Source organism: Lutjanus erythropterus, chromosome 2 (genome assembly GCF_056507025.1).
Source record: "Lutjanus erythropterus isolate fLutEry1 chromosome 2, fLutEry1.hap2, whole genome shotgun sequence".
In the NCBI taxonomy this organism is placed as follows: domain Eukaryota; kingdom Metazoa; phylum Chordata; class Actinopteri; order Lutjaniformes; family Lutjanidae; genus Lutjanus; species Lutjanus erythropterus.
Window position 1 is genome coordinate 18,519,093 of NC_139318.1, and position 58,167 is coordinate 18,577,259.

General features: G+C 39.4%; 1 protein-coding gene, 1 long non-coding RNA gene and 1 other non-coding gene across 5 annotated transcripts; 1 reads left to right on the forward strand and 2 right to left on the reverse strand.

Moving 5' to 3' along the window:
• Positions 1-2,429: 2,429 nt before the first annotated feature.
• LOC146331399 (tensin-2-like) lies at positions 2,430-44,013 on the forward strand. Of its 3 annotated transcripts, XM_084730543.1 has the most exons (27): positions 2,430-2,859; positions 14,553-14,658; positions 14,838-14,875; positions 28,686-28,718; positions 28,988-29,037; positions 29,216-29,399; positions 30,344-30,394; positions 30,560-30,682; positions 30,782-30,846; positions 31,280-31,363; positions 31,454-31,566; positions 31,665-31,725; positions 32,008-32,083; positions 33,246-33,375; positions 34,666-34,731; positions 34,848-34,964; positions 35,250-36,662; positions 37,051-37,201; positions 38,010-38,863; positions 39,060-39,191; positions 41,086-41,178; positions 41,402-41,479; positions 41,674-41,751; positions 42,312-42,480; positions 42,667-42,735; positions 43,052-43,081; positions 43,269-44,013. In XM_084730543.1, the coding sequence occupies exons 1-27, from the start codon at positions 2,737-2,739 to the stop codon at positions 43,411-43,413; spliced, it is 4,632 nt and encodes a 1,543-aa protein (XP_084586669.1). In that variant the 5' UTR covers positions 2,430-2,736; the 3' UTR covers positions 43,414-44,013. The 3 variants fall into 3 exon arrangements, with proteins under 3 accessions (XP_084586669.1, XP_084586676.1, XP_084586685.1); XM_084730550.1 differs by lacking the exon at positions 43,052-43,081; XM_084730559.1 differs by lacking the exons at positions 2,430-2,859; positions 14,553-14,658; positions 14,838-14,875 and adding an exon at positions 19,290-19,357.
• On the reverse strand, positions 28,046-29,414 carry LOC146331400 (uncharacterized). The gene is made up of 3 exons (XR_014771584.1): positions 29,279-29,414; positions 28,393-28,446; positions 28,046-28,114 (listed from the first exon to the last, which is right to left on the reverse strand). It is a non-coding gene; the product is annotated as an uncharacterized LOC146331400 (long non-coding RNA).
• Positions 44,014-46,334: 2,321 nt separating the features above from the next.
• Positions 46,335-46,406, reverse strand: trnaq-uug (transfer RNA glutamine (anticodon UUG)). Its single transcript has one exon. It is a non-coding gene; the product is annotated as a tRNA-Gln (tRNA).
• Between the last annotated feature and the right edge of the window lie 11,761 nt (positions 46,407-58,167).

The window sequence follows — 58,167 nt, forward strand, 5'->3', positions numbered from 1 at the left end:
TTTTGAATATTTCCTCCACCACTATCAGTGAAAACGAAACCTCCACTGAAAACGTGTCTACAGCCTGCCCACCCACCACCTGCCCCCCCACTCCTGTTGCCATGTGAATCAGCAGCTGGTCCACATGGGGGGGGGGGGGGGTCCTTCCTTCCCCCATTCAAGCCACAACAGGACTGAGGTTTGCGTTGCTCAGGTCCCTGGGTGATGTATCAAGTGAAATTTCTCATTAGCATGTCCTAATTATATACATATATAATCTGTCATGGTCAACTACACGTGTCTGCTGAAGGAACTGTAACACAGAAGCATCTCTGAAATTTTTTTGACTTACGCATGTATTAATGCACAGTGATGGTTTGTCGCCCAATTTAGCCTCGCAGCCACGGATTTGTCTCAGTTTAAACCAAAGACCGCTTTGTATGGTCTAACCAGAGGCCAAAAACATGGTTTTAGAAAGAGCTTATTGTTGGAGATTTTCCCCTCACAACCCTTAAACCTCCAGCTTGAAGCGGTATTTTGTCTGGAGAAGCCAGTTTGGGGAAATGGAGTCTGTGTGTGTGTGTGTGTGTGTGTGTGTGTGTGTGTGTGTGTGTGTGTGTGTGTGTGTGTGTGTGTGTGTTTTACAGGGAGAGAGAGGGCTGTAGTCTGAAGGAATTTAACGAGGGGAGAAGCAGATCTAAGATTTAAACACAGAGCCTATTATTGTTTTCATTTCAGTGGAGGGAGCAACTGAGAGAATCAAGAGGACATTGATGTCTGTGTCATGTGTCGTATCAGACAGGCTCGGTTGCACCAAGAAGGATTAAATTAAATTAAAATATGTTCCATCAAATTTTTAAACTACTTCACAGTTAAGACAGATTGACTTTAAACCTCAGTTTTTAATCTAAACTGAGATGTAGATGTTGCACCAAAACTTTAAACAATTTAAAAATGTGTGTATTACCTTTAAACTTACACTTGAGGAGGTTTAACTTTAATAATAGCTGCCCTTTTGAGATGGATCGAGAAAAATAATTAAGTTCCTCCAAGTAAGTTAAGGGACAAACTCAACCCCAACTGAGTTTTATGTATCTCTTCTTTCTTTCACTCCAGTTGATAAAATTGGGGGAAAGGTTTTTATTCAAGGAGGAATTTCAGCCTCTCTGCAGAGCCATCTTTACTAGGCTAGCAAATGATCTAATATTTGTTATTTGTTATTTATTTAGTAAACAATGAAACATTTTGTTTACCTTATAGCTAGCTAATACAAACAATGAAAGATTTTGTTAAAATTTTAGGTAGCTAGTAAACAACTTTTTTTCAAAGTGTTAGCTAGCTAGCAACTTTTTAGCTAGCTAGTAAACAATATTTTTTTGAACTTATGTAAACAATATAACTTATAGGAATACAGAGCAGCTGAAAGTTAACAATTTCCCTCCTCTTTATACTTATAGTCAGATTTATTACTTATGTATTTATTTTGATTTGGCTAAGCAAGCATCGTCATGTTGAATAATCTCGATTTCATTTTGGTTTAAATAATTGCAACAGAGCTCTTTAGATCTAGATTTACTAGTTTCAAACCTAGTTTTGCTAAACTAATCTTTTATTAAAGGGAAAATTCATTTTTTTTTCGAGTTAAAAAATGGTCACCGTTCACTTAAATTGTTTTAGACATTCTCGCTTTTCATGTGAAACTACAGCAGTGTTTGTGAACTTAAAAACTAAACCTGACCTTCAATTGGCATGAGGGTGAGTAGATAATGACTGAATTCTCATTTGTGGGTGAAATATACCTTTAAATTAATCTTTGTTGGTGCAACCCAGTCAAACAGTATTGTCAAAATGTGAAAGAGAGATCTTGATAGACAAAAGAAAGTAGATTCTCAACACTGGGCCTTTTTGCTCTAGTTGTTGACTAAAACCCAGGCAAGCAGATAGTTAACATAACTTCACAACAGGCTGGGAGGAAGAAGAAGTGGGATCAATCCTACAGTATGTTCTCATGTGCAAAGTTACAGAGTCTGGAGGGATGACGTGTGTGAAAGAAGCTCTATCTAATCACTCCCCCATGAGGAAGAAGAGGAGAGTGAGAAGGGCTGAAGTGAAGCCAAAGGAAAGGGGAAGGGCCTGACATCAACAAGCCAAAACAGCTGCCCCCTTCTCCCCTGTGGAGAGACAGCAAGAGGAGCCTGATGGAGCGAGGGAGAGGGGAAGACTGGAGGGTCTGTGAGTGTGAGAGAGAGTGAGCGGCGTGCAAGACATTTGAGGGTCTGTGGAGGCGAGGAGAAGAGAAGGAGGTATTGGCAAGTGGAAAGGAGGGAAAGGGGGAAGGGAGAAGAGAAAGGTGGTGAGTGTGTGCTTGCATGCTTTCAGGGTGAGGATAGCCAAGGAGCAGGGGACAGGGAAGGAGAGAGGGGGGTGGAGTGGAGGGTCTGTGCTTGGTGACACTTCTTGGAGGGGTTGTAAGAGGAGAGGGGGAAGAAGGAGGAAGAAAAAAAAGTCATCTGGGGTGGATTTCAAGGCAGAACAAGCTGTCAGGGAGAAGGGCAAGAGGTGTGAGGAGTCACCGGGTAAGAAGGAGCATGTTGAAGAGGAAGACATAACCTGCAGCAGAAACACAAGGAGGCCCTTCAAAAAAAAAAATAAAAAATGAAGCACTGAGAGCAGAGAAAACGAGAGGAGTAAAGCACTTGTCTGGATAAGAGTTGAGGATATTAAACGCACAAGGCAAAAGAGGTGTCTGCTGGAAACATGGGGTGCATTCACAGCACGAGCCCCGGCAGGATGAAGAAACATGGACCTCACACTGACCCAGGAGGAATCCCCTTAAAGGCAGACCCTGAGGTACATCCTGAGATCATTCAACTTGCTGAGGTAAGTCAATAACCTCTCCACAGGGAACTGTAAACAATCTGGTTGTACACAGCAGAAATGTCTGACTTATGATCACAGTATGTTTGAGTATAAACAGAGCAAAGGATCAGTTGTTCCAGCCATAGACTGCTCAGTGTTTGTGATTTGACTCAGCAGAAGAAGAAGCTGAACTTTAATTGTTACACACTATATTAATCACATGCTAGTCATGAATATCAACCAAAGGAATCCAAAGAATCGCCACTTCGTTTCCAAATTAGATGAAGCTCTGGACGCCAGAACAGTTCTCACTCCCTCTCTCTTACGAAATATTCCTCCTCTGTATTTTTGCCAGCATTAAAGGGACAGCTCACCTCAGAATCATTGATACATATTTTTCCTCTGGCCAGTAGTGCTATTCAGCTATCTAGATTGTTTTGATGTGAGTTGCCAAGTTTTGGAGATAGTTGTCGTAGAGATGTCTGCCTTCTTTAAAACATGAAACTAGATAGCACTCAGTTTGTGGTGCTCAAAGCACCCCGAAAAACATTTAAAAACTCACCAGCAGTGTTTATTTTCAGAGACCCTGACCTGAAGATAATCCACAGACTGTTGTAACCTGTTTCATGTATGAACTATTTTCTTTCTACTGAATTACACATCCCAACTACATCACCGAATGAAACGAAGCGTGCATCTACTCATGGAAGAGAGACTTGTGCTCGTGACAGTGCAGGATTTAAACATTAATGGCATTCTCCTCAGGTGAGATGTAGCATTAGAACTAGAGCTGCAAGGATTAGTTGAATAATTAATTAGTTGATCAAAAAAATCGATTGCTAACTATTATGATGATCAATTAATTGTGTAATTTAATAAAAGAAAGATGTCAAACGCTGGTTCCATCTTCTTAAATGTAAGGCTTTGCAGCTTTTCTTTGTCATTTATGATAGTAAATGAAGAGTCTGGGATTTGCACTCTTGTTTGGACAAAAGAAACAATCTGAAGACACTTCGGGCTCTGGAAGTGCCATCTAGTTCCATTATATTTGAGAAAGGCAGAAACCGCTATGGTTGACAGCTCCAAAACTCTGCAACTTGCACCAAAACAATCTAGATGGATGAATAACACTACAGGTAAGAGGAAGAACATGTATTTTTGATTTAGGGATTGAACTGTCTCTAAGTAGAACAGAAGCTGCGCATGCTTGCATACCAGAGGATAAATGTTTTGCAGGTCCCATTTAGACCTGCGTCAGAAGCATGAATTGCATGCACCAGTAATGTTTGTAGACTTAGAGCCACTGTCAACTAAGTATTTAATGTTGATGGTCATGTAAAGGAATCAGTGGTAATGAGCGAGGGGGAATAAAAAGACACAGACAGCAGTGGACAATCCGCTTGTTAATCACGTCCCTCGAGAGGTCAGGGTTCAAGAGGAAGTGGTATAAGTTACTGTCCGGTTCTGACCCGCCGTCTGCCTGTCTGCGGGCTCTATTTAAGAACGCGTATGGATTTAAGAGCTACACACCTAAAGCCTCTGGAGGACTTTAATGCAGACCAAAATAAAAAGTGTCTGTTGGTTTAGCACCAAGGCCACACAGCAGGATGTGTGCGTTCTCACATGTCAGAGTAAATCACGCCTCTGGCATTCATGTTGTATGTCACAGGACAAAGAACACTGCATTTCAAGTAAGGTCACTTTATTTAGTCCAGTAGTGCTTTATGTTTTGCACAAAAACATACCTCAAATGTGTGATGTGTGTGTAGTTTAACACAGCGTTAATGTGAGGTGCTGCACAGTGAACTCCTGGAACAAAAACATTACTCAGATCACATGTGGCTTCAAATCCCCTAAAGCCCTGATCGTGTGTGTCTGTCTGAATTTCTTTGCTTGTGTGTGTGTGTGTGTGTGTGTGTGTGTGTGTGTGTGTGTGTGTGTGTGTGTGTGTGTGTGTGTGTGTGAGATCATGCCAAATCATGATAGCATAGTCCCAACTGAATGGGTGGACTCTGTTGCAGTGGAGGGGAATGAAATATGTCATACACACTAACAGTCCAGGAGTTCTTTATATTGTTTGTAGTTCCTCGGTTTCTCTCTCACATACACATGCATATGCACACACTGATTCTCGCACCTATTTTCAGCATTTTCATGACTGTTTGGAGGTGACACCCCCAACTCATGCAGGTTATAAATAACCTGCCAGAACCAGAGCATACCCCTGGCTCACCACCTGCTCCCGTCCCTTCCTGAGTGTGTTGTGTGTGTGTGTGTGTATGTGTGTGTGTGTGTGTGTGTGTGTGTGTGTGTGTGTGTGTGTGTGTGTGTGTGTGTGTGTGTGTGTTAGTTAGAGGTTGTGGCTCCTGCTCTCCAGCATGTCATCACCAGTGAGGTGCCACTGAAAAAAACACACACTCACGCAGACTGAGGTATTTAGTGCCTGAGGGTGTGTGTCACTGTACTCTGTATTCATTTACAGTGTGTGTGTGTGTGTGTGTGTGTGTGTGTGTGAGTGTGTGTGAGTGTGTGTGTTTCTGTGTGTTGCCATTGTATATTTTTACCCTTTGAGTGCATTATCACAGTGTTTATAATTCATATAATGTATTGCAGAAGTACCTTAAATCTGCATTCTTTCTATTCTTCAAAACAGCATGGAGTTCATTTTGTAAAATTATGTCCATCACATTAATCACCAGCTACACACTCTCATTAGTATTGAACATGCGCTGGTTGCAAAAAACCAAGATGGCAACCCCCATCATGCCAAGGGTTTTCAAAATGATTGCCCACAAACTTTTATGGCTGGTTTGCACATAAATTTGATTTTTAATATGGATATTTTATTTAGTGATGCAAAACATAAACTGCCTACTCCAGATTTAACTGTAAAATTTTTCACTCTTCCAAATGTTTGAAACATTGATTTAACAGGACACTCAGCGTTAGATAACCCCCCCTACATTTTCTTTGTCAGTATAGATGAATTGTTTTGGAATAACAACCATAAAATGCTACCACTGCTGCTGCTGTCCTCACACTGTAATAAAAAGCTCATGCAGCCACAGTCATAAAGAAATCCATTATGCTGCTGTTCGGTGCCTGACCCGCTCCTCAACTCCGTGTTAGAAGTGGAAGTGCTTCGGGCTCTCTGCAGTGGTCAGAGATGCTTGCAGAATGACATAGACGCTGGCTGCAAAAATCTAAATGGGGTGGGGTTCTTTAATACTGCAATGCAATACTGCAACCCTGCTGATAGTCATGAGAGTCTCTGGAGACTGAATGTCCAACCAACCAATGTTCCTTTTTTACTGGTATCAAAGTAAAGGGGGTGAACCTGTGCAATGTAGTGCAGATCATATTCAGTCCAAATTCCAAATTCTACCTTTGGAGAGCTGAAAACATTATAGAACATTAAAGAAAACATTATTTTGCAACTGTAGTTTGATAATGATAATATTTGTTTTTAGGTATGTGGCACATGTTCTTAATGTTGTGTCTTCCTTCACTGTTGTTTTCTCCATCTACTCCTGCATGTCCACTCTAACTTACTGTGCTTATAGAGAGAAATGGAGGGAAAAGAACAAGAACTGGGAAAAAAGTGGAAGGGGCAGCAGCATCATGTAGAAAGACACAACCACACAGTGAGAATCATGAGTCATCTCATCTGTGTCAGTTTAAAATTAAATGATATATGGGATCAAAGAATAGTTATTACGACGTTTTTAAATCCCATATGTCATTATTTGACAAATGATTACCACAAAACTTACTTCAGCTTAAGTGGTAACTCAACAACCTACTGCCAACAAACCTGGTAACATGCTCTGGGAAAACTTGGGTTGCTTTTTAAGAATTTTCTTTATTTGGGGAACAGAAAAGATTTCCAACTTTTCATCATGCCTCGTGTTAGCACCAGGAAGCAGAATCCTTTAACTATGCACCTGAAGAACTTTTAGAAATTTAAATATTTAATAACTTGAGGTAAAACTGTGCACAGACTGAGCCTCTTTAACGTGAAATAATTCACTCTGCACACATTACTTAATTTGAGGCAGGCCTATATGATTTAGCAGTCTGTCCCATTAGCTTCCAAAGCAAGGGATATGAAATGAAGGGATTTAAATAAGTGGATGTGTATTTGTAGATTAGGATATGATTCAGTTATTTTTAGAGACATTTGTCTTCTTGTGAACTTGTTACAGTACAGTTTTAGCACGGATAAAACCACCAGGTCTGCATTCATTAGGCCAGTAAAAAAGAAAGTTACTTGAAAACCAACTTCCTCTGCCTGTATTTCCAGATTCCAGTCAAAACTGTTCAACATCTCCAACAGTAAAAATTTCTTTCCTTTTTTTTTTAGCCTTAACTGCATTACTGCTGTTTGTCCATTAGGTGGAGCCCTTTACTTGTCCTGTGTTTTTAGTTTGACTCACTGGCACCAACAGATGAGTAACTGTGGTGAGGTTTGAACATGGAACTGATGAAGTGGTGTTCATGTAAAAATGTAATGTTCAATTTGTTGTCTGAGATATTTGTCTCACAGACCTATAAGAACAAGCGACTAAGTGACCTGGGCAGTTTTAGCTTTAATAGACCCCCTTCTGCAACACACCAATGCACTTATGACAATGCACTGTTATATTTGGGTGACATTTAAATGTTAGACTTGCTTGCATGTCATGTTTCTATGAAAAAACACATTTTTAATTTTGTTATTATTTTGTAGTTTGTAGTTTGCAACTGAATTAGACTCTATCACAACAGTTGTTGTGTATACCTAATCTTGAATGGAAGAAAATAATGAACTCTCTAATTCAGTGTATGAGAAGGTGGTTTTGTAGACTTCCAGCCAATGAGAATCAACTGTTTGGTGATAAGGATTGAGAGGTCCATGACATCTTTATGTGAGTTAGAGAGGGAGGATATTTTTGGGTTACCAACTAAGAAGAGTATTAAATGAGGAAGGGTCAGTTATTTTACTTTGCACATAGAAACAAAATAATTTCACAAAACCCAAAAACTACCAGGGTTAAAATTATTAGGCCCCCTGATGCCAATAGTCAATTGTGTATCCTTTTTGCTGGATAACAACCTGCAGTTGTTTGTTGTAGTTTTCATCAAGTCTCAGACACGTGTCCTGAAGAATCCCAGCCCATCCTTCTTTGGCGAATCTCTCAAGCTCCTCCAGATTTGATGGTCTTCTGACATGGACCTTGGTCTTCAGTTCACCTCACAGATTTTCAACAGGATTCATGTCAGGACTTTGTGCAGGACAGTCAATAATGTTCACTTTGGTCTTCTGAAGGTAGTTCTTCACCAGGAGCGACGTATGTTTTGGGTTGTTGTCATGTTGGAGGACAAAGCAACGAACCAGACCCAGTTTTGCTGCTGACTGCTTGAGTTGTTTTTTTGTTTTTTTTCAAAATCTTCACATATCCTTCTTTCTTCATGATTCCTTCCACCTTGACGAGATTCCCAGTTCCAGACGCACTGAAGCATCCTCACACCATAATACTCCCACCACCATGTTTCACTGTGTGGACGGTGTTCTTTGGGTTATACGCCTCTCCTTTCTTTCTCCAAACATAAGAAACGTCTCTATGGCCAAAGAGCTCTAGTTTCGGACACGCTTCCAGTATGAATAATCTTTCTCCAGATTGTATTTAGCATACTTCAGTCTGGCTTGAAGTGTCTCTTCTGCAGAAGTGGAGCTTTTCTTGTAGTCCATTCCTGTGCAGGGCTCTAGTGATTGTCTTCTTTGAGACTACAATTCCTGACTTGGCCAAGTCATTCTCTAGTGTCTTGGCAGTTGTTCTGGGGTCTTTAGATATGAATCTCACTGGTTTTCTTTCCAGAGTCTTTGAAATCTTTCACTTTCTACCTCTGTCAGGCTTGTTCTGTACTGCGTGGCTCTCTTTGAATTTCTTGATGATACGTCTCACTCCAGTTCTTGACACTTGGAAATGCTGTAATAATTTTGTTTATCCTTCTCCTGCTTTGTGAGCATCAACAATTCTTTTTCTGAAGTCTAAACTGATTTCTTTTGTTTTTGTTTTTTGTAAAAAATTTGTCCTCAACTATATAAAAGGTACATTTTTAGTTATTTGGGTTTGACTGTGCTACAATTTGGCTCAGATGTTAAGCCACAAAACCAAATACATGGCAATTTTGTTTGATATAAATATGTCAAGATAGATTAGAAATATTATATATTCCTTTTGAGAAATATTGAGGCATTATTAAACATTTATCTTTTCTGACTTTTGTGGGACCTAAAAAGAAAAAAAAGTCTTTATGCGTAGTTTTCTTTTGCTATGAGTCTCATTCAGCCAACCTCTCAGAGCCTTTACTGAAAACTTTTGATCCTGCAGGTGATCTCAGGTTGGTTTATGAGAGGACAGGTTTACAGTTCAGTGGGCCATTACATAAGTCCAATCGATGCAAGCTCCAAAATTCCCGAGTTATGTAATAACATTTGAAATGTAAATGGCTGGAGGGTGTGATGATCCTCCTCTCCCATCATATGCCCTCTTTTTGTCAGGTCTCTCTCCCTTAATCCCTCCATACACACACACACACACACACACACACACACACACACATTAGTACACATGCAGAGACCCAGATTCAACACGTTCAGCGGACGCCACAGTTTACAGCAGCCTCCATTCATCATAACAGCAGCGGACATATGTCAATAGTCCAATGTTACACTGCTGCTTTGATTATTAGATCAATACACACATCGTAACAGTAATGTGTCCCATCTGTGCCTATGAGCATCAGATCAATCCGGGTCAGTGACCAAAATAAATACTGTTTTTCCACCTGAGAAAGTTTTTGTTGTCAGCTATGACAATAATACTATGACATAATAATAAATAAATGGAATAGTGAATTTATTATATAACTCATGTCTTTTATTTGGTGGAGCAGACAACAAGTTTAAACACCCCTGGTGACCCCTGGACCCGACTGAGGGACATCAGAACATTATTAAAATGAAAAGACAATGCAGTCTACTGTAGAATCACAGCATACACAAGTTATTATGGTTTATGGGAAAGTGGGAGGTGCACTGACTGGGGTGGTGGGGGGGCGGGGTTGATACCACTCTTGCATGTATATGATAAATATGTCTAAAGATAACATAATTGGTCAATCAGCACCTCACTAATACTTAAAGCGGGTATAATAAATATTATTATTATTATTATCCTACAGAGGTTATATTTATCACCTGAATCTGAAACTACCCTCAGCTTTACAGAGCTTAATAGTGAGTTATAACTCATTGTTTAGCTGTCCACTCTGTAACTTTACTGTTTTGTTTCACTTGCACTTCTCTCACAATGTTGTTTTCAGCTACAGCAGGTAGTAAAAAAACAAAAAAAAAAACAACTAAAAATCCACTTTACACTACCTGTGCAGCACCAGGCAGCAGACACACACAGTTAGCAACTAACTAATTAACATATTAGAGCATTTAGCAGTTTAAGATATTTCCCACGGGAGTTGGTAGAGACTGAAAACAGAGCTAAAACAGAGTGAATATTGGACTTAATTTCACCAGGCTGACAAAAACATGTCTCTAGTTTAATGATAATGTTGCTCCCACTGCATGGTTACATGCAAATTTTTTTTCTAAGTTTGTCATATCAACTTAGGTGATACGATACTGTTGTGTTTACAGTTTGTTTTTGTTATTTGAGGTTTAAGTTGATCAATGAACACACTGAATCTCATTTGTATGCATTCATGTGCATAAGTACTGAAAGAATTACTCTTCTTTTACCTTCAGACACATCCAGGCCAGCTTTTTCCCTCTGTTCCTCGTCTCTATGCTATGCTAGTCTCTATGCTTTGTGGACCATTTCCTGGCTGTAGCTTCATAGTTTACAGCAAAAGAGAAGTTGGCCTATTGATCCACTTGATAAACCTCCCTCTACCAGTGAATTTAGGAGAGACTGAACGTCAAAGGTCCAGTGTGAAAGTTTTACGGGGATCTATGGGCAGAATATGGCAGAACTGGAATATAATATTTAAAAGAAAGAATAATAATCATTTTCATTATCTTAGAATGAGTTGTTTATATCTACAGAGAGCACAGATCACAAACCAAACACTAGCTCTAGATTCAGTCTTTTGTGTTTTGCTCTTCACCATGGTTTCTCCGACAAGCTTGGAAGCGGAAAGCGAAGCGAGGTGTTTGCAATCTGCAAGCTCACCCCTAGATGCCAATAAATCCCACACACTGTTCTCATAATGAAAAACAAAGCAAGGCACAAGTTCAGCGGATTTGTTTTATTGAGGGTCGTATAGTCAGAACGAATCAGCTGCATTTGTGTCCACATTATGTAACCACACAAAGTTCAAGGTAGGGGCTGCATAAAACATTAATTATACATCTCTAGTCATAAAGGATTTAGACCACTTCAGAGACATGGCTCTTTCATAATACATTGCAGTTAATAGAATAAGTTGTCTTCCTCTCCAAATTCAAAATGGCAGGAGAAGTGGGACTCTAAAGTGTTTGTGACAGTGTGAGTTCAAACCAGCTTTCATGCACCTTCACCTTCCACAGTTTAATTCAGTCCCTCCTGTTTGGAAAAACCCAAGCATCGGAAAACGTTAAAAATGCCAGAGTTGAGAAATGTTTTTTCAAGACCAGAGAAATGCATCAAGCCATTTAACAAGAAAAGAAACACCAGTGTGTGCAGGTACACTCCTTGTGGCCTCCCACTTCCCCCACTGCCTCACACACACACACACACACACACACACTCAAACACACACAAACAAACATCCCTCCTGATGTTTCCAGGCCCCTCCTAGTTCTCCACTCAAGGAAAGATTTAATGGTTTAATGTGCTTCACATGCTGTCAGAAGACATTGCTTTTGGAGGGCATTACCATAACTTTATATAAACATTGTCCTATTTCTTTTCACTGGGATGTTGAGCATTGGTTTATAAAAAGAAAAATACATGGATTATGACTCAGGGCACTACATTTATTTTCCTTCAGGACACATGCCCTTCGCTCTCCTTCAGTCAGTGATATAATATCAGTAGAGATTTGAGTTCAACATTTTGAGAGAGACAGTGAACAGTTTCAGTGGATCTGTTTGCATCAGATTTACCTTCATCTCTTTCTTTGCTTTGCCCACAGAAGCTCATATGTCTCGTGTTTGCACAGCTGCCATACAATGGTTCAGTGTGGTACCACCTTGCAATGCTGAAAGGAAACTTATCATTATCTGTCATTTAAGAGGAGAGAGACCAGCTACTTTAGCCAGACTTATACAAATGTTAAATATAAGACTGTCCATGTTTGCCCAATAGTTTTTGTTACAACCCTGGTTTAGGATTGCTTGAATGTTCAGATTCTCTGTATGGCAGGAGATTTATCTTTAAGGTGACATTTTGGCCAATTTCTGCATCATCTGCATTTATTGTATTAGCATAGGAAAAGGATATTTGATTGGTTATTATAGGAAGGAAGCATTCAGGCATAGCAATGTTTTTGAGCTAAATGCTAACTTTAGCATTGCAACATGTTAGCATTCACAATGACAATGCTAACATGTTCATGTTTATCAGGCAATGTTCACTGTCTTAGTTTAGAGTGTTAGCATGCTCACATTTGTCAATTCACATTAATTAATTAATTAAAATTTGGCAGATGCTATTTGATCCTGGGACAGAATAGACAATGTGGCTATTTGCACCTGAATTGGATTGGATTGGATTAGCCAATTTTCACACCTAGGCATATAAAACCTAGCATGGCAGAGACAAGCACCTATGTGACTATTGCCAAAAATGTTGGCTATTTACATCTACATGGCAGAGACAAACCATGATCTTTTCCTAAAACTAACCAATTCGTTTGGTTGCTTAAACTTAGCCAATCTGTATCTGAAAACTGAGAATAAGAATAAAAACTGTAAATCATAAGTCAACTAAGTATAAAAATTAAAATAAACACTGACTGCTAATTTTACACTAGATTAAAAATATAGTCTCCTGGGACAGGACTTGAGCCGTAATCACCCATGAGAGAGTCCTGTCTAACCCGTTCAACTACCACAACCTCTGAACTATAGAGAGTTTGTTGCTCTTTCCAGTTGAACTAAGAGGGTCAGGTGTCAATAGTTGAATAGCTGCTGTGTGTCTATCCTGTGTGTAAATAGACACTCCATTAAAATTTCAGCCGAATATTTTGCACCTACAGGAATATTCAGGGAGTTACCATGGGGGACATGAATATCTGAGACAAATTTAATGGCAAACCATCTAATATTTTTTGAGATATTTAAGTCTGGACAATGATGGACTGACATTGCCACATATGTCATTCATGCCACCAGCATGGCTAATATAAGTAGCAGTGTTTACAGAGATAAAACAACACACAAGTATACACTGGACAGACAGACCTAAGGACCTGAAGAAAACAAACAGCCCCTCAAAGGACACCACTATCTATTAAATTACATTTCGCTCACCTGTGACCAAACAGCACATTAAAGGGGAGTGGCAGCACAGAAATCCACTTATTTTTCATCATCTTGGCTGCCCAACACACCGAGACAGAATGAGGACAAGTTAAAAGACGAGACAACAGGGTGTCTTAAAACACAGCATGATATGACAGGTATTTTTAGTGGAGGAAGTTGAATGTACAGCAGGTAAGGCTTCAGTGCTCATGCTGGTGTGTCACTGAACCACCACACATCTGTACTGACAACAGCCACGCAGGAGACAGTGACCGTCCATGCTGACATAAGATGCCTTGAGACACACAGGAAAACTACTCAAACTGAACATGTCACAGCCGCATAAAGTGTGGCATATTATCATGAGGGCATTCGTGTGGTTTCAGTTGATTCATAATTACACAGTTGCTGTATTATTTTGTGAATAATTTCCTTTGAGTAGTAGCATTTGTTGTTTGACTAATGTAAGACTGGTTTGCACCAAAAAATAAATGTTAGTCATAGTTTAGTAAAACTAGTTTTAAAATGAGTAAATCCAGGTTTAAAATTAAGCAGTTCTCTCTTGCTCAATTTAAAACTAATCTCCATTTAGTAAATTCCAAGTTTGTTGATATGAAACAGGGGCGATGGGAGTGAGGGGTGTGGCTGCTCTGTATTCCTAAAGTCAACTAACTGTTACAATGCTTGCAACCTAACTAAAAAGTTAACAAAACATTACATTGTTTGCTAGCTAGCTGAAAATGAACAAAACGTTACATTGTTTCTAGCCAGCTGAAAAGTTAACAAAAGGTTTCATCATTTTCTTTGCAGCTAAATAGTTTGCCTACTCATGATGGCTCGAAATATCTCCTCCTTTGAGAAAAATCTGTTGGCTGAATTAAGGGCGCAGTACGACCAAAAAACTGAAGATAAAACATGAAAACAGCACAGGGAGTAAAAAAAAAAGAGACTGGACTTGATTATTTTTTGCTTAGTCTAGCTCAAAAAGGCAATTATTTGTTAAATCTCCTCAAGTGTAAGTTTGCAGTTAATTCTAAAACACTAAACTGAGGTTCATCTTTCTTCATTTTAAATGTGTTTTGTGCTACGTAAAATTAAGGGTAAACCATGATTTAATCAGTTTAAAACTGATCCTTACACATGCATCCCAGCCTAATCATATTTATTTGTTGTGACAGTAATCATATTTGACTCTCCTGTATGTCTGCAGCTTGCCAAAGCAGGAAGCCATGCCTTCACAGAGAAGAGCTTCAAGAGGAAGCGAGAATGTGATGTGTGCAAGCAGAATATTGAGAACCCCGGGGTTTTCTGTAAGGGTGAGTCCACGTCTCAAGTCATGTCAGACAGCAGACCCTGAGACACAATGACCAGCACTGATACACACCTAGACCTGACAGAGATGAGCTCACCTCAGCTGCCCTCTCTCTGTCTCTCTTCAAAGCTGACTGTCAGAGTGAATCATCATACATGTATGTTCTCTCCTTACTGTTTGCAGAGTGCAAGGTTGCAGTTCACAAGACATGTGAAGCCAAGGTGAGCCATACATGTCCTCCTCACTGAATTCAACACAGATCATACGCCTTACCTTCCTCCTGTCCTGAGCAATGTGCTCCTCCTGTGTCCGTGGTTCAGATGTTAATATGGTGTGAGCCTTAAGTGAAGTAAGCCATGTGCACTGACCTAGATGTCTGGTTAAAGAAGGCCCCCTCCTGAACTGCAAACAACCAGGTTGCCATGAGTAATTCAGTCATGTGGTAATGTGGCATAACAGGAGCTCCTGGGAGTCCACAGGCACCCGGGAAGTCTCAGTGGTGGCTCTCTAATACAGCTTAACATGACACATTTGAGCTCAGTAAATAATATTTAATATTTTACCATATTCTGACGCTTTTTTGATGCTTGTCTGTGAGAAGTATTATTAGGCTGATCAGAGGGGGGCTGTAGTGAGCTGTGAGCTGTCTCAGTGGGACAGAGCACAAAGCAGCAGCATTGTTTGCCTAGATGGCACCTTGCAGGGAATGCCCTGAACAGATTAATTCATGCCTCTTTTTCTCTAAATAGCTCTTTCTTTTTAATTCACTTCTCTGTCAAATCAGTCTGTATTTGCAGCAATGTTGCCAGTGCATTATGGCATCAACCTTTGATACTACAGTCATTGTACGTCACAATGTATAAGCAATAACATAGCCTTAATATATGGCCTTAAATGGAAATAAAGGAGACAATCAAAGATATCAAATAGAAAAAGACCTTAAAAGGATAGTTCGGGTTATTTGAAGTGGGGTTGTATGAGATAATTATCAATAGTCAGTGTATTACCAACATTAGATGGTAGTTGACATGCCCCCAGTCTGGAGAAGCACTGTTGGCCTACCACTGCCTCAATTTGTTTGTTTGTTTGGGTGATTGTGTGACTTCAGTGCCTTAAAAGGATAGTCCAAAGTCACCAGTCACAAAATAATACAAGCAAACATAGACCAGCATCCCCTCGTTTCCTGTGAGGTAAAATGACTGATTTTGCCCATGGAGTTTGGTTGACATGGAGAGAGTAATTATTTGGCTTACATAACAGTAGATTGTTTAGCTTCTGTGCTGTTGCCCCTCTCTGCTTCTCCTAAGTGGGGGCATGTCGACCAGTGTCTAGGTAATACACTGACTCTGGATACGTCATACAAACTCACACCAAATAATCCAAACCATCTCTTCAAAACACTTTGCTGCAACATGCATTCATGCATTGCATCGATGATAAATGTGAAGTGTAATTCAGAATCAGAGAAATAGCTACTGCATTTTGCGCTGCAATTAAACCATCAACAAGGTTAAATTCATCATGGAGGGAGAGAAAAGAGAGAAGCACTTTCTCTGCCCACAGCTTATGTCAGACCCATTGGCAGTAGCCCCCTCTGCTCTCATGTGACCCCGCTCACTGCAGCTCAGTGTCACACACTACGGAGCGAACTCATGACCTTGCTGTAACTGTGTAGTGGTGCCTCACTGTCCAACGTGCAGAGACACAGAGAATCTGTCACACGGAGGGACCCATCATCGTTATTTCTTCAGGTCAGCTCAAATCCTGTGGGGGATTTATAACAGGGGGGGTGGGGAGTTAGCCTTCCTGCCTCCTCCTCCACACACACATGCACACACACCGTAATGGTGTACAACTGGGCACTACCAGCTGTTGTGCCTTAGCAACATGCATTAAAAGAGGATTATTATTTTTGTCATACTCGTCCCCCTGGTCACCACGGCGATGGCCAAAAACAACTCTTGGTGGCTGCAGGAGAGGATATCGTCACACAGGACGATGATCAATCTGGATAGGAGAAGTCTGGTGCCGGTAAATATAGAAAATAACAAGAGTGCCGTACATGCCTAGCAGTCAGTGATCTGTGGGGGGACACAAATAAGCAAGAGGCAGCTGGGGAGACAGACTGTGCGTGTGTATGCGTGTGTGTGTAATCAGTCCCATTTGGGGGTATTCATAAATAAAGGGGTCAAGACTGCAAATTGCTGTCTGCTTCATGTCACGCTATGCTCTTACTGTGTGTAGAGCGACACACAGACAACACTGTCTGTATTGTATCTTTTGAACAAACAAAAATATCAGTTTCTGTATTTGGATAGAAGACCAGAAGTGGTTGGCCTACTGGAAGCCACATTAACTCAGGCAAATGTTTTACACCAAGTAAAAGCCAAGTAAAGGAGCAATATGTAACAAAACTAGTATGGCAGTCCAAATAGCAAGCTGGAGCCACAGATGGTATATTCGATAGGGTGAGATCCTATTTAAAAGGATAATTCACCCAAAAATGAAAATGCATTTGTTATCTACTTGTCCTCATGCCGATTGAAGGTTGGGTTTAGTTTTTCAGTCCACAGAACACTGCTGGAGTTTCAAAGGAAAACAGGGCTGCAGAATCTCCCAGACAGTGGAAGTGATTGGTGACCAGTTTTCAAATGTAAAAAAAACCAAAAAAAAAAACATAAAATGTCTCCATACTGCTCGTCTGGTTTAATCCAAGTCCCCTAAACTGCAACATGCCAAGTTAACTTGAAAGACGTCATTTACACCATGTTTTTAGCCGGACGATTCACTGTGGATCCTTAGTTTGGAGCCATATTCACATGCACACTGTCTGAACTATCAGGACTTTAGGACACTTGGATTATGCCAGACAAGCAGTATGGAGACATTTTATGTTTTTGTGGGGGTTGTTTTTTCCCTATGAAAAATGGTCAAAATTCACTTTCATTGTTTAGGAGATTCTACAACACTGTTTCCTTGTGACACTCCAGCAGTGTTTTATGGACTAATAAAATAAACCTGATCTTCAATCGGCAAAAGAGTAAGTAAATGATAACTGAATTTCTTAAGGAAGCTCAGGCAGGCTGCAGGAACACTGCAGGAGCACAAGATGAGTGCAACACTGTAAACTGACGATTACAAGCAATGAGGAGTCCTACACTGTAAGTTGGTCAATCTAAAGATAACCACGTTATCCTGAAAACAAAAGCCCACTGCTCTGAAAATAGAGCAATAAATGGAGTTAGAGTTCAGTGACTGCCTGTCTGCCAGATTCCATTATGCTCAAATTAACTGTTATAAACATCTATTCCTTGTGAAAGATAATTGATTATTTCTGATGACTCATAAACAGACACTTAGTCATTTGGCGAACATTCAGAATTAATTTGAACTCTAATTAATGAGAAACGGGCAAACAATAACACGAGTTACAGGCCAGAAAAGAAATTTCAAAGGAGGACACCACAGCTGTAGCTGTCCTTAGAGAGTCTTTCAATTTAAAATGTTTTCTTTTCTTTTTCATGTTATGATTTATTACAGTAAACATATTTAAGATTTCTCCTTTAATATTGGCATATAATTAATTATGAAATATATTTCCACTAGCTCATACAGTACTTTTCACCTATTTCCCTCTCTTCTTATTTTTTTACACAAAATATGTTTTATGAATAGTTTGAGGCCCACTACTACCTCCTCTTTAACTAGGTTATCTTGAAAAATCCAATCCAATCAAGTATATAAAAATATTATTCAGTTGAAGGGAATAATATCAATGCATTCAATCAGTGATTGATTAAGATAGATGCAACTGGTGACTTTTTCCCAATAATAATGAGCAACTTTGGATAAAAGAAATATCTTGTTTCCATTGCATGATTCCTGTTCAGGTGCATCCCTAACTGTGTGTTTCTTCTCTTCTTCTTCTCATAGTTTCTATGTGCTCCTCATAAGTCAACATATTTCCTCCTTTCTTTTTTATTTCTTTCATCTCTTGCGTTTCACTGTCTTCATCTTTTTTTTTTTTACTTTTAGATTTCTCTTTTCCTTATGTTTTATAGTCGTGGTTAAAGCTTCTTCCACCTTCTCTGTGGCATTTCTTTTCAAGTCATAAATGCTCTCGTTAGTGTGTTATGTCATCTTCGTACTATCTCTATAATCTATCTCCGGATACTATCTCTGTTTTTTTTTGTGTGTGTGTGTGTCCTTTGTACATATTCTGTTTATTTCTCTGTCTGATCACCTGCATTTCCATCTACTTCTGGCTCTTTGTCCCTGCTGTCTCTTGTCTCAGCCTCAGGCCACCAGAGAGGTCACTGGACATGAGCACCCTGTGACTTTGCAGGGCTGCCCGGTGTCTGCATGTGGTGCATTCATGTGTGTGTGTGTGAGTGCACGTGCAGGGGAAAGTACTCCCACTGTGGACGTGCTTTACTGTCTCTGTGTGTATGACACAGGCAGAGTGAGAGGGAAAGGCTATGCTGCATGTGCTGCTGGCACAGAGTGTGTGTGTGTGTGTGTGTGTGTGTGTATGTGTGTGTGTGTGTGTGTGTGTGAAAGAGGGAGGGAGGGAGTTAAAGGGAGTTGGTGAGAAGGAGAGGGAGCAGAGAGCTTGTATGAGGGAGGGAGGGAGGGATTGTATCCCACTCTACAGACAAGACTGCTCGGAGGCAGAGGGGAAGACTGAACCTGCTTGTTGAGAGGTAAAAACACACTCTGTACCGCTGTATTTACTCTGTTTATACGTACATACTCAGCACATCAGTTTTGACTTTTCGTGTACTTTGTGTATTTTTCTCTTCTGTTGAGTAGTAGTCTCAGAGCCTTAAAGCCTCTTCGCAATGTTTGCTCTGATAATGCAGCATGTGATTGTGCATATTATTCCATTAAAGCTGTAGCCAGAGAGCTCTTGCTCTGCCCAGAAAGAGGATTTCATTTACTGTGATTAAGGCAAGTGTAGAAAATGAAGCAGAGTCTCCTGCTGTGACCTACAAAAAATACACAGATTTTAATTTTTAATACTGGAGAGAGAATTCACAAGATTTACTTTTTCATGAGACAGTTGTCACTGTATGTGCAGGTCAGCAGATTGAGGAAACTGGACAACTCCTCTATAATGCAATACATGCCTGTAACCGTAACACTTTAAGAAACTTGCAGCCGAGCTGTGCCAGACTTTTTATGGGGTAGATTAAATTTGTATGTGTTTGTCGGTACTTCTGTCTGCTTGTCTCTCTGTATGTGTGTGAGTGAGTGTGTGTGTGTGTGTGTGTGTGCACGCACATTTGCAAGTGTCTGCATACACTATCTGTGTGCACAGCTTTTCTTACCTTTAATCAAAATTCATATAACTTGTGTATGCGGCTGTAACAATGCAATTTCCCATAGTATTTATTCCTATCTACTGTATCTCTCTAGTTCAGCACTCTGTATATATGTCTATGTTGTGTAATGTGTATAGACAGTCACAAGGCACCTGACAGAGACTAATGGCTGTATGTCCCAGTCAGACCCAGTCAGCTGTCCTAACATCATCTGATGGATCCTAATGTTGCGTACTGAAATACAGATGGTTAGTAATACACACCAGCTGTTCTGCTAACATCTCCTGCTGATTTATAGATTGATACAGCAGTTTTGATGCTATATGGATGGTGCCATGCCATTGTTCAGTCCATTGTTCAGAAAAGCCAATAGGTTGAATAGTGTCCCAATGGACTGAAAGCCCATTTGTCCAACAGCTCGTTAATCTGACAACAAATGCCAATTGCTCCAAAAGCTTGTTAATCCAAATATACACATACTGATATCACCAATTTACGAATGTAACTCACAAATTTATGCTAAACAAGGATCTTTGGTGCCTAAACCTAACCACACTGTTAAACAAGTGTTTATTATTGTTATCATGATGACAAAGATCACCTGACTACTGTTACCATGACAACGAAAGGTCACCTAATAAAGATCACCTGACTTGGGTGATGTCTACCAAATTGGTGTATGACAATGTCCACAGTGAAACATTGCAGATAGTCTCTGACGTTGTTATTATTATTTGCTCACCAGCTGACCGCTGTAACACCATCACATCCCACAACGGCCCGGGTTCAAAAGGGTCTTTGTCTTTGCACGACATGTCCGTAACTTAGTTGTGTTCAGCCTCTGACACTTGAAACAAAGTTAGTCAGCTAGCTATAAAACTACTTGACAACTATAGATTGAAAGAAACAAACTAACAACAGCCTGCAGAAAAGAAACAGCACTGCCACCAATGTAAACAAACTTGGGTTCACCTAACTGGGTGGGTTTAACAAGAAAATAATTAACAGGATATAGAGACGTAACATTAGTGCCATGACCAGCAGCAGCTTTTTCTATTTTCTACGACGAGTAAAAAAAGCCAAACTCCTGCCTTACGGCAACTCTGAGGGGACACACCACCTGAAATAGAGAGAGTTTTTAAATCACAATGTTATGATGGTAGAGGGCTCAGTGGTTGACTGCCAGCAGCAATGGACAATGCCCAACTCTTCTGCACATCAAAATACACCACGATATTAATGGGAGAGTATGTATTTTCAGAACAACGGACCGAGCAGGTGGCTTTTGTTTTTGAGATTAGAGGCTGTTGGGACAAATGGCTTTCAGGCCAATTGGACATTTTTCTGACTATTGGAGTTTTGAAATAATGGGCCATCAGAAGAATGGACCGTCCCCATATGGACTTTGTGTTGCACATTATAGAGTTGTGCATTAGCCCTAATTGATGCCAGTGGAGCCTTAACAGATCAACATAGTTTGATCTGAAGTTGTGATTTTTCATTTAAAGAAACGCATGATTTAAAAAATATGTTGATACAAATTCTAAATATGTAACTGTTCATAAAACCAGACTTCTTGGGTATACTTGGTATTTCACCAAAGCTCCTCCTGAGAGTCTTCAGCGATGTGGCAACAAGTGTCATGTTTTTCAACCTTCCTTGTTATTCATGTCCCACTGCAGGAGATAGGGAGGACATGGCGTCCTGTGGTAGATCAATGTGTCATTCACATTGATGAGAGGGTAGAAATAGAGTCAAGTCGATAGACGTGGAGAACTTAGCAGGAAGGTGTTTGAAGTGGATGTTTGTGATGGAAAGTCCCGTCAGAGGAACATCATTATGATGGTGATGGATTGATGTCACGTTGTTGCTATTTATAATCTGATGCACTGTGTAAAAATAATTATCATGGTTAATTTAATTTTACTGCTTTATTCGTCTTATCAATAATAAAGTATTATGGGGACAATGCAAACACACACACACACACACACACACACACGGGAAGCATGCACAGTGTTTATGTTTACCCACTGCTTTTCATTTCCTGATAGCCTAAGCCTAAGTGATAGCAGCACAGTAAGCCTTGTTTAATATTCCAGGAATTATTTAAGAAGATTCATAACAGAGTCTTTAAACCATTTTGAACTCGGAGAGCATCGTTTATAATACATTTCTTTGATAGACATGTGATGGATGGATATATATAGTAGATTGTGATAAATGTATGTGTTACTTTTCAGTTATTGGATGTTTGGGAAGCACTAAAGACCAGACGTATGTTGTCATGATGCAGTCACATGAGACGAGTTGTACCGTAGTAGAGATCTATTGCCAGATCTCTTGAAAATGCCAGGAAAGTGGATTTGCAAGAAGACTGATGAACAAATAGACAAAATAAGCCTTTAAGTGTTCTGACTGATGTCTAAAATAAGGAGCTCTATCGAAATAGCTCTGTGAAATCTCTCTGCTCCATGTCAGTGGTCAGCATGTTCAGCTGTTGACATCTCTCTCCCATCTAGCAGGTCTTGCTCGTACTTTCTGTTCACCTCTCCTCTTTCATCCTTCCCATCGTCCTGATGCCTATTTCCCCCTGTCCTCTAAGCTCTGTCTGTATGTCCGCTCCTTGAACAGTTTGTTTTTGCTTCAAGCCCTCCTTCGTGCTTCCTCTTGCTCTTCTCAGGCCGGTTACATAGCGACTTGCTATGTTTGATTCTTATCGAGGCGTCCTTTGTCATCTGATGTTGTTTATTCAGGGGGAGCACATACTTGTATCTCATGGCAGCAGGGATGATTGTTGTTATCCTGTCCCCAGGCGCTGACAGCAGAGAGAGACAGAGTGTGAGCGGGAAGCAGAGGGGAGTGGCAGACTGTAGGGGGTAGGAAACAGAGAAATGAGGGATCAAAGATGAGAGAAAATGGAAGAAAATGCAGAGTGATAATGAGAGAAGAAAGAAATGGGATGCTGTACTTTCATGTGAAGCCTCCTAAATCACAGCCACTCCTAAATTTGCCCTCTGGCACCCTGAGTGAAATGTTAACAGCCTGAGCAAAAACAGAAAAACTCTCAGAGTTTTATTTAGCTTCCAGTGTTTTCTGTGACACTATGGAACTTGGAATAAGCCGCCGTGGTTATTTTGCTTTTCCAGTGTCAGATGGGAAAGCTTACTCACTTCTCCCTCTCCAGAGTGTGATGTCAGCTCTGAGTTGACTGTCAGAATGAAACTCGCTCCTCCTGGACAGCACACCGACGCACGTGTCTCAAACACTCACATTTGTCTCCCGCTTCCCCGTAACTGACTCAGCTGCTCCGGCAGATCTCTGTGTTGGATTTCCTCTCCCTGGAATAGCAGTCATGATTCAAGACGCGGCAGTGACAACTTTTGAGATTTGTGTCACAGTTACTCTGTTGTGGAGGAGATTGTGGCTGGGAAGATCATAATTCGCTTCAGGAAGATCCACTGTTACACTGCAAAAGTTTAATGTAGATTAATGATGAATAATCTATGAAGTGTTTAGTTGATCAGATAGGATGTAAATGTCAAAAAGCAGTGAAAAATGCACAGTTTTCTTGAGGCCAAGATGATGTCTTAACAAAATAGACATTTTGGGTAATATATTTTCTTTCATGCCGAGAGTTAGATGAGAAAATCAATACCACTCTCATATCTGTTAATATGATGCTCCAGCCAGCAGCTGGTTAGTTTAATTTAGCTTAGCATGAAGACTGGAAACCGGGCAAAACTGCTAATCTGGCTCTGTCAAAACGTAATCAAATACGAGCTGCTTTAAAAGCTAAAACATATTTTGAGATATTTAGAGGTCCTGAAAGTGAGATTCTTTTAACTTCAAATAAAGTCAAACTAGCTGTTTCCTCCTTTCCAGTCTCTGTGCTAAGATAAGCCAACTGGCTACTGACAATAGCTTCATATCAAGTCCTCATGTGACTGAGTTTGACTGAATGACTGTTTCTATTCTGTTCAGTTTGCCTTTTTTCTAGTTTTAGCTTTTTATGTGATTATTTGCTGTTTTTCTTGCTCAAATCTTTGACTGTTAGTTGGAGTTAACCATCAGTTTAAATGCTTTGACATTTGACATTGCTGAGACTAAGATGAGAGGATTGACACTCAGTTAGCAGGTGGTTAGTTTAGCTTAGCTTAGCCAGAAACAGCTAGCCTGGAAGCACCATTAGCTATCATTGTTTGGAGTCATGTTTGTGGCTACATGATGAATATTCCAATATTCACTCTCTTTTATCTCAGTTTTTGGTCTCTACCAACTCCTGAGAGAATATCTGTCTCTTTAGCTGCTAAATGCTCCATTATGTTCACACAGTGGGATTTTAGAGCTTTTTTTTCTGTTTTTTTTTTGACTGAAAACCAAAACCAACACCATGAGAGGGGAGAGTGACCCAAAGTGCTGAACAGCAAAATAATGAGCTGAATTTAACAAAAAAAAGCTCCACAAGGTCAAGGGGTGATGCAGATTCGAGGGATCATTCGCTATAAGTTTGTCATTATAAGAAACCTCTTTCACATTTCAACATTGTTTTGACATTGTGAATGGTATCTGCTCATCTAACTCTAGGCAAGAAAGCAAATAAAAGATAACAGAGAAAAACAGCCGATTCTCACATTTGAGAAGCTGAAACTGGGCAATATTTGCTATTTTTGCTTGATAAATTAATAAAATGTGTAACTTGATGATCAAGGCAAACTAAACCACTGAACAGACCAGGCGTCAGTCAGTCAGACCCTGGGGGCGGGGTCGAAAGCTGACATTGGCACCTCAGTAAATGCTAGCTGATGAAAAGGACAAACTGAACCAGATGGCTGCGTTCCCAGTGGCTCCAGCGTACAGTCCACATGCATTAATGAAGACCCCGAGGCTGCCAGAGCTACCAGAGACACGTGTATACACTCTGCATGTATGTGTGTGTTTGTATCTGTGTGTGTATGAATGAACCCAGGTTGACCAGCGCTGACATCCTGTTGCAAATTGCTTCCTGTTGACTCTGGTGTCTTCCTCCTCTGCCTTTATAAGCTGCATGTCGGTGCTCTCTGCCTCCAGGTTCAACCCCTGTCATCTTTTGTATGCATGAGTGTGTGTGTGTGTGTGTGTGTGTGTGTGTGTGTGTGTGTGTGTTTACGCATGGGTACACATGTGTATGTTGTGTCTGTCTCCTACTGTTCCTTCCTGGAACCGACCACTTTATCCACTTAACCACCATTATTAAACTATTAAGAGAGGAGTTCTCCCCTATGGCTGAATCTCCCTGTTCTTTCATTTCCTACTGTAGCTTTTATAACACATTTTCTAACATTTACACACTGGAAAGTACTGATTATGCTTCTTCTGTGGTGGAATGTGAAAAAAAAAAAGATCAAGTCGGGCAAAGATGTCAAGATGTGGATATCACATGGTTATGGCTTTTAATAAACAATAACTAAATATCAAATAGAGGGTGTTAGTATGTTGGCTTTCAGTCTGCATCAGATCTGCATGACAATAATCATCCGGTCAGTTCAGCAGTAACATATTATGTTGAATCTTCTCTGTCATGCTATAACCAATTACAGCATGCCATTCCTCATTTTACTCTTTCCTCCCCTGGAATCGCATGTCACATGTTTGCCCCCCCCTCTTTTCTCCGTTGCACTCTCCTGTCAGTCTGTCTCTGTAACCCTTCTGTAATGTTGTTTGCGTTCTCCATTTTGTGTATCACTGGCTATGTTTACATGCACACAGTATTCCATTTTTGCTTTTATTCTGAAAAACACAACACTCCTTCTAAACTGTTAATATGGCTAATGGAAATAAATGTTCGGTCAATACTGTGTACATGGAGCCGTGCATACTTTGATTATGGACGCTTCTTTCTGTGAAAATGGCATTTTTTCATAGTTTTCCACAGGTGGTAGACTTGTTTGACCGTGCAAACTCAGCCTCCCTCATTCATTCATTTAACCACCTTCTTGAAAGGTTTGGACATATATCTGAAAATATATTCATATCAAATGTTTAAATGTTTAATAATGTTTAAAAGTGGGTGTGTTTCTCCCTCCACCCACAAATTTGAGATTTTCTGTTGTGCATGAATCTCCACCCCAGCCTCGCAAAGTGTTGGCTTGAGAATAATTCAGAATATCCAACCAGAATGACCTTTTTCAAATTCAGAATATTGCCATATTCTGAATACTAGTGTCAAACTAGTGTGCATGTAAACACAGCAAAAGAGTCTGTGTGTGCCATGAAATGAGAAATCTCTAATGTGGGTGTATGTCATGTGATAGAAAACCCATGCAACCCACTAATGACAAACCTTTTTGGGGCTTTTTTTTTTGACAATAATCAGCTTTCAAGTGAATCAAGTCATCAGTATTGTGTAACTATATTATTAATGTAGCGGTAACACTTTACAATAAGGGTACATAATTGACATTAGTTAATGCAGTATTAAGTAACAGTTAATTAATGGTAAATATGTGTGTGTGGTGATCATTTCCTAATGTTCATGTTAACTGAGGTATTGATTTATACATTATTAAATATTTTCTAAAGATTCTATTATCATTATTATTATTATTATTATTATTACTTCTGAAGCACAAAAATAATACAGTAATGAGAAGTGACCTTTAATTAACAATTATTATCATTAGTACCTGTTAAAAAATGTTTACATGCTAATTAAGGTACTGAATATTAAATGTTAATTAACAATTTCAGTATGCAGCTATTTCATAAAGAGAAAACTGTTTGTTTTTACAAATGTTGAGACCAGTAGACACACTACATGGTCTTCATGTAGAGGTCTGCTTGTTCCTTTATCTTAATGATTCTTTAGCTTACAGACTAACTCATATAATCAAATATTGTTCATGTTTTATGAGGATTACTTAACCATAATTAACCACTTTTTAAAGCTCATTATGAATTAATTGTAAAGTTGAAAACATGTCATGTATAAATTAATGCCTTAGTTGGCATGAATGCCATTAGTAAATAACTACCAGACACATTAGTTAACTGTCAATTAACTGTTACTTAATGCTTATCACTGTATTAACTAATGTTAATTAATGTAATCTTATCATAAAGTGTTACCACCTCAGTGTCAGTGTCATTTTGACACGTCATGTTGCTGCTGCCAACATGATGACATGAAATGCCTACAAGAAATGCAGCTATTCTTCATCTACTGAACAAAAACAAATCACCCTTGGCTGTCATGAGGGACTACAAGAACAAATCAAACACTCATGCAATTAAATCTGTCTGAGGAGCAAAACTTATTCAATAATCACCCGTAGTGAACAATAGGTGCATTTATTTTTGCCAAAGTCAGAGAATAGATGGTTTATAACCAATATCTACCTGCAAGTTATTATACAAATCTGGAAAAATGATGAAAAATGTAGGAAGAAAAATGTCCTGCAGCACTAATCATACCTTGGCTTGTTCTGTCAACGTTTAGTAAATGTATTTCCACACCACTGCTGTTGTTTGTCCTGAGGTTGTTTCAGTTGTAGATTACTGTGATTGTCAGGCATTTGACTTGTTAACCTGTTGCCTGACAGCTGTCATCACTGGCCAGCACTTAGTCATAGAGGGCAGCTCGGCTGTCAATCAATCTCATGGGATAGTTCACAGGTCAGGAGCTGGCTGGGTGTCACCTGTCAAGGTTTACAGTGGAAGCCCATAGCCATGCTGTAAAACTGAATGTTAGATTCCATCTCTCAGCTTGTTTCCTTCATTTTCCACTTTTTTCTGTTTGAATTTCTTGTTTATTTTTCACTTTGTTGTTTTTAATCATGTAATGTAATTTGCATTATAATTAGACCATCAAATGAGTCAGAAACGTAACATTTGCCCTGACATACCAGTTTCTACGAGTTTGTTTCTTCAAGGTCAGCTGTTATCCTCATAATAAACAATCCACAGAAGAAGAACATACAGAAACCTGTTCAGGTCTGTTTGTGTAATAGTGGCTGTAGTCTGTTGGAATGACCTCAGCTTCCCTCTCTCTTTCTATGTGTATACGTGTTTGTGGTTTTGGCAAGGCTCAGTATGAGGACTGTGCACCACATGCGGCATCTTCCTCCAGTAAACTTTATCTGTCTCTGTCCTCGTCTCCTTCTTTACGAGGCAAAATAACCATCAATCAGTCATTTTTATTGAGTACCTCTTATTACAGAGCACTTCTGCTTATTCAACTGCCTGGTCAGCAGAATAAACTGTGTGAAAGAAGAATGTTCTCAAGTTCTTTACATTTATGTAGACATGCGTGTGGATGCTTCAAGTGAAATCTGTCTTTATGCATTTGTGTCTGTTAGTGTGTACCAGTCTGTATGTGTATATGTGTGTGTGCGTGTGTGTGTGTGTGTGTGTGTGTGTGTGCGTGTGTCACTAACCCATCATGTGGAACAGCCAAATCTGTGCTGACAGCCTCTTCTTCAAACCAGCTGCTGCAGATGACAGAGGGAAAGTGAGAATGAATCTTACTATCCTCCCTGTCAGCTCTTCATCCCTCCCTCCTCCTCATCCCTTCATCCGTCCATCCCTTCATCTGTGCTGCTGGAGCTGCACCAAGAGCATTAAACCAAACACATGACTTGGGATGTGCTGGTTCATTCCCAGTGTGTGTTTGTGTGCATATGGTTATGTGACTGCTGCAAAAACCAATCATGTGCTCATTTTCTTTCAGGTGACTCCCACCTGTACCTCAACACCAGACCTGGTAAGTGTATTTACACATTTAGGGAAGAAAGTAACTGTAAATCATTTTACTAAAAACTGTGGGTCAATGAACATAGGTTGAATAATTAATTCAAAGTCGTCCTGTGAGTTTTGAAAATGTAAAACCAATTGAATGAAATGATCTGATTTAACTTGAGAGTACTAAAACATATGTTTACATTAAGTTAATAAGAATGTTTTACAGGGTACTTTTATAATATGCAATGTCAGGAATTGCAGTAGAGTTACTCTTTTCTGATTGCTTCTCAGCACGGCTCCACAAAATCTACACCACAGAAGAAGAGAGGCTCCATACCAAGGTACTGAAAAGCCTGAATCACACATCAGTCAACAGAAAGTGATATTTGATATGTATCTCTGATCCACAGAAATAAAATGCACAGTAAAATAAACATTAAGGAACTTGAGCTCTGGGTGTCTAAATCTCCTGATGGCTGTTTTGGCTGCACTAAAACAAAAAATTCTCATACTGTCCAGGGCTAAAACTGTGGGACAAGTGATGGAGCATGTGATGGAGCGCCACTATGATTTTGACCTCACCTACATCACGGAAAGGATCATCTCTGTCTTCTTCCTGCCAGACCTGGAGGAGCAGCGGTACCGCAGAAACCTACAGGAAGTGGCCTCCATGTTAAAATCCAAGCACCAAGACAAGTTCCTGGTCAGTCATAAAACTGTAAACATGAGAAATATAAACTTAAAGGGATAGTTTGGATTATTTGAAGTGGGGTTGTATGAGGTACTTATCGATAGTCAGGTTATTACCGTCATCTACTGAACAAAAACAAATCACCCTTGGCTGTCATGAGAGCTGACCTAAGAAACCACTGTTATATAAGCCAAATATCATAATCTCCAAAGCATCCAAACTTCATTGGCAAAATCAGTTATTTTTCCTCACAGAACACAGGAGTTGTTGGTCTACCGCTGCCTTCATCAGTTAAATTGCTTGTGTTACTGTGTGACTTTGGTGTTTTAAAGGGTTAGTTAAGATTCACAAAAGTCGCACAATTAACACCAACTAACTAACTAGCTAAATAACTAACTAATGAGAAACTCCTGTGTACTGCAAGGTAAACTTGTGTTTTTTGCAAAAGTAGTCTGGTGGCTCTGAAGATGGTAATATTTGGCTTATATAATGGTGGTTTTCTGAAAAAAGGCTGTCTGACAGCAAGGTGTAGAGCTGAAAATGTTCTAAATATAACGTACGCTTAAACTGATATTGATATAATTATTGATAGTTGTTTAGCTTCCATCCCAGCATGTCAACCACCATCTAATGTAGGTAATACACTGACTGTCGATAAGTACCTCCTACAAACCCACTTCAAATAATCAGAACTATCCCTTTAATGTTGTAATTTGTCTCCTAAACATCTGCATAAATGTGAAACAGTCAAATTTAGGCCATGGCTGCTATTAAAAGTTTTTATTCTGTTATTTGTATATTTGTGTAACTCTCCAGCAAGTCTTATCTATGATTATTAGGGACTGTTAACTACCATATCCTGTTTCCTTTAAATGTATTTTTGCTGTATTTTTTGCTCAGTTTGTGGTTGATATGTAAAAATAGATTTGTGACATCTTCTTTTGTGTCTTTTTCAGCTACTAAATTTGTCAGAGAAGAGACATGACATCACCAGACTTAACCCAAAGGTACGAGTGTTTACATTTTAAAAGATGGCACATCACACAGTGCTTTGGTTACAGAGACATAACTGAGATACATAAACTACAAACACGATCGGTCTGTATTTTCAAGGTTAATAGACAGGTTTGAGTTATTTGAAAAACTTGAAAATTTCCTCCTCTGCGGTTCAGGTGCAGGACTATGGCTGGCCTGACCTTCATGCCCCGCCCCTGGACAGGATCTGTGCTGTTTGTAAAGCCATGGAGACCTGGCTGACCTCTGACCCCCACAATGTTGTGGTCCTCCACTGCAAGGTCAGTGCAACCTGAATCCACATGTGCTGGTTTTGCTGTGAAAAATGTAAAACAGTTGGAAAATCTGTTTCATAGTGACTTTCATCTGTGTTGTGACAGGGACACAAAGGGAAGACGGGGGTCATTGTGGCAGCCTACATGCACTACAGCAAGATATCAGCTGGGTAATGTGCATCATTATGTATCTAATGCAGTTATGTCTCCTAAAAATTACATTTGCAACATTACATAAATGAAATGTTTCAAAGAAACGTCTATGAACATAATCCAAGCAGGACTTCAGTTTTCATCAATCTACACAGATTAATAGAGAGAGATCATATATAAATCAAAGATGTTTTGGCTTTGGCAACAGAATATAACTGTGAATAAAGAAATGATCAAGACGCAAATATTTATGTATATTTAAATAATAGTCCAAACCATTTACTGTCACAAAGACTTAAAAAACAAACAAACAAAAACATCAACCGACCAGTGATTTAAATTAGATGTTCAATCAATTTTGGTGACTACTAATTTTCTGTCAATCAAGTAATCCACTAATTACTAAACTAAAGCATTTATTAACACACTTCTGGGTGTTGTTGTCCACAGTGCTGACCAGGCGCTCACCACACTGGCAATGAGGAAGTTCTGTGAAGACAAAGTCTCCTCTTCCCTACAGCCCTCTCAGAACAGGTGTGACACACTCATATATCTTTATATTTCCTCCTCTGTCATATACTACTGCTACTCTCATCACATCATTTCCTTACTTCTCTTCTTCAGGTACATTTACTATTTCGGCGGCTTGCTGTCTGGCACCATCAAAATGAACAGCAGTCCTCTGTTCCTCCACCAGGTCCTCATTCCATCACTACCAAACTTCCAGGCAGGAGGAGGTCAGTTTTTCACCAAATAATCTTGTATAAATGCTTGAAGTGTTGTTATGGTAATTTTTGGGTTTTTTTTTTTTGTTTTTTTCTCTGTGTATCTACAGGTTTCTACCCCTTCTTGAAAATCTACCAGTCTCTACAGCTGGTCTACACCTCAGGTGTCTAGTAAGTACATGGCCAGTTGTCCTTTGCTTCCCAACATCTGTCCAACTGACAGATGTTGTCTATACAGGCCGCTGTCTGTGTTTAGGCGTAGGCTGGTCTCTGCTTATGTTGAAGTTAACATTGTTTACCACTGTTTTACCCAACGGAGACATGTTTTGACTGGTTTTATGTATGTTTTGAGCTGGTCTGGCTATTCTTTTCATTCTGTGTGTTTGTGTGTGTGTGTGTGTGTGTGTGTGTGTGTGTGTGTGTGTGTGTGTGTGTGTGTGTGTGTGTGTCCAGTGATCCCCAGAGCTCCCGGGCAAGGAAGCTGTGTGTGACTATGGAGCCAGCGCTATTATTAAAAGGCGACATTATGGTGAGAAATAGCTTATCTTGAACTGTATGTCACCAATTGGAAACCTTACTTTGATTTAAATCCTTTTCATATCCACACATTCAGTACATCACTGCAATAACTACAATACTTCAGCTGTTTTTATAGTTAAATCCTGTAGTCATTTTAAAGTCCTTTTAAACTAGTCAAGCTACAAATCCCCTACAGACTATGAGCATGCATCTTTAATTACTTTCACACACTGTCTTGCATGTCTCTTTGAGAGGGTAAAACATTCAAAACCCTGAGGGACATAAAAAGTCACGTAGGTACTGCATTTATCTCAGTGGGTAATCGGTTGCCACAGCAGCAACACGCACTGAAGACCCATAATCCAACAAAACAGAACAGTATAACAAAGCTGGTGAAAATTAGGGTTGCAAATTAATCGAAATATTATCAAATTGCAATATGGCCGAAGTGCAATATCCAAATCCCAGAGACTGCAATTTTGTTGATAAAGGAAAATTGTGTGAGAAAACAGCATTAAAATGAAGTACTGCTGCAGAGATTCCCTGGCCTACAAATCTTGTTCCAAAAATATTTTAAAAATTGCAAAATGATTTTTTTTTACAATATACTGCGGCCCTCATGAAAATATCAACATTCAACGTAGAGGTGCCACAAATAATTGACTAGTTCTCAACTATTAAATTTGTTACTATTTTGATCATTGATAAATCGTTTTAAGTAATTTTTTTAAAGGATCGGTACACTTTTTTATATGAGGTGTTTATAAAATTTTGTAGCTTTTTGTAGCTTTCCTGTAGTCCTGTAGCTTGCCTCTATGTGTTCAAATACAAATGTTCTAAAAATGTTTTCCTACATGACCTAGGGTAGGTTTCTGCATATGATTTTGCTACATATGTAGCCCCTATCATCAGCGCTGTAACCCACATCACTACTTTAATCAACTCAGCTTCTCAGATGTGAATATTTTCACATCAAAACAAGACATTTGACATCATCTTAGGCTTTGGAAAAGACTGATCAACATTTTTCACCTTTTGTAACAACTTTTGGACTAAACAGCTAATCGACTGAACAGGAAAATGAGCGACCAATTAATCAATAATGAAAATAATCACTAGTTTCAGTCGTAATTCAATGTAAAATGACTGTTCTCCTGCATCGTTCTCTGCAGGTGAAGTGCTATCACCGGCGGAGTCGATCAGCAGAGAGGGAGGTGGTGTTCAGAGTCCAGTTCCACACCTGCACTGTTCATGGAGCCCAGTTGTGGTTTGGAAAGACTGAACTGGACCTGGCCTGCACAGGTATGAAAACAGAGGCTCAGTTTCTTAGACAGGCATGGAATATTAAATGGGAGCAGCTCAGATTTGGAAATCATTTCTTGGGGGTCACTGGATGGTTGTGGAGAATAAAATCAAATATTAGGGCAAACACCTCTTAGTGACATCAGTCCCTTAATGACATTCAAATAAGGGACAAGCACTCAAAATATGCCAATGGCCTGAAGAAACAGCCACCTCACTAATAAACTATAAACCAGCATAAAAATGACAATTACCAACATAAACCACCATAATCTGAACAGACATGAAAAATGTGAACATAAGGGGGTGCTCCAATACCTCAGTTGTTAGAGCGTTCGCCCCATGTACTGAGACTGCCCACAAAATAATCTTAAAAAAAAAAGTGAACATAAAAGACATTTGAATTTTGTAACATAAAACAGCAAAGTTAACAAACTACTCAGCCCAGCTCCAGGCCATATTTTAGTCTGGGGAATAGTCAAAATGGTCAAAGTGTGTGTGTACGTGAGTTATGATTTTTATTTTGGTGCTTTTGTGCTTAACCAAGCAGCTATAGCTAGTTTTGCTAGCTATTACAGGGAACGACTACGGTATGGTAGTAGTGAAAAGTAGTGAAAAGGCAGACAGCAGCACCATTATCAGAGAGCTCAGAGCTCCCACCAAGCTTCAGAAATATTACTGTGACTTTCTGCAATTTTTGTAGGGATCTCAAACGCCAACCTGATTATTCTGGGGGGTTGTGACTCAAAAAGGCTGGAAACGACTGGTTTAGATCATAATCGTGCTTTACTACCGTAAACCTTGGATATATTATAAACATATGACTGAACTAATGGAAACCTCAAAATGTATATCTGCAGTATATTGCTTCATTGACATAACATAGTTGTATAATTCAAGACCCACTTATTTTTCAGAACATGATGTAGATGGTGATGTTTGTGCGTAGTTTGAGACAAATATCAAATGACAGAAAGAGAAATGCTTGTACATGGCTCAGTAAGCAGCAGTTTCCTGACAGTTACTCTAAGTGCTACATGCTGACACATGCATACAAATATTACCCACACTCATGCATGAAAGTAAAACGAAAACTAATTTCAGACACATTTCTTTGAAGTGCTCTGCTCTCATTCCATTATGAAGACTAAAAGCAAATATCTTTATTTATTAACTTTGGTATTTCCACTTCACAGATCACACTTTCTTGTGACTATTTTTATCAGTCTCAGTTGTTACGGAGATGGTTGAGATATTTTAGTCACTACCTTTATGCTTGTCTCTCTGTAGATGACAGGTTCCCTCCAGATGCTACAGTCGAGTTTATCTTTTCCAATGGGCCAGAAAAAATGAAAGGTGAATAATCTGACTGTCGACTGTCTGTCACTGTACCCTTTGGTGCATTTTGTGCACCTAATGTCTTTTTTTTTTACATTCTGATATGTTTCACATTAAAATATCTGCTTTCCAAGGCCGAGAATACCGCAAGAACGATGCCTCCATCAAAGTGGACTACAACACCTCAGACCCTGTGGTCAGGTGGGATTCTTATGAGAATTTCAACGTGCACCACCAAGACAGCATGGAAAGTAAGAAATGTGTACACACAAAGGTGTAAAAAGTAATATTACACTAAACTGATACTTTGGATTAATTGATGCAGGGCTATGTGAGGTACTTATCAGTAGTGTATTACCTAGAGTAGATAGCAGTGGGCATGCTCCCAGTTTGGAGATGCAGAGAGGGGCACCAGCATGGAAGCCAAGCACTGTACTACTGTGGACAGGGTCAGCAACATCATCAAATAATCCTAGCTATCCCTTTAAGGCCATAGAATCAACCATCATATCACACTTCCTTCTTGTTTCCACCAGATATTTCTCACACAAGGGGGCCTCTGGATGGCAGCCTCTATGCCCAGGTGAGGAAACGGCGTGGGCCAGGCTCCACTGCCTCAGCAGGCTCACCCAACGGGTGCCTCACCAGCAGCCCAACGGTCAAGCCTCAAACTCCCAGCCAGCCACAGCCTACACTCACCTACACCTCTGACTCCTGCCGCTCCTCAGTCCCCTCTGATAAACTGGAAGAAGCCTCTCCATCCATAAACCGCACTGAAAGAGATAACACTGACTGTCCATCGAGGAGTGGAGATGGGGAGGATGCAAAGGAGAAAACAAGAGGGAAAGAAAGGGATAGAGAGACAGCCATTTTAGATGACGGTGACCTGTCAAGTCCTGGTCATTTGAGGCGAGAGCATTCATGTTGTGGTCGAGCACCTACCAAGTGTGTCGATGTGGGGTGGGAGAGGGAACGAGAGCCTTGCCTTTCTAATGGTCACTGTCTTGGCCGTTGTGGCAGCATTAAAAGCCATCCAAAAAGCCAAACACTGCCAGCTTTACCATCCAAATCAGTGTCCCCACCTCCTCATTCAGCTCATATGGAACTCTGCCATCGGCATAGTGCCCATCCTTTACCAGAGTTACCATGGGAACGTCCACCTCCACCCCCACCCCTGCCCTGTCTCCTCAGGCCTTGCTACCCCTATTCCAGCCCTGAACGCACCCACCCACACAGCCACACCCTCCCAGCCTCAAACAGACTCTGCACTGGGGAAGAGTGTCACCTCTTCCATTATCCCAGCCACAACCCAGCCTCTCATCTTTCCCATCAGTCACTGCCCTCCAGCCCTTACAGGGAAATGTTCTTCGGTTCTCCAACACCATCCTCTGGCTGCCCATGTCGGGACTGCACCAGCAGGCGAGAGCACCAGTCAGCCTCAGCTAGAACATTCCACCCGTTGCACCCCGACCAATCAGAAAACCCACACTGGTCCCAGGGAGCCGGGGCACAACGAACAAGAGAGGTGCCTCCTCTGTGGGAAACTGAAAATCCATGGGAGGTGGCGAGAGAGGCGGAAATCTGGCAGTGCAAATCAGCCATGCCGGCTTTTCGCATCTGCCACTCCCCTTTGGAGCAGGGTCCAAACCAGGAGCATCCTAGATATGCCATCGGACCTCACCAGGGCTACCCGAGCCCGCAGTCTCTGATGGATGTGCGGGATGGAGCAAGCAGCGGGTACCACACCCCTCCACAGCCCCGCCACTCCTGTCCCTGCTCTCCTTATCAGTCATCCCCAGCAGAGAGCCATGAGAGCCGGGGTTATGCTTCAGGGTACCACTCTGGATCAGCTTCGCCTCTGCCTGCCAGTAGCCCCTCTCCTGGGAGAGGCAGGCTCCCCGACACTCCCTCTGGATCTAGAGACCAGCAGCATGCTGAGCATCAAAAAGGTGAATGATGGATGGGGATCGTTGAATGAAATGACATATCTGAAATTTCTTGGATCACTTATTTTTAAGTGTAACCATATATAAAATATGGCAATTAAAAATGTTTTGATATCATACGGGACTGTGACGATATCTACTCTAATATTGAATGCAGCAAGCAGAAACACTTAAAAGGAAAATGAAATTTTATTAAGAACAACAAATGCTGTTACATATGATTAATTATTTAATATAAGACATTCTTCATGCTGTTGTTTTTCTTGTTTTTAATTATACCATGGACTTTTGATTGTGGTATTATAGAACCTTGAGTTTTTGACATTGTTACAACCCTACATATTTTTTCTAATTTCTTTGTTATACCTTTGAATTATCTCGCTTCTCAAAGTGGAGAAGGCCGTTGCTGATGTAGACGACGACATATCCCAGGGTTCAGAGGGCAAATCAGACTCTAATGGCCAGTCAAGCACCCCTGGACTGGACTCTGATCATGACTACACAATCATTGGTAGCAGCAGTCCCACACACACAGAAGACAGGTGGGTGAAACTTAACTTTTGAGGCTTTTCAGACCTGTTGTTAACATATTAGCATCTTGGGTGAGCCAATCACAAGTGGACATGTAGTTCTCTGGCATTTCAGTGCCTTTCTAGATGCATCTTGAGTGACCACTTGTGATTGGATCTCACTTCCCTGCTCTATATGCAAATAAACATTATAAAGGGCTATTTTGTCAGTTGAATGTCCATTATGATCTATTCTGTCATTCAGTACTAAGATTTGACTATTGATTCCTGTTTTTTTTTTTCAGTTCAGCACCAAACTAACTCCTCTATCTAGCCTAAATGACCCTCATGGCAAATGACAAAATGGACACAAAGTTTGTTTACACAAAGAAAGAACCTCATGTATAGCATTTGCAGAATTAGCAAGAGTGCCCAAAAAATTAAAATAATTTCATAGACAGTGTTTCACAAAGTTAATAAAGTGTCTCCTAACTCAACAGCTCACAAAACTGTCCCATTTTGTGGTTACTAGGCTGTTCACGAGCATCTGCTCCTACAGACACATAATTTTCAGTACCGTGAACCAAATGACGTAAAGTCATTTTTTACAGGACATCAGTTGAGTAGGACATCCTTCAGTGAGGCCCAGGACACATTGTGTGCACACATGCAGCCCAGACCACCTCTGAATATGGTCTAGTAGTCAGATGCATCTTTTTGATCAGATCACCCAAGGTGCATGTTAGTACCAGGTGTAAACAGGCTCTTTGACATCTACTAATGCTGAAATCAAAATCACATTTATCCAGATCTGTAGATAATTATCTTATTTTTTCCTTAGTGTAACTGCTGATAGCCCTCCTCAAGGCCAAGAGACCTCAACACATCCGGAGTATAACCAAAACAGTGACAAAACTATCACACCAGTACCAAGAGAGACTCAAACCCAAAGTTCCAACATATCCATAAACTCCACACAACCATCAAGTGAGAGTTTGAGCTCTGTGGGGAAGTTTGGGGCAGCCAAGATCACAGGAGGTGCAGAGGGATCTAACCAGACTTCAAACTACGCCACTGTCATCATCACCCCAGTTCAAGTGCAACTGAATGGCTCTGCCATTCCTTGCGATACCCCGTCAGATAGCGGTAGAGGTGCATCCATGAACCCTTCTATCAGTGTCAGTTCCAGCCCTTCCACCACTTCCCCAAATTCTCCTATTGGTTCCCCAGACCTCCAGCCTTCTCCCCAGCGCTCCACATCTGCTACAGAAGCAGCAGGACATAGACTGACTCCAGACAGAGACAGCTCAGGCGACACCAAACCACCATCACCAGTGCCTGACGGATATCACACACCAACCTTCCCCTTAGCCTCCTATTACTATCCGTTACTAAACGTCCCTCATGTACCGTACACTGGCTACACCGCAGTCACCATCCCTGCCATCCAGCCACCACTACCTGAGAAGAAACGACTTTCAACCACTCCAGGATCCCTGAACGGACACAACTCTCTACTCCGGGCCTCCTCAGCTCCCTCCCCAACACATCATGTTACTTTCTCTGCCTCTGTGGGAGAGCAGAGACGGGGGTCTGCACACAGCTACAGGGAGGAGACAGACACCAGGGTCAACGCTAAGTTTGTCCAGGACAGTTCCAAATACTGGTACAAGCCAGGCATCTCCAGAGACCAAGGTGAGGGTTAGAATGAAGGATGATGAGGGACATGCAACATTTGTATTTATTATGACCAGGCAATCCAATCTTTGAACATTAATGATGAAGTGATACAGTAGAGTGAAAATTAACTTATATACATACAGAAAAAGCAGTGTTGCATCTCTTATTTTACACTACACATCTCTTCTCTAATGTGTTTTCTATTCTGCAGCCATAGCTGTTTTGAAGGACAAGGAACCAGGAACTTTCCTCATCAGAGACAGTAATTCCTTCCAGGGAGCCTACGGCCTGGCCCTCAAGGTGGCCACCCCACCTCCAAATGCCAACATGATTGGGGGCAAAGGTATCTATATTGGATATGTTGTTAAGGGTCCAGTGTTTTTATTTAGGGGAATCTGCTAGCAAAATATAGCAGAAATGGAACATAAATAAGTATGTTTTAATTTAAACGCACAAGTCAGCCTCTAAACGCTTCACTCAACAGAGAGAGAGGACAGTCTCCCAGCTTTTGTTGCGAAAAGTGGGTGGAAAAAAATAAGGGTTGAAAAATCTGCACTGCAGAACCATTCAAGGGACCAACCAAGTTTTTAGGATGTTCTTGAATAGTTCTTGAACTATTTTGCATTTAAGAATCCTTAGACGACTGGTAGGCACTGAACTACAACTCCAACTGTCCTAAAAACCTAGAACTGAATTAGCATTTTTGCACCTTGCATCAAAGTCAATGGGTTTCTTGAATAGGTTTTTGTTTAGATGCCTCAAATAAGGTCTGTGATTAGGACAAGCTGGTGAGATTTTCATGTTACATCAGCACATCAAACACTAATCACTCATGGTGGTGCTGAAGTCATGCATTTATGCTTAAAAACTTCAAAAATGTGGCATTCATTTATGAGCTTATTGAACAAAACGTTAAAGTATCGTAAATTTTTGTTTGCAACAGTACTTATTTTCTGCACTGTGGGGGAAACCGGAGTGATACTCACTTCCAGGTTGGCCCTTAAAAAAGATGTCACCCCCACCAGCAGCCTACGATCACCTGCAAATAAGAACGGTTTAATTTTCATTACCTTAGAATGAGCCATTCATATCTACACAGGGTGCGGGTCCAGGGAGGCCGCCATGTTGCACTGCCATGCTTCTACAGTGGCCTGGAACAAACAAACCAAACCCTGGCTCTAGTGACGGCCTTTCGTGTTTTTATTTGTGAGTTTTGTGGCCACTGTTGTTTCCCCTACAAGCTTACAAGGGGAGAGTGGGGGAGGGATATTCAGTTGGTTGCAACATGCAATCTCACCACTGGATGCCACTAAATCCCATACACAGATCCTTTAATATAAATTAGCTAGTTTCTGACAGGCCTTTTTTGTCACAGTAAGACACAGGTGTAAATAATAAAATGAATGATGACTGAATTCCATTTAGCTGCTTCAGTTCAGTTTCATGGTCCTGTATTGTGCATGATGACTCACTGCCACACTGTCAGGACATTTTTAACAAAGCAGAGCCATTGTTAATGTTATTATTAACACCTGTGGTTTTCCTACAATGACTAGCCAAAATGTCTGCTGTAGAAAAGGACTTTGAGACAGTAGGTGTTTTTCTTGGCATCAGTCATGTCACATCATAGTCGCCTATAGAAATTTGATCCCACTATTATGTACGTCAGTGGTTTATTACTTATGTGATTTCCATTCATCTACTAAGCCTGTTTAACATCTGAAATGACTGCTGACTGATTTGCAAGGAAGATACTCGCCAACCAATAAGTGTACAAAATCACAGAAAACAACCTATTCAGGTTTTAAGTAGTTTAAGGATAGAATATGTTGGACTTGTCAGTTGCTATTTGTAAATACACCAGGAAGTTGGTTGATGCTGCCAAATTTTTAGGCACAGTTACCAAAAAGAATAATAATTAGGGCTGTTGTTTAACCAGCCCTAATCATCATGCTTCTGCATTCCTGTTTATGTACCTTTGTTTTTGCTGGAAGCACAATAAATGTTGGTAAAAAGTTTTTATGAATTTGTGATTCACTCTGTTCATGCATGAACTGAAAAACATGAAGACATGGTCGTGATGGAAAAATGAAGTGACATTATGGTTTTTATAGGTCTATAACAATCAGAATCGTATATTTTTGGTATTTTTGTTTATGAAGCAGTATTGAATATGCTCTGCAGCATGAAAGTCTGCCTTATTTTTGATCCTCTCACCCTCTTCTCCTCTCTCCCAGGGGATCCTCTGGAACAGCTGGTGAGACACTTCCTCATCGAGACGGGGCCACGGGGAGTGAAGATCAAGGGCTGTCAGAACGAGTCCTACTTCGGTCAGTTACGTGGGAGACAAAACTGCCACAATATGTTTTACATTTTTGTTCTGTACATATACTATACACATACTTTGACTGACTGATTTAACCTATAAATCTAGAGAAAGTGAGGTTTTTGTTTACTCTCATCCCAGTCCCTAGTTTTCTTTCATTTAATGCTCTCTAATCTGCCATAATAATAATCTGTTTTACCTCCTGTCTCATTCTGTCTTTGTCTCAGGAAGTCTATCTGCCCTGGTGTACCAGCATTCAATTACTCCCATCTCTCTGCCATGTGCCCTTCGCATCCCAGAAAAAGGTAAAGTCTGTGTCATTACATTTAGATGTCGTCATTTTTATTCCAAAATTAAATATCCGCCTTTTAAAGTAAGATATATTTATTTATTTATGAGAGAACAGCTTAACACTTCAAAGGTTATTACAACATTTACAGACTGGATCCTCAATAATTTAGATACCACTGTTATGTAACTGAAGACTGTGATGTTTCAGACCTGGTTGGGGAGCTTCAGGAGATGCAGAGTGCAACAAACACCAGCACAGCGGCCAACCTCCTCAAACAAGGAGCAGGTAGTACATGAGCTTGTTTTGTTTTTGGAGATTCTGTTGTTATATGATCTTTCATAGAGCACTGGTTTTCAGAATGTGGTCTGGAGACCAACAGGGGTTCTTGAGTGGGTTGTAAGGGGGCCCAGCCAAAGAAGTGATCAAATACAAATACTTTTAGCACATTTATTGTAAGTTAGAACAACAAGGAAATAAACCAGTTTGATTGATTGTAATTTGTAGTGACCTTAGTTTGATCACTAATTGATTATGAAGACTCAATTATCTTCAAACCTATAAAAACAAACAAACAAACAAACAAACAAACAAACAAACAAAAAAAACAAGACAAAATCCTCTCAAACTGGTAGACTGTTGTCCTGTTGTCTAATGTGCATCTATTGTGTAGGTCCTTGACATGAAAACATTTGTGAACCCCCGCATAGCGGACCTGTCACTTGCAGTGCAGTTGCAGTTCTTACTTTTGACCAGCAGAGGCCGCTCAAGCCTCATATTTTCGTAGCCCTGAGCCACAGGAACACGTTTATGTTAATTCATATTTTCTCATCTCTCTCATGAACAAGCTTGCAATGTGCTCTACCTGAATTCTGTGGAAACTGAGTCACTGACTGGGCCCGAGGCTGTTTCCAAGGCAACTAAGTGTACTTTGGCTCTGAGTCCTCGTCCAGTGGCAACAGTGGTCCACTTCAAAGTGTCTTCTCAGGGCATCACTCTGACCGACAGCAAAAGAAGGTACATCTTAGACACAACATTACGACTTATTGTACAACATTTTCAGTTTTTTTTTTTTTTTTAAAGTGGTATTTGTTATTGTGTTAAATTTCTTATGCATAACATGCAACAGTTTGATAAAAAAAAATATTTCAAGACAGTATTCTCAAAGACAGGTGAGTCATAATGTTGTTGGTGTTTACACAGGTTATTTTTCAGGAGACACTACCCAATCAGCAGTGTGACTTTCAGCAGTCTAGACCCCCAAGACCAGAGGTGGGTCACTGAAACATGGATGCTAATAAATAATAAAAACTATATGTGCTTGTACATGTTACTGCTGATTATCTTTAGTGAAGGCAGTAATATGATCTGTGTGCTTGCTGCTGCTGCACACATACTTTCTGTTACTGACTTACATTACTGACTTATATTTTGTAAATATAAGTTCTCTTTGTCTGCTTTTTTACCATGAGAAGTGAATGTATATTGCTAGTAAGAGCCTTGTCTGTTTGAAACATGTCTCCATGTCTTTGCTATTCATGTTTTCCTACGTTTTGTCTCTGTCTTCATCTGTGTACCCGTGCTTCAGGTGGACTAATTCTGATAGCACGCCAAGCAAGTAAGTGCTTGTGTCACTGTGTGTTTTCTTTATCAACTGATACAATGTGCTACTTTGCATGGCAATTAATCATCAATTCATCAGATTTGTTGCTCTGAATTCTCGGGAGAGATTTTGGTTTCTTTAACAGTGTCAAATGTTATTTTCTCTCCGGCGTTTTGACCTCTCATGTGTCTTTTTGCTGCAGGATGTTTGGCTTTGTGGCGAGGCGAACGGGCAGCGCAACAGAGAATGTCTGTCACCTATTTGCAGAGATGGACCCCGAGCAGCCAGCTGTGGCCATCGTCAACTTTATCAACAAAGTCATGCTGGGACCTCAGCTACACAGATGAGAAAGCAGGAGAATTTGAAAACTCTGGGCTGTTGGGGATCTGGGGGAGATGTCAATAGGATTTTCACACGTTTTCTAATGAAGTGTGTGTGTATCTTCATTTCTGTTTGCATTTGTACAGGTGGCACCATTGTGATCGGCTGTGTGACTGTTTTTAAAACAGAATCCAGGTCTGACAGATCAGTGCTCTGTAGGGCAAAGTGCTGTATATATATGCCAGTTTACAGAGCAAACAGAATAGTTTGATAAGCCAAAGACTGACCTAACTTTGGTAACCTTTGCCAAATGAGATTGAAATACAGTAAACTTTGGGGTTCTGTTTGTTTTTTGTTTTTTTGATAAAGTGATTTTATTTGTCACCCTGTTTCAAATAATTCACAAGCGTGAGTGGCAATCCATTTACCATGCTGTTATTTGTATTAAAGTTTCTCTACACCAACATTTAAGGGTAAGGGAAGAATGGTTACAGTCTTCAACAATGTAGTAGAATGTAAGAGCCATGTTTGAAAGTGTCAAGTGGAATAATTGGCCCTTCTTAAGTCCCACCCCTTCTTGCTCTGTTCTCCAATAACAGTTGAGCAAGCTTGGTACATGCCAAAACCATGCTAAACTTTACACTTTCCTGTTTCCTGTATGCGATATTTTCTTCCTTGTGCTTTGATGTGCTATGTGCTAGGCTTGTCTATGCTGAAAAGAAAACCAAATTTTGAAGATGCTTAAAAGAGGTTGCTGGCTGACCTGCAAAGGCAACATATATTTAGCTAATATGAGCAAAATACTAGCAAGCTAACTAACTAATCTACATCAAAAGTTATTTAGCTATACACTAACTAACTAGCTCACTGATCTACACCAAACATTAGGTGGCAAGTTAACTAGCATTTTGCTAACATTAGCTAACAATATGTGGCTTTTACAGGTCTCCCAGCAACATCTTTTAACTGCCCTCAAAATTAGTTTTTCTTTTCAACATAGATGAGCCTAGCACATAGCACATCTATGTACAGGAAACAGGAAAGGAGGTACCAAGCTTACTCAACTGTTATTGGAGAACAGAGCAAAAAGGGGCGGGACTTAGGGAAAGGTCAATTGTAATTTTGGTTGTTAAGCAATGTGAAGAAGTGAAAATGAAAGGGCTAGGTTATGTATTTTGATTATTTAAGGAGAAAGTGTCTTTGGCTACATTTTAACTCAGTGGTTACATACATATTTGTAGCAATCACCATTTTGTTCCAGTTGCAACTCTACTATTGTATTTTTGTTGATATGATGCCGCAGATGTAGTAGTATCATGCTGAACCTAATTACAATTTAAAACACACACAGGCCATTTAACAAAATGTTATGCAGCTACTAATTACATAAGCAAGTAAAATGAAGGTCAGCCTTAAAACCGGATTAACAAATGTAATTTAAAAGATCATGGACACAATATGAACAAGTTTTCCACAGCTGCAAATAATAAAGAGCCTTACTCTGTGACGTTAAAAATGGTCTCAACGGACATTCTCATATATGAATACTTACAATGTCAGCAGTGTGTTAATGTCATTGTCAGCCAGAGCAGAAAAGTCTTCATATCACAAATTAGTCTTGGTCCTATTTCTGTCCCTTTTTAACTAACCAATATCCATGGCAACACTTTTTGAGTGAGTTATGTTTTAGAGGGGAGTTTCACTTTAAGCCAAAGACTTCATTATTGTGTAAAGATATTTTGAAGTTTTGTTTTGGTTTTTTTATCAATTCATTTTTGTTGTTTGGCATTTGTGTGTTTTCTATAAACGGATACAGTATTTAGATGACTTAAGCACAATCATTATTTTTCATAATGGATTTTTATGTAAAAGAATTAATATATTTTAGTCCTCTGAGATGGTGAGAAGAATGGTATATGTCACATTTGACAGGAACTTTAAGTAATAAAACAAAATAAAACAAAATGCAAGCGTATGCTTCATCATTTAAAAGCTTAATGTAATTTATTTTGATACATTTTTTGTTATGTGCTAAAAGCAGATAAAAATTAATAAACTTCAACATATGGCTTCATGTATGATTTTACAAATAATTCCCAGGTTTCGCACCTTGAAACAGCACAATTCATGACACAAGCCTTCATACTTTATTCTTCTTTTTTTTCAGTTTTACAGCACTTGGTATCCTTGATGTTACATTAATGTCTCCTGGATATCTTATGTATTTAGTCCACTAGCTCTCATAAAACCACAGTTTGTACTCCACACTAGCTCCACACTCCAACATATTTTTTTATCCTGGCTTTTACATGTGCCTATTTTCTATAATTGTTTGATCATCATTTGTCTATCTAAGGCAATATTTTCTGCATGTTACTAGGACATGCTCCTCTGCATATCCTAGAGAGTACCTCCTCTCTTTACATCATATGCTTTTTCAACATCAAAAGCCACTCTCTCTTTATTTACTTGAACTCTTATTATCTCATCCTCCAGACATAACACTGTCCCTTCCTCTCCTAAATAAGCTTTGGTATGTAGTCTCCATGCCTCCTTTTTCCAAGAAGTACATAAGCATCTCCCTCTGAAAATTCTTCATTTTTCCCATACTATCTACAAATAATGCTAAAAACTTCTTCAGTCCTGCCATACTTTAATGTTTCAATTGTAATGTAATTTATTTCATGCTGCTTTGGTACATTTTTCCCAGTTTTAGCCAGTGCATTTTTTTAATTAACCCATGCTAGCTAAATGGGACATTTTGTTCCTTCTCAGTGGTATTTTATCTACTTAGTGGCTCCTTTCTTTTTTCTCTCTCCTACTCAGACTATCTGTTGGCATTGTGAAATTGTATTTACCATTTACACAGTCTTCTTCTTACTGGCAAATACGTTTTCATTGCTATTATTCAAAGGAGCACTCATAGCAGTGACAGGTTAAAAGGATGAGGTCCCACCGAGATTTGAACTCGGATCGCTGGATTCAAAGTCCAGAGTGCTAACCATTACACCATGGGACCAGCTCCGTTGTAGCTACCCACAAAATAGTATTAATCATCATATGCTACAATGCTATCAAGTGACTTTCTAGTCACTTTTCAAGTCCGAGTCGTGTGTAATTTTGAACATTACTTACGGTTCCATATCTTACCAAACGGTTCGCTATTTGGAAGGTTAAAGTCTTTGCAAGAGTAACAACTGCCCCGTGTTTTGCCATTGCTAACGTCAGTTAGCTAGATAACTAAAGCTAACCTAGCTTACTCAGATAAGCTAGGCTAACGAAACTGAGTGTGGTAAGTATGAAGTCACAGATAGCTTGTTGTTAACATACGCATCTACCTACAGGTGCAAACAGTCGAGCATGTTTGTCTAATCGTGCCTGCCGATATGTGTTACAAGACATCCATAAAGGTTTACGTCAATCACTACCAGTGAGGCGATCTGCTAGCTAGCTACTCACTATCCGATTTTAGTTTCTCAAAATAAAAGCTTTGTTTTCAAAATAAAATGTGGCAAACTACACTGCCTGGCCAAGACAAGTCACATACTCTTAATATTTCGTTGGACCGTCTTTAGCCTTGATTACGGCACATATTCACCATGGTTTCGATAAGCTTGTGCAATGTCACAACATTTATTTCTGTCCAAAGTTGCATTAATCTTTTCGCAAAGATCTTGTATTGATGATGGCAGAGTCGGACCGCTGTGTAAAGTCTTATCCAGCACATCCCAAAGATTCTCAGTGTGGTTCAGGTCTGGAGTCTGTGGTGGCCGACCCATGTATAATGCTCCCTGAACCACTCGTTCACAATTTGAGCTCGATGAATCCTGGCATTGTCATCTCGGAATATGCCCGCATCAGGGAAGAAAAACTCCATTGATGAAAAAAAAAAACTGCTCATTGAGTATATTCACGTCGTGAGCTGACCTCATAACATTATTCCAATTATCCAGTGGAAGGGTCTTACCTATTTGCTTAGTTAAATCCAGGTGATGACTTTTTTCGGCCACAGAGCACAGACTGTATACACAGACAGACTCTACCTGAGTCAGGTGACGCGATTAATAGTGCGTTTTTTTTTAACGTGTTATTGTTTCCAGATTAATCTCGCGCGTTATCGCGTTAACTTTGACAGCCCAATTTATCAATCATCGATTAATCGGCATTGAGAATTAAACCAATTAAAACTGTAACCATGAATATTTAACCTATAGTCTGGATATAGCAGTGCACCACATTAAACAGTTTTGTCTGGCAGAACCATTTGTTGAATGAGGAAACTAAAACTTAAAATGACAATAAAATGACAAATCAAAACAGAAAAAAATGAAAATGAGAAACCTGTTTTGGATCTTACACACTATTAATGATTAATCAATTGTTGGCATTTTCAACTATCAGCAAAAGGAAACTGAAAATCTGCGACCCTATAGTGAGGTGTCTGTGACCACTGACCAGAACAAAGAGGAAGTTGGAAGAAATTTAGATTGAAGATTTGTAGAAACAGAAATGTCTTTGATTGAATGTCTGCTATTGATAATGTGTTACACATCAACAGAAAAGAAGTAACAGTACTTGTACTTAAGAACAGATTTCCAGTACTCTTTCCACCACAGCTTAATATCAATGTCTTAGTTTTTGTAAAAAGATGTTTTGATGCATAGTGTAGAGGTTGTACTAATTGCATCATCATTAGAAAAGAAAACACAATTCCTTTGAAAAATGATGAGTAAAAAAACATCTAATCAGGAAAACAAAACGAGAATGGCTTCAACAGTTCCTACTGTCTTTTTTTAAGTGACCTCCACTGCTCCAGTGGAGGTGATCAGTGTCCCAGGGTAAAATACCGTTTGTGCTGGTGTAAATGGCTGGTTTGTACACACAACCAAGACATAGAGACTATTATTAGGTCTTCCAAAGGACCTAACTATTAACCAGATAAGAAAGGGTTTTTGTTTTTCACATCTGGCTGTTTTATATTTGCAGTCCAACTTTAGCCTCTCCACACTTAACTGACTTAGCTGACTTGGTTATCACTTACTGTGATACTTACTCACATATACTGTAATATCATAACACATTAATGTGTTTTTATTTATTCTTTGATGCTGAGGAGCAAACAATAAAGTCTCCACTTTGTTGTGAGTGCTTGGAACCACCTCGGTAGGTTGCACAGGAGTACATTTTATTTGCAGGCACTCAGAGATTCATGGCTGGCTTCCTCTGGGCCATTTTGAAAAGTGCAGCACTGTAAGATTTAGCACTGTCGTGTTGATATAGCCCAGGGACCCATGTGTGATAGTACAGTGTAGTAATGGGTGATTAGTGTCCATGTTGTCCCTCATCCTCCCAGAAGAGGGAACTAGAGGGACTTTAATAGACCATGCTTGTCTTCAAGTCTCCATATTGCAGCTCCCATCGAGCCTCTGGTGGAAAACAGAAGGACCACGGTATGAGGTTTTAGAATCTTCAGTCAGTCAGTCAGTCAGTCTCACCACATCATTAAATTTGATGTATCAACTCTACTACCTGTTTTCAATAAGTCCTGTTATTTTTTGCCTTATGAGGTCGAAGAACTGTAGGTGTCCTGGAACAGCTTCCACTCCCTCTCGGCTGTCTTCTGAAGAATTATAAAAAGAAAAATAACCTTTGGTCCCTTAAGTAAATATTTGAAGAAGACAAAAGAATTTCAACAATGTCCAAGATTTGCTAATATATACAAAACTTAAAAAAGATGTTTGATTGAGTAAATACTCATGAGCTCGCACAATACTAATACTAAACCTTAAGTCACAAATTAAAACTACTATAATGTGTTTATCATTTACTCACAACTTAAAATAATCAGGCTTCTCACATACTTGCTTTTATAAAAGTAAAATTAACTATTTTTAATGGTTTATTATTTATTATGGCCCAACTAATACTGGATTTTTGGGGCACATGCTGATACCGATGTTAGGGAGTAAAACAAGTTTCCAATAGTGATATATCAAATTATATTAATCTTTTGCAATGATCCCTAACAGTGGTCACCAAACACTTGTCACAAAGAAATTTTATAGTTTAACAAAAAACTTTATTTCCCAAAATAACATTAGGACACTTAAACAACAAACTTAAACAGATATTTAGGTTTTAATAATGATATAACTATAAATTAGATCATTATAAATTGAAAAACGCAAATAGAACATGATTTATGTATACATTAAATGTGATTTAAGAAAAAAGATCAAATAGAATACTGGTTATAAAAGTGAGAAATACTTTTAAAAAAACAATAGTAATGTGTTATGTTTTGTAAAATGCCTTATGATTTTGAAAAAAAAAGGATATGGGTTCATGTTTGCACAACGTACAGTGACCAATATATTGGTCAGGCTCTATTATTAATGCTTTGAAAAAAAAAAGCATGTGTGAGACACTTGATTACTACACTAATTATTTTACTGATTGTATATTTTATGCCTTACATCAAGGGTGAAAATGAAGTACATTTAATCAAGTACTTAAATACAGTTTAGAGGTACTTAAGTACAATGCACATGGTAATAAACTCAGCTACTTTTAAATGATGCAGATTAAACTTTTTTAATTGGCTGGCGACAGCATTAAAATAAAATAATATTTTATGGAATATATAACAGTACAGGGTAATGGAAGACAGAACAAATTTGTAATACAAACTACCAAACAGACTAAAACAGTACATAAAGAAAAAAGAGAGATACTATAAATGGTACAAAACAGCACAATGGAGGCCGTAAAAGCATGATATGAGTGACTGATATTTGGTTATAAATTTAACGATCTGATGGCATCGAGGACAGTGCTCTCCTTAACCTGCTGGCTCTGGAAATAATAATCCGGTAATGTTTTTCAGAGGGTAACAGACTGCATAGTTTGTGGCTTGGGATGGTCTGGGATGATTCTGTGGGCCTCCTTTAAGCGTCTCCTGTGGTAAAATGTCCTGGAGGGTTGGTCGTTTATTGTCTATGAGAAACTATGCTGTTTACATCACCTGCTGCACAGCTTTACAGTGCAGGGTGGTGCAGCTTGGACGCCACACAGTGATGCAGCTGCTGCAGATACTCTGAGTGTAGCACATGCAGGAGGCAGTGAGGATCTACGGAGCCATGCTGAACTTGCATGTTAACATTACTCAATACTGCCAAAGGAACTTGAAGTGCTGACTCTCCCCTCTCTCATAAGCAATTACCCCTTCACCTACTTGTCTTGGCACCATTTTTAAGGGTCTCACCTCTACCTTGTATGCAGACTTGTCACTGTCAAACACTATGTTTATATTCATACACGAAACCAAGGTACTGGGAGACAGCAAGAAATAAAATAATGGGTTTACATGCATTCCATTTATCTAACTACTCTTAACTGTTTACATATGGCTGGTTAGACATTAAATTAGCCTCATATTCCTACCATAGTTTTTAACTTAGATTAAACATATTTATTGTCACACTAGTTACGTAAGTACAATTGACTGAAATAATTTGGGTCTGAAAATGGTAAATTAAGCAGGTCAACAAAAGACAGAAGAATAACTTACCACTGTAAAAACTAGACTATTCTTTATTTTTTTAAGTTTGTGTTCAGACTGCCTTAAATTTTTACATTGACTGAATTGAAAATCAAGTAATTTATTGATTCAAAACAAACTTTTTGTCAAATAAACTTGATATTCATTCAGGTGTATTTGAGAAACCGTTCAATAAGCTTTAAAAATTACGTTGACAGAGATGAACATTACAAACAAAGTTGATTTCCTTTTACATTTTCTCAGTTTGAAGAGTCAGAAAGAACTCGTCATGCTGCTCCTCATGGAGGTTTGGCACAAATACAATATGTGAAACTGCTCCCACTGAATTTATCAAAGTCTAAGTGTTTGCAGTGTTTTCTTTATTGTGAAAACAAACAACCATGACTTATCTTAACATGTATTAGAGACCCAGAGCAAGTTTTCTATATGTCTATAAAAAAAGAAGGGTCTTGAGCGTTTCAACTGTCAAACAGTGAGTGAGTCTGCTCACATTCATTCAACTCATCTGCTGAAGTCAAAAGACTTCATGTTAGAAGAATTCATGTTTATAAGTTCTGAAGTGTTCTGAAAATAAATGTTAGAGATTGTAAGTTTACTCAACTTGAACAAATAAAACTGGTAGATTTATGTTAAGTTAATGAGAAAAGATTAGTTGATTCCACTAAATTCATTTACATTTTTTAAAGTGTAGTATTAAGATAAAATATACAATGATAAAATGAATAATGTATTACTAAAATAAATATACAATAATTAAATAAAATATTGTATAAGAAGAAATATAAATATAACAACAGATAAAAGTAAATTTTAAAAAGTTGCATACAGTTGTTTGTAGAATATTGCACTGTGCCAGTGAACATCAGAAGTGCCAGAAAATACTTAGCCTAACGTTACCTAACTTTACTGAGCTCTAAATAACCTAACCGCCCCCCCCAAAAAAAACTAAGACTAACCTAGAAGAAACTAAACTAACTAAAATAACCTCAAACTAAATGAAAGTACATAAAACAACACCTAAACTAACCTAAAAGAAGCTAAACAAACAAAAAGAACCTAAAATTAACATAAAAAACCCAAAACTAACTAACTAAAAGAAGCTAAACTAAAAGAATCTAAAACTAACCTAAACAAAAATAAAACTAACCTTAAAAAATAACCTAAAAGAACCTAAACCTACAATCAAAAAAAAAATCCTAAAATTAATCTAAAAGAGCCTATCTATCCAAAGGAATGTAAAACTACCCTTAAAAAAGTATAGAGTACTCAGAGCATGTCACTCACCTTGTACAGCGCGATCTTATACCCAAGACATATTTTTGTTGGAAGCCAGAAACAATCAAATTTCTTTCATCTTCATGAAAACTGTCTGTGGCGTCACTCTCAAACTGATGAAAGTGTGGCTGTGCTGTGCCACACAGTTACAGTATGTGTGATGATCAGGGAGAACTGGCATGGGCTGGAGTGCTGAGAATGAGAGGACAACGTGCCAGTCCTCATCACCAGAGGTCTTCCTGTCAGCAGGTCCAGGAGTCAGTTGCACATGGTGGTGGTCAAACATGGTCCCCGAGGGTTGATATTACATGCTGTATTGTTATTAACAGAATTCTCACGTGTATGCTTTTCATATCCGAATGCGACGGGGCAAATGTGAGGTTAAGGCAGTGTCATCCTCAGTTGATCTATTTGGTCTATGCAGACTGCAGATTGCCTGGGGGAAGTGAGTCTATGTGGGTTTTGACTGGCAGCCCGAGGCATCTCGTGATGACAAGCGTAAGTGGAACAGGGTGGTAGTCCCTCAGGCAGGATATCCTGGGTTTCATAGGCACAATGTGATTGCATGCTGTATTGCATTCAAACATTACAAACTGGAGCAGGCAGAGATTGAGTGTATCCCACTTAGACACCTGCCAGCTGATCAGCAGCACATGCTCTCAGAAGCTGTCCAGAGACGCTGTCGAGTGCTTAAAGTATGCACCTGGGGAATCTGCTCGCATTCACTCTGTACATGGTGAGTGCTCGTACACGTACTATGTTGTTCTTAATGTAATTCTCAAAACATGTGTAGGCTTTGACCACACACTGTGGCTCTGTGATTGTCAGATTGTCTGTCCCTACGTGATCGAGCAGGGGTGTCAAACTTTAGTACGTGGGCCACATACAGCCCAGTTTGATCTCAAGTGGGCTGAACCAGGGAAACCATTGCATAATCACCTATAAGTAACAACACCTACATTTTTTCCTTTTTTTAATGTTAAGAAGTACAAATGCATTCTGAACACATTTGCTATTAATGAGACGTCCATTGAAAAAACAGATGATGAACAGCATGAGATGTCCTAAGAAAATAAACAGTTTTAAAACAATGTCTCAGTGTTTCCACATTCAATTATCACTGTCATCACAGTATACAGATCACAGTGGATCTACAAACGCGCAAAACATTTAACTTCTTAGGAACTGTCAGAAAATGTGTCAAGCTTTAGATTTTTTTTTTATTTTCTATACATTTACACTCCTGTGTAGTAATGCTGGAATTCCATTAAGGAAGAAGGTTATGTTATCCCTTACAAACCATTTAGAAAATCAAATGTTTTGGCAGTGCCTTAGCAAAAGGGTTCCACCAGTGTTGTTTTAAGATAGATGCCTGATACAGATTAGATTGTACTGAAGCTTCTGATTGATGAAATTTTGCATCAATATCTCTGCAATTTTTTACACTTACAAAGTCCTGGTTCTGGCCCACAGGCGACACATTTGACACCCCTGGGACAGAGGATTGGCAAAGTCAAGAAAGATTTTTAGACACATGATATTTGATTGTGTTTTATATATTTACTGGAGATGAAATAGTTTCATATCTTATCTGATGTTCCTGTTCTGAATGAAGCTGTGTGTGTTTGTGTGCTTTTCTCTGACTTTAAAAACCTAAACAATGCCTTATAAAATCTGATTATAATTTGCGCAACATTATGGTTTTGACAGACAATCTTAACATAAATATAGAGGTTTTATTTATTCACCCAATTTAATTAAACTTAATATTTCTAGTATTTATTTCCAGAGCACTTCAGAACATATAAACGTTCCTCTAACTTTAAGTCTTTTGACTTGAAGTGATGAGTTGATTCAATGTGCTGTTCCCAAGTTTTTAAAGAAACACAACTTGTTAGAGAATTAAAACTGCACTCAGATCCATCTTTTTCTCTGACTTCTCAAACAGAGAAAATGGAAAGGGAAATCAAATTTGATTGTACTGTTCATCAGTGTGACTGAAGTCATTGGTTCAACTTAACATCTTAAACTTTTCTCAAGTACAATGGGAATTAATAAAAAAGAAAAGTATTTAGCTAGAAAAGTTGATTTGTTTTAAATATAACAAACTTACCTCAACTTAAACATTTTAAGGCAGCCTGCAACTTTTTAAAGTTAAAACAAATTGTTTATTTGAACAGCGTATATTTCTGTTTAATATTTTAGTTTGTCCAATTGTGGCGAGAATAATATCATAATGCACCATAATGGATCAATATTCCACTTTTCAAAAAATGCATCTCCCCTAAATATGCAGCCACATGACTGTTTGGGTGTGTGTGTGTGTGTGCATGTGTGTGTGCATACACGCCCCACCCTGTCCCATCCCTTTGCATCTTAAAGTAAAACCTAAAGTAAAACCTGTCTGTCCTAAGGGCATGTGCCAGTAAGTGTTCTCTTAATATGCAAGGTATTCATGTCTCTGCACCAGTGCCACGAATGCTAATTCCCGTAGTTTTAGTGGGTCAAGTGTTTCTGATTTATGATTTCCACTCTCCTGCTTTCCAGAGAGCAAGCCAGCTCAGTGTGAAGGGCCGGAGCATCTGAGGACACAAAATGGCTGGGCCAGGATACATGTCTGACATGGGTGTTATGGAGCCAAATAAATCCCTGTTAGCTGAACGGCTTGATCCAGAGCTGGTGCCAGACTTGGAGACCGCCCAAGCCACAGGACAAGGATCAGCTCTCCATGAGTATGAACCTAACACCCGCACATTTTACTACTAGTTACTGCAACATGAATCAACAGCTAACAAGCTTACCGTATGACACATATCTAAGGTGCTGCAGGGCTCAGGATGTGCTGATTCTGAGGTTAATACTAAAAGTCTGCAGCTGACATTGAACTTTGCACATGCATGCCTGGATTTTATGATGTGGTCCTAATTGTTGAGTGATCTGTACTCTTTAACCACACAGTGGGTACAAAATGTAGAACTGTGTAATGTGGAGCGGACTGGAATATTTAGAGAATGTTTGTTGTGAAAATTCTTGTCATGGAGGCGAGGCAGTGAGTGCTGGCAGGGGATTTAGAGAGCCGACAAGCAGTGTGTGCGACATACTGTAGCCTCTGTAGCGCTGTGCTGACTGTTAGATCAATGCAGGGTATAAATGGAGGGCTAGTGAGAGTGCAGAATACCTGAGACACATCTGATAAACTGAGAAGCTTGTTCATACATTTTGTAAACTGTAAGAATGGGGGTGGGTGGAATAAACCATGGCTTCAGTTTACATCTTTTTGTGTATTGCCATAATCTGTTTTTGACATTGACTCATTGTCTGTTTTGTCTGTACTTGGGTGCATGCTGTTTCCAGTTTTCTTTTTTTCTCAAATGCAAAGGACCATTGTGTAGGATTTAGTGCTTATTTTGCATCTTACAGGTTGCAAAGATGTTGTCTCACTCTCCTCTGCCAAGTGTGTAAGGACAGGAGTCTGCAACACATGGCTTCAGAGCCGCAAGTACTCCTTTGCCCCTCTCCAATGGCTCTCTGTGGCTTTGATAAAGAATTATTAAAAGGTTATTTTAATTTTAATTTAGCATTTTGTAAGCCTCAAATAACTCTCCAGTGTTCTCCAATTGTAAAAATGTGCATCCTATACACCACATAAAAAGAAGTTTTAATATTTTGTCTACGAATCTGCGCCTTTTCATCTAAATTTTGCTGGTGCCTAGTCTTTAGTCTCCGTACAGATGCCAAATCCAAGAAAGGAAAAGTTTCTGTGGAAAACAGACAATTCAGTAGTTGTGGCCCCAGACATTTTAAAAAAAAATAGCCAAAAACAGCTCTTTTGATAGTAAAGATTGCAGACCATTGTGTAGGAAAACCGTGGCATTGAAACTCACAAAGAACATGAAGGACCATGTCTAGAGTCAGTGTTTGGTTTGTGTAATCTGGGCTACTGTAGAAACTAAAGCCCAGCCGATACTGGATGTTTGGGGCTGATTGGTAGGAACAGTTGGATTTATAAAGCATATGGTCTAAAAATAAACTTTATTGACCAAAATGACATCAGGGCACTGACACAAAAAACATCTAATTATTATAAATAATAATTGTTGTCAAAATTTCTGAAATAAAACATTTTTCAGAGTTTTAAAGCAATATTCATTCTAATCTGCAGGTGGATTTCAAAGCTTGTCCACTAACAGAATCCTGTTGTAAAGTTTTGCATCTCTGTTACATGCAGTCGCATACATCACAGTAGATACACAGATGTTTAGCAAAGTAGCAGCTTTCCTTGAGATGTCTGACCAGAGACAGACCATCCATTGTTATGCACATCATATGATACCTTCTTTTAGAATAATGACCTCCAAGTAAGCACTGAGGTTCACCAGAGTAGAAGTCACATTTGCCTGCCACTGAACACCTTCACACAAAGTTTCAACCTGTGTGCTCAGCTAAAGGACAGTCAGTACCCACAATAAGAGTAACAAGGCAGTTGACAGAATTAGAGAAATTATGAAGGTATAAAAATCTATTACACTATATATTACAGATGTCAAATTCTCCAAAACCACGATTCAATTCTAGTAGATTCTTGTCAGCACTGATGGCGATGTCACTGTATATTGAGTGTTGATTTGTAAAGATCAACAGAAGTTCAACAGAACATTGGTTCTATGGCTTGACATGTATATATACACAACACAAACAGATTAGATAGGAGATGAGTTAAGAGATGAGTTGAATTAAGAAAAGGATCAAATATATGTGCAACGCTGCCTACAAAACTAAAAAAAAAAACAGAAACATCTGCAACATCTGCATTATGGTCTGTCAAAAAAGGTTTCATATTGGTACATATCTGCCAATATTGATCCATATTCTATCAATAGACGCCCCCTAAATCTTACCTCTAGAGACCAAAATAAAGAACATTTTTGGACAATACAAACTAATTTTAGAGGAGATGGAATTGAAAATATTAAACTAGTAAAAATGTGTATTTTAGAGAGTACATTTTATTTGTAAAGGCTATCATTTTTAACAGAACCGTGTGTCTAGGACTTCTAAAACTGCTTGAAAGTCAGCTTCTGTTATATCGTAAGAAATTCTCAATCATTTGCACGGCCGAGATCTGTTTCCACTTAACCATCAGTACAGGTCTACCTCTTGTTTTCAGGCTGCAGCAGGAGTAAAGAGAGATTAGTTAGGAGAGGATATATGCGACCGGATGAGGCCCTCCCGTCTCTCTCCCTCTCCCCTTCGTATCTGTCGCCTTTACCGTGTTTACATTATAGACACACCCCTGACCTTCACCCAGGCCCCCTCCGCTGGCCCCACCACATACACACACACACCATTTGCACCACATACCAGAGTTCCTATGTGCACACAACCGTGAATGAACAAAATGCCATCTAAATAAATAAGTGTGAGATTTTTTATCTCGCAGAAAATATCATCAATATTTGTCCAGTGTGATCGTGCAGTGGAGTTGTTTAATCGTCTATTTTTAGCATACTCGGTCGTCTCTCATGCATTGCAAATGTATGGCTTGAAATCGCCATGCAGCGGAATTGCTTCCCAGCCTACCACTGTACTGCAGAGTAGACACACCCCTCCAATACACACGCCTCACTGCACGCATTTGCAAAGTGTCAAAGAAACAATGAAGCAAAATGCATGAAATGAAATATTAAGGAACAGACACAGCTCATGTTATTATTTCAGCTGCGTGATATCGATGGTGGTGTGATGGCTTATTTAAAATTCAAACACAGCTAGAGCTCTAAAGCTTGTAAGCTGCAAAACAAAGACGCTCCCCTTAAGGGAGAGAAGCGCGGCCTTAACGGGACTACTTCTCCGTGTGGAGACACCGCGCCGTATCTAATGTTAGAGCGGTAATCCCCCGCACCGGGTGTCCGTTGATTCAGAGATCACAGGCAAAAATGATGTT

Bases quoted from the DNA above. Each gene is read 5' to 3' on its own strand.
- LOC146331399 (XM_084730543.1), top strand. From the start codon at position 2,737: ATGGGGTGCATTCACAGCACGAGCCCCGGCAGGATGAAGAAACATGGA. The intron at 33,376-34,665 runs GTATGAAAACAG...GTCTCTCTGTAG, and splicing joins ACTGGACCTGGCCTGCACAG to ATGACAGGTTCCCTCCAGAT. The intron at 42,481-42,666 runs GTACATCTTAGA...GTGTTTACACAG, and splicing joins CTGACCGACAGCAAAAGAAG to GTTATTTTTCAGGAGACACT.